Source organism: Hippocampus comes, unplaced genomic scaffold (genome assembly GCF_001891065.2).
Source record: "Hippocampus comes isolate QL1 unplaced genomic scaffold, H_comes_QL1_v1.1 scaffold322, whole genome shotgun sequence".
Classification (NCBI taxonomy): domain Eukaryota; kingdom Metazoa; phylum Chordata; class Actinopteri; order Syngnathiformes; family Syngnathidae; genus Hippocampus; species Hippocampus comes.
In genome coordinates this window covers 500,128-572,216 of record NW_017805137.1, presented here as the reverse complement: position 1 = coordinate 572,216, position 72,089 = coordinate 500,128, and the positions used below count along the sequence as shown (strand labels likewise).

The following is a 72,089-nucleotide window of genomic DNA, read 5'->3' as shown; positions in this document are numbered from 1 at the left end:
GTAAAAAGAACTGGCTTTTTTAAGTATCCATATACAATTCATACTTGAACCATTATTGTTGTTATTGAAATCCAAACATTATCTACACACTGAAGAAGCTAAATCAATTGATGGATTGTCAGAAGCAAAACTGGATGATGTGCAAAGTAAGGATGGACCTCTACGGTGGGATACATGACTGCATTGTGAAATCCAGACACATTGTGACGGTATGAATTTGGCAGGAAGGTTTGAAGCATGGATGCTGGACACGAAAGACAAACAAGGGGCCGTTGGCCATGTTGTTGTCCACGCCTCCTCTCAAGCTTCAGGTAGAGCTGCTGCCAAACCCCAACACAGTCAGCGTCCAGCTCCCACTGTGTCAGCTGGCTCTGTTTACCTTCATCTTTACACTGCGGATTACAAATCATCTGTATTCATACACAGAGGAAAAGCTACACTCAAACCAGCCATTTGAAAGTTGAGGGGAGAGTATGACAAACTTCATCACGATGAGGGACAGGAACCGCACCATTCAGAACAAGGTGGCGCTCCGGCATGTTATTAAAATGCCACTATACATCTGTGGAGTAGTCATCACACCACCACTGTTTTTTTCAAGTATGTTCGTAAGAGGAAAAAAACGGAATTATAATAGATAAATAGATAAATAAATAAGGCGATAAGTGTTGCATAACTGTATGCGTGTGTTGGGGGCAAGTAGAGATATAAAGAAGAGACCCTGGCTGACTTTGCACGAAGGCCACCAGCAGCTGTTCTTCCTCTTGGTCAGCTTGCACGGCCCCATGGGAGCTGCCTGTACGCTGTTCGGAACACCGGACCTGTCGGCCGCTGCAACCGACACATAAACACGGTCACAACATTCTCCTGGAAGTGCACACCAGCATGCACGGATTGCATGCACAGAATCCACACAATAACATGAAATGCATGCTCATGTGCAGTGCGGGGACACATTCTGTGCAGAAGAACCTGCACATTCATGATCACGTGTGAGAGAAATGCACTCTGCTGAACAGCAATGCTAAGGTGCAATGACTTCCAATTGATTGCTTCGGGTGATCAATCTGGGGCTGCTTTGAGATCTGCCTCGCAAAGAAAAGACTCACTGGTCTGCCATCACACATGTTTGCATCCATTTCATCCTTTAGTGCACACCCACTGATGACAGTATTTTACAAATGCATCGATGTGGATGTCTTTTCAAAGTCTGTATTGTTTTATTCCTCACCCGGGCATCTCACGGAACACAATCGGAGCACGTGCCAGTGCTTATCACCGCCAAAGCAAAATCTCTTGCCCCGCGGGTTTCCACTCCAGCTTATTTGTCCAGTCACCAATCCACCACACACACCGTCGCAGCAGCCAGTCCCACAGCGAGACCTCGGCCCGTCAATCCACATCCCGGGAAATCAATTCATTAATTACATCCACCTCCCTGTAGATTCACTTCCCTCATGCATCCAAATATCAGTGACATTACAACACAATTAAGTCTAATTACCAAGTACAAGCCCCATTTGGCATGGTGGAGGAGACCTGGGCTGCTTACGAGAGAATAACTGCCCAAAAATCAAATCCTGTTTTTTAATGGTGTTTATCCAGTGAGTACATCCACACATGAGAGCAACTGGATGGCATTCTGTAAACCTCCACGGGTCCCTTTGCCGGCAAGAAATGATGCACCCATCAATCCATTTTCTTCTTCATTTGAAACGCCGAGAAAATGACTGCAACCGCCTCTCAAAAAGCAAATATGGAGCGAAGATCTTTGGGTGCGAACGCACATTAAACCGTAATGATGGTACTCCATTATGCTAACTTGGGTCTGAACGGGCTAACATTCCGCCATTAAAGCCGGGCGCATTTAAATTCAGCTGGTGAACCTGAAATCGCACAAAATCTCCGCGAGGCGCCTGTGTTTCCACACCGATGAAGCCAACTAAGAAATCAGTTCTTTGTCATGTATTTGGGGAACACCAATACTGTGTCGATGAATAGGACCTGAATCGGCCTCTCTTTGCACTTAAAACGATGGATGCGGTTTTCGAAAAGTGATCCAGAGCAGGGACAGAGGCCATTTCCATAACTGAAAAACATGTAATGCAATGCTATATGATTAAAAATACAATTCGGCCCAAATTTAAAGTCAAGAAACGTTTTGAAAATAATCAACTTTTTTAAATGCAATGTTTTCTTCTTGTTTTTGCTCCGGTAATACTTTTGTTCATGTATTTGGAAGAGGGCCGAAGCCATTTATTGAGAAAGAATTAATAAGGAAGGTGCTGCCACGAAGAAGCCAATTACTTCTTCATGTTTTGCAGGTAGCAAGCGTGTCAGCTTTTCACGGTCCATTTCAAGGTTAAAAAGTACCGTATGAGTTCACAAGCAGTCAAGGGACCGTGATGCCAGTGGTTAAGAGGCACATTTCAAAACATGAAGGGTAGATAATTAATTAGCAATTTCAAGCGACGACATTCATTAGCTTACAGCACAAGCCCAAAGAGATGCAGTCAGAGAACGTCATAGCAGATTTGTGAAAGTGTGAAGTTTTAGCTTAGTTTGGATATTTCGTTTGTTATCATTACAAGGACGCGATATGTCAAGTATCTTCATTTGAGTTTTTGCTGTCACCAAATAGACTGACGGACAGACCTGGTATTTTACACGCTCTTCCCACTGACCTTGGTTTCTGCAAAGTAAAAAAAAAAAAATCAATGCTCCTTCAAAGGGACAGAAGGCAGTATTCACTTTCTGTTAAGGTGCTGTGCATCTCACCCCCGAAGGTAAGACAGCCAAAGAGAGAACCTGTGCTGGTAGTTAGTGTCAACAGGACGTTTATCTGCGCAGACAGGCCCACACGCGTTGGCAGAGAAGCACTTGTATGGATATTAAGGGACCTCAGATAGTGGATATCTGAGCAGCACTGACACCTTGCTTTTGCTCAGCTTTCTCGTTTTAGCTGGTTTTTATATTCATGCAGTCCACGGGCTGTTCATACAATGGAATTGACATTTGTAAACATCTTTGACGATGTTAAAGTTCACTCCCAAGAAACCATGTAAAGTTTCGATCTGCAAAGCCGAAAAAAAAATGCACTTGGCTACTTTGCACTGAGACCTACTCTTCATGTCAAGTGCCTTGAGATAACTTCTGTTATGAATTGTTGCGATAGAAATAAAACTGATTCGACTTGACTGTCTATCAGAAAGCTGGAACAAAGTCACAGTGGTCCATAATTGTAAAATATAAGCCGGTTCAACAACGCACTGAAGTATGGTGTTGCTGTCGACTTCTCGAAGCGCTCCGTCAAACAGATGCTGACCATAAGGACCGGGGCTCCAGATTTGGTTGTACAGTATTGATTGCCTTCAAACAAATGAGAAAATCCATTTCAGCACATTAGCACAATTGCTGAGTTTTGCGTGTCTAATTGCATACATCGATCGGTGCGCAACCTCAACCGGTTGAAATGAAAATATGAAATTAAAGCGCTTGAGTGGACGGATAAAGGAGTTTCTGCCACATCATCTGGCGTGAAGAATTTTCAATGGAAGCGAGAATCACGGGGCATTGTTTGCTTGGTTCAGATCACCCGGTTGCTGGGAAGACTCAGCACCAACAATACCTCTGGAAAAGCTGGTGTCAACATGAAAAAAGGACTGTCCCAATGTACAATGTTGTCACTTTAATCTCTCCATCTGTTTTTTTTTTTAAACCCATTTACATTTTAGAATGGTGGCGAGCGTCGGGAGGGAATCAAGAGGAAAATGGATAATGAGCTGCTTAACAGCTTCATGGAATGCCGCCGTAGCCTGTGAGCCACGACAGCCATGATTGGTCGTTTGTTTACAACACTACCGGCTCATAATGTTCTGGCCCGTCTGCTTTCTGGCACGCGACAGAAGCGGATTATGCCAAGTAAAATCTGGACGAACCACAAATTCAATCTCCTCACCACAATTCAGACGTATTTTCAATCAATTACAACAAAGCTCTGGTCAAATTAGATAGATGTCACGGCATTGTATGTTACTCTGCATGTGAATGAGAAAGTCGATTTTTCAGTGTTTTTTTTTTTTTTTTTCTATTGTTCGACAAAGATGACCGAAAGCGAGTCTTGCCTCGGGTGGTCTTGATGTCCTCATGTGAACCTGTTAGAGAAACAATGTGCGCCCACAGGCAAACGCTGTCCAGAAGCAAGCTAAACTGACTGTTACAGTTCATCAGCAAACACATTGCTTTTTGTTTTGTTTTTTTTTTTCCTTCACACAGCCCATTGCTTGGTCTAAAGCCACATTTTTTCAACATGATGCTACATATTTTCTGGAGCATAAACACAGAGAACAGTGTAGTTATTCTTGTCCACCTGCGTAAGTGAATAAAAGATGCAAGCGTGGCATGTGAAGAGAGGCTTGCTGCTTTCTGAAAGTGTTGTGGAGGCTTTCGCCTTTAATTTGCATTTCAAAAAGTTGCACTTGGGGATCCGCGCCGAGCCTAACGGCTTCGGATTCATCCCCAAACAGTGACATCATCTATCCAAAGCAGCGCTCAGCTTGAGCACTTCTGTTCGGACCGCTAATTGGCTGGGCAGGAAGGGCCGGGGGGGACATTGCATCGCAGTCTTAAATGGCTACTTTGGGCTGCTGCACTGGATATTTAGTGAGCCTGGGTCATTCCCGATCCCCAGAGAGTCAGTTAGGAGCTCGCTATATCGCCTGGAAGAAAGTGCAAAGACATACAATGTGCGGAAAATGACAGCATTCTGCAGTCGAGTCCCCGGATACGGTCAAGGTGGTGGTAATCACCGTATGGGGTGAAATAATGCCCCGAAGCATCTAATGAGGTGGAAATAATCCACAAGGTCTTTGTCATTTATTTTAAGAAGAAAGTTGAACGTGGCATGTTTTTTTTTAATCCATTTGTTTCAAATTAACTTGGACTGTGTTCTTGTATCAAACCCAGATTTCAATGAAGGACAGCAGTGCGTTGAAGCACACGCGCAGTGAACTTATGAAATGAAGCTTGGAAAAGAGGCATGTGAGGCAGGAACTATAGCGGTCAAATTAAAAATTGGGCGATCTCGTCTTTCTCAGGCAGAGTCAGAAAAATCCTTCCAGCAGTCAAGTGAAATAATAGGCAGGGCTCTACCTTTGCCATGCCTTCGCTTGTGCCTGACGACTCCGTGAAGGCAGTCACAGCCTTTGTGTCTGACATACTAACATCCAAATGATTTGCTCGTCAAATGAATCCCTGAGCCAAAAAGAGCCAGCAGCTCTTCTGCGTCTCCAACAATGGGAACACATTTCTGGAAGATGAGATTGCACAGTTGTATGTAAATTAAAGTGGAAACAATCCCGACGCTCAAAGCGTTTCGGTTTTTGGCTCCGAACTGATTATTTGCCATCTCCTTGCTCACTCACTCTCTCTCTCCCCCTACTCTCTTCCACTCTCTCTGTTTAGTGTTCTGAAGATACAATTTTAGAAAAATGTGTGTGCGCAATTGTAGGAAATGTTCAAAATAATAATGTTTGACTCGATTTATAAATGTGGGGAGACTTGACCAAATTACGGATCTTTATTAGCAAGGAAACGCACTTGTGTCTCTGCCTCCGGGTTGGTCCCCACACGGGTTCCGTCGGTCTCTGCTTTTCTTCAAGGTGACTAATTGAATTCCCCCTGATTTGGCTGACCTTCCTCGGGATTGTTTTGATGGCAATGATTTCCTGTCCTATTGCTTCAGCAGGAAGAACCAACGGAGCAAGTGAAGGCTTCTGGTTTATCTTCGTGGCTCTGAGATGAAATGTGAAGTGAGCTGTAAAGAGATCCTGTATGTCACCGGGGTTTACTACTGTCGGCAGAAAAAAAAAAAAGAATCCCAGTAGATTGGGAGAAAAAGTATTGGAGCTCTGTAAAATGCACAATGTTGATGGGTTTTGGAGGTCATTGGAAAGAGCAAACATATTTCACATGCAACAAGTAAGATCTATAAAAAAAAAAAAGACAGTATTTACAGATCCCTGTATCGTAAGGCGTTCGCATGAGTCTCGAGTGCAGTCAAATCAAAAGTGCTGCCTGACTTCAACGACCGCTTGCTATCTCGTCAACATCCTCTTCCACATTTATCACATTTCAAACAGTCTCGTCGGATGCCTTATTCACATCTGAAGTTGACTTGGTGGAAAGTAAAATAGAAATTCAAATCGAAACATCACATTTTGTCAATAGTGTCACGCGAGGAGCCGGATTTGGACCCAGAAGCAGACAGGAGATGAAAGTGGAGAAGTCTTTATATGCAAAAAAATTCAAAGTCAAAAAAAACAAGAGAGCAGGGCTGGACGCAGCAGGGCAGAGAAGGCTGAACGTTCTGACGTCTAACTGAGTAACTCAAGATTGTGTCGGGATAAACAAGCTACGGACCAAAGCAACAAACAACATCAAGGACGCAAAGAACCAAACTCTGTCACAGTCACAACAAATATACAGATTTTTTTTTTTCTAAATAGAAAACAAACATTTGCATTGATTATATGACATGTTGTTTCAACAAGCACGTCCAGCAACTACATCGGGGCCAAGAAAGTGGACTAACTTAGTCAAACAACTCAGACTTGAGGTGTCAAACATTCCCCGTCTGCACAGTACGATGTGCTCCGTGTGGATACACCCCAAAATTACAGCGTGACAGCACAACAGCGAGGAAATCAGGCCGTCACGTGGTGAAGAGCATTTTGCACCCCGATTGGTTTGTTTCTTGGTATCATTTAAATCTAAATAGTCGGGTCGGAGTCCAGCTGGATCATGCGCAGCAGCGAAAACAATATTTCACGCAGTTAGTCACACATTTTCCACATCTCCCATACAGTAGCCCCATGATTACGGCGTGCTTATCTGTCCTGCGTTTTAACTGCCAATTCCTTATTCTCTCAGCGCCGTGTAAACCGGTGAGTGAAAGCTGGCTGTATTACTTTTTATTGCCCTGCAATGGAAAGTCAATGCGATACAGCTCTAATCTCGGGACAGGTGGTGATATTCTTTTACATGGCGGAGGGCTGGCTCGGTCAATGCACAGATGACTGATAAGAAGAATCTTTAAACGGGGGTGTTTATATCTTGCACTACTGGCCACAGCGACAACAGTTGATCTTCTCTGTGGGGATATTGAATTCTTTTTTTAGTTTGGCGCTTCGGAGGAAAGACACCAAGATGAAGAATTATACTAGTCAAAAGCAAATTTTCATCAGAGATGGCGACGGGTGTCCCGTAATGTATCTTTGACGGCGTTTTCAAAAATGTAGTTCTGTTTTTTTATTTATTTATTTATTTATTTATTTTTTATTAGCACATCAGGTTTTGCAGATATTTTCTTAAGTTTGATTTATCAATGCTGACCCTATCCAGATATTACTTTGTGTTGTAATTTAAAGCGTACTCAGTTTTACTGAAGCAAGTGGTTGCACGAAATCAAAGTAATCTGGATCCAGATTTTTTTTCAAATAGATGATACGTATACTTTGTAAATGTATACTGACTCCAAATTATTTGAATTATGCGTGACCCCTTGACGAAATAACATTGAGAAAAGTCCAAAAAACATTTTTTTCAGTGTATGACATTTAAGAAAAAAAACATAATTCATAAATGCTACAAATTATGTTGCTGTTAGATTTTATTATTATGATGATGAAAGCATGATGAGGTAGTGAAACGAGGGCGGATTTGTAATTCAGAAAAAAACCCCAACATTGTCATTGCTCAGACCAAAATGACTTTCTCCATGTGATTTGAATGCAGAATGTCGGGCAGTTTCAGTCACTCTCAGGATGAAATTGGTCTCGCTGGAGGCTACACAGCAAGGTGCCACAACTTCAGAAAAACAAGTCATGAAATATTTAACGCACAACATGAGCATTCCAAATAGATCAGCGTTGAGAGTTCAAATTGGACATCATCTGTCCCGACCAATTGTATTCCACATCAAATGCTAAACTAACACGGATCCACTTCAAGTCTCAGCGATCATCAGCCTGTAAGCGCGGCACTCTCTTTTGGAATCTTATGATATCACCCGAGCCAAGAGGTTTTTGAACCTCTTATTATAAGTTCAGCAGACACTCGCCCGTCAGGGAAAGCAAGGTGTCGTTCCCAAAGAGAGCGCCTCACTTCCTCTGCCTCTGTCTGTCAGCCGGCAGCTTATTAAAGCACCGCCAGGCTGCGAGTGTCAGCCAGAGAGTGCCGACCGTTATGATTTGCTCGTAGCCAGGTGCGGGCCTTTAACCTTCGGCTGCAAAAACGGGCAGGTGCTTTGATATGGCTTGTAGAACGGATTTTCCGACCGATAAAATCTTATTGTCTCATCAAATCTTGACGTTCCTTTGGCATGTAACAAACGAGGGATGCATGCATATGACACGAGCGATTCTATTAAGGATCAATACACAGCAATGAGAGGATGGTGACTACGGGATTCGTTAAGAAGCAAAGGTTGACGCTTTTCTTTCGTCTTCTTTTCGTCAGATTTGTTTTGAATAAGCAGAAGCTGAGGTCGCACACGTTTTCCAGAGTTTTTCCTGATTTTCCAAGGTCAAACTCTCGGCCTCAACCTTCATGAATTGTTCAAGCATCATGAAAGCAACATGGAAGTGACAACCGGCTGTTGATAAAAAGATGAGAAAACTACCAAACACTCGGGCCCTCACGTGAATGACTAACCACAAAGGTGAAGGTGATGCTCCCGCACGTAAACACTGTCAAATAATCCGCCGGTTTTTGTCGCCAGAAAAATCATTATTTTAACCGCACCGTTGTGAAATGTGCAACGGACACCAAATACTCGGAACATTTCCTTGCCTGCAAATGAGATGGATGCGGAAAGTCAGCCTCATTTAAATGTGCAAACAATACATTTGATTCCCTGACTTTAGTCTGTCATTGTTTAGAAATTCCTCTGAATATAGATGACTTTCCCTATGGATGTGTACACTGCTGAGTGACACGTTTTGCATTTTCAGAAGTTTGTTCCCAACTGTGGAGTCCCCGATGGCTGCATCAGACTAATTGGTTGGTTTCTTTATGTTTGAGCGACACTGAGCTGTGTATAAAAAATAAAAAATAAAAAAGCACACTTACAAACATGTAAAAGGTGAGGCAGTCAGTATGCCCTACATTTTGAAGGAAAAGCCAAAAATCAAGAGGTGAAATAAAGTGTGTCAGGCAATTCTTAAAATGAATGAAAAGCCGGCACTCGTGGGTAAGATGACATCTCATGCACAGCCAAACTAGTTGACTGGAGTCAGCGGTCCTTCACGTGACCGTGAATGTGTACCACGCATGTGTTTACGTATCGGCGGTGCCACGCGGCAGGAAAACGGCAAGACTGATTATGTGCGCCACCATATGTTGATGCGGCGAGAGGATGTGAGCAGGTGCTGACGGTGGGAGGCCGCCTTATAAATTAAGGATGAGAGTCAATTTTGAAGAGTGAAAAGGTCTCAGAAACACAATTTGGCATCAAATTAGATTCTCACTTTAAGAACCTCCAGAGGTTGCAATCAAAGGGAGACGTGAGCCAGTGAAATAAGTACATCACCGCAGTCCAAAGCATTTTCACCGGGCGCCTGCTTTCAGTTATGCAAAATGTGGCCTTTTTGTTCATAGCCTACGCAGCCGCAGCCAAGCAACTTCAACGTTGTTGCAAGGGTAAAACCGCTAAAACTAACATCCGTAATGGCGCTGCTTGTCGTCTGAAGAAATCGAAACGAGGCAAACACCAACATCACCCTTTCATGAAGTCACGCTGTAAAACGAAGCCGCGATAAAGGGGACATTTTTTTTTTGCTGCGGCAAATTACAGAATCCCTGTGAAGTTCAGAGATAATGTTGCAACTGTAAACCTTTTAAAGTGATGTATCATCCACATCATAGGCAGTCATATAACCTTTCTTGCATTGTATCATCTTTCCTGCAGTAATCAAGCACACTTTTCATTCCGAGGGAGAGAGCTTTGGCTCTGACTCCTCAGAAGGTCGTCGTTATCTCCCCCTCGGAGGGTAAGCCACATAAATCATGTATGCACACACCCGAGTTGAGCTCCAGCTCGCCCGTTCTGCACCCTGGCACCCACCCCCTTGCCGTGGCCCGGATAAACGCCGGCTCGGATGAACTCTTCAGGTTATCCCCCCGATTCACTGGGGTCCACGTCAGCGAGATTACGCCGTCAATTAATATGCAAAACAGGGCTCGAAAGAAGAGGTGGGAACGTGGTTGTGGACAGATTGCGCCACGCTGAGCTAATATTTCGTCGCATGATGATGTCTTCGCCGTACTTGTTGACTCACTAATTGGCGGACTTTGGCTGGGGGATCCGTCAGCCGCTTATCAAGACAGAAAGTAGTCAGTGACAAATAAGAGGACACACTCAAACAATAGCCAAAGGGAGCAATGCACCTGTGGTATAAAGCAATATAGATATATTTTTAAAAAAATCTACCGTACTTCTACTTTTGAGGTCTCTGCAGCGTAATCCGACTGATTTGGGTTCGGAGACGAGGGGCAGCTGAAGGGTAGTCGACACAAACGAGTGCAGTGACGCCAAGAAACACCGGTCCCAGTCCATACAGAGCCAAAGGATTGATCAAGATCCTGTCTGAATGAAGTGAGGCACGGCGACAAAGAGATTGTCTTTCACCTCCACTCTGTCGAAACACGAGACCCACCGAATGTCTTCATCCAGGAGTTCTTTGCAGTGAATGAACAGAGAAACAACTTGGACCGCCGTGACTGTACACGGAATTGAGGCGCTCCGCCGATAATCAATAAGGGTTGGAAAAGGCCCTTCAGTTTTCTGTTCATCGAAATTTTTCACCTTATCAAGACAGCTAAAGCGACAGATCTGAATTGTGACATACGTACGTATATAACAAACAACCATGTAATCAAAAAAAATCCTAGTCAGGTAGTCTCCTTTAAAATATCACAGTGCAAAGACGAAAGGTGTTTGTCACGGGCTCCTGAAGTGGGACTTAGTGTGCGCGTGTGTGAAAGGCACATTGTGGGAAAGTCACAGTACAACAAGCCGTCATCGTTTCCCAAACTCCCGGATAGTGCTCGAGTTCACGAAAACCATGAGGGTAAAGAAGCACTGGATGTGCTGATTAGTGTGTTGAAGCATGGCTTTAAGGGGCGTGGCCTAGTGAGTGACAAATATATATACACGAATGAACGTGAGCGGCTGTGCCTCGCTTCGATTTCACTGCATTTTTATGACATTTTCAGACAACAACTAGACCTCGTGGCTCATGTCCGGGTTGTTTTTTTTTTTTTTTTTTTTTTTTTTTTTGGTACGTGTTTTTCTTTTTAGAAATTAAGGACAATATAATTATTTTGGCTGTTGAGCCAAGGCTCTTTCTAGTTGAATGGATTATCCAACGTGTGGTGAAGATGGAATGCTGACTAATCAATATTTGAATTAAGTAAAAAAAAAAAAACAGAAGTAAACAATATTGTAGCACCATATCTTGTTTCAAATATAGAATCGCGGTTGTAAAGTTTTACAACCAGTTGATTGCATCCTTATTTTGTTCATTGTTAATAAATGCTCAATAATGTGTTCTCATTGGACGCATTTCATTCTCAAAGTTGTGATCTTTACTCTGTGGTTGACTTGGGTAATTTATTATTTATCAAGTACAAATGAGATTGTATTGATTAGAGATGCATCTGTCACAGACAGAGTAGCAAATGAATATTTTACTCCTACTCTAAAGTAGTAGTTTAGCTTGCATCCTAATTAGGGTCATTAAATGATATCGGCTGATTAGCTGGACGTAATTGCGGAAATCGTCATTTAAAAGTGGCGGTGGAAATTTGTCAGAGTGCTAGGAGTCAAATGTAATGTGATTATTGATGAGATGCAGATGGGATCTGCAAGGGCCACGATAAAGAAAAAGAAAAAAGTGACATATGGATGAATCTGACTGTGTACACGCGCACGCACACACACACACACACACACACACACACACACACACACACACACACACACACACACACACACACACTATTCAAAGTACCGACACTAATTCATTTATTTTTCCTCAAAATTATTGTCCTGTATTTCATCCGGAGATGCAAAGCCAGACACTTTAAACTCCTCTTTTTTTCGTACCAACTCACCGCGGCGGTATTCCCAACATGGCTGTGCCTCTGCAGTTTAAATGACGCAGTCCAGATCATCGTGCTTCGGACGGATAGTAAATAGTCGATGGCGGCGATAAATTTGTCACTTCTGAGACAGAGATAAGGCACATTACCTTCAGAGGGCAGGCGTATATCACCCTTACCTAGGGCTGATGAAATGCAGAGCGCAGGGGCAACACGGCATCTGTAAGTGAGGCTTTCTTTATGGCCTGATTAAGTCATCTGAGGCGAGCTGTAGAACAAGCCGCGCAGCTTTATTTCACCTCCCACCGTGCAGGATACCATCCCGGAAAAGCGGCATCGGAATAGCCCCTGGAATAGGATTTGGGCTTTCTATTTCCGCCCTTCTCATTACATATCAACTCCAGCGTCGTAGGGACTGAACAAAACATTTTGTTCAAGATTTAAAACGCAAATCACCATTTTGGTGCTCGTAAGTTCTGCCCTTCGGTAACTTCAGTATTCTTTCTTAAATGCACAACAGCGGACTTTACCCAGGTGTGTTCCCAATTAAACGCAGCGTAGCGTCGAGACGACAACAAAGGGGCAGTTGCGTTAAACAACACTTTCGCCTTCCCTTTCCCTCGTCAGCCGCCAGGCCTATCTATTATATCGTATATCTCACTTGGTGCCAAAGGGAACAGAGCTCGAGTCAGGTCGGCCGCTTTGGAAAAACAGATGGCGAACAATTACTAAAGCGCAGCTTCATTGATGTTAAACTGCTACGTGCGGCGCATTAAAGAAACACGTCTTCAGATCATTGCCTTTCAAGCCGAGCCTATTAAGAATGAGCGCAAGCTCAAGTGATTAAGGAGTTCCCTCCAAGCCATTCCTCCCAGTGTAGCCATGAACAGGCTTTATATTACCGTAATGTTCTTACCGCTGATGAAACGTTAAAAAAATGAAAAAAAAACCTCTAGTTTTTGAGTGGCACCATGAGCTGATATCGTGTTCTCCTCTTGCTCTGTGTATAGTAATTGTCATGAAGAATACACTTTGCATGCACAAGATTCTGAATAAAGACAGTATCTAACATATGGATGGACATATGTGTGTGTGCGCACGCACGTGTTTGTACATCATATTAGGGAGGAGTACTTTGGCCTTCAGCCTGCATGTCCAGACAGAGAGACTCCGGACGTGAAAGGTCCTATAGCCTCCGTGGAATAAAAATACCAGACAAATTGTTGAGAGCGTGCACGCCGTTGTTAATACTCTTCCCAGTGGAGTTCACAAAAAGACAATTATAGTCTCCGGCTTGATGATATTCTACACCGTCTTCAAAATTTTTGAAATGTCAAGGTTTGTATGTCGCAAATAGGTGGGCTCAAGTTATGGCCACGACAGGTCACACTTGAATAATGGATCACCACTCTTAATACTGTATTCATATGTAACTGGAGCCTTTGGCGCACTGGAAGAGTGTGCGCTCGCTCAGTGCATATGCCACAAAGGTGCCTGCCGTAAAACACATTTGGTCACCCAAAGGTGCACTCCACACTGCGCTGAAGCACGCTTCACCCCTGAAATCGAGAATGTTTGAACAGTGCGAGCGCTCTATAGGCACAGTCTACTTGACTGACCCCGGTTGACGGAGATGAACATGGGCACAGCGGGTTGTAAATGCAACATCCATTTGTCATATAATCAATGCAATCTTTAGTTCAGCCTTTGACAAGACAATTGGCCCAGTGTAGATTCAAAATTGACCATTTGTGTCTCACACAAAGCGGTAAAATCAAATCTGGGGGGGAAATCGGTTCGGTGAATAAAAAGAATGTATCTTTTTTTGTTTTTAATTGGTTTTGAGGAGTCGTATGAGTATCGCAAAATGTCACTCACTATCTGTCGGAACTCAATTCCTGTCTTGCCTCTCCTTGCGCTAGCCCTCCAGAGATAGCTCAGATGAAGAGAAAAGGGATTTTGATGTAATAAATGTTTTGGATTGTGGCCCACTCATGCCGTCTACGGCACTGTTGGAGCTTTCACAGCAGCCCGTGAGCGTAACAAAAGGATTCTGGGAAAAAAAAAAAGCTTGAAAATGTCACAAGCACCTCAGTGATGACAAACCATAACATGCCACAACATGGCGTCATTCAGCAGAACCGCTCTCCTGATTAATTTCACGGCTCTGTGTGTGCCGCCGGTGTCAGTCGCGAGGCTAACCATGTGTTTGGGTGGCACGGGTGAAATTGTGGGGGTTTAACTGATGGCGTGCTAATTGGTCAAGCCGCTCCTCGCCGCGTCCAAAAGATTTAACGTCCACCACTTTGGATGTTTTAATAACTCCGGTTAGTAAGGACAGATTAAAAACGTTGAGATTGCGCGTATGCACACGTGTGGAATTAAAACAGCGGAGCAATTATTTTGTTATCCGCCTATTTCTGTAAATGCCTGTGTGTGCGTGTGCGCGTGAGCCAAGCGTGCTGAATTTTACCCAACTGTGACAACAGCATGTGGCAACTGACGCTACCTAATATCACCCACCACGTGAATCTTTAAAGACAAGTTTGAGGTTTGCGGGTTTTGTATAGTGAGCAGTGCGCGTCTCTGACTGACGCAAAGCATACGAATGCGCCTGGCCTCATCCGCCGTATCGCGGCGAGCAGCAAATCTTTCCCCGTTGCCTTTCACCCACTGGCCTGCTTGGCCATCTAATTTTGCTGAAGTCTTGGCAGATTACCGCTACCTCCGCGCTACTGTCATGGAGAACGCGACCCGAGTAGGCAGCGAGCGGAGAGCTGGCACATTGATAAGGACAGCTGCTCTTGGGAGATTTCCCTGGAGAGAGCGCTAAGACGGGGCAGGCAAAGACATGCTGGTGACAACACTCGGTACGCCTTCATTGTTGCACTCTGGCTGGCATGGCAGTCCTGCTTATTATCTGATAGGCAGCTTACAAGTTGGAGACCATCAACTTTTGTAGGCACAATCAAAGGGTTTAGGACTAACATTCTGATTGAAGTCGCCGGCCGAGGTAAAAACAGATCAGAAAGCGCCGTTAGATTCAGAAAATATTCCCAAACACTCACAGCGTATGGAGTTCCCATTTCCCTGCATAGTTTTCAAATTTCAGTAAAGGGGGCTGGAGTTAAGAAGTAAAAGTCAGTGACAAAAATGTGCTTTTATAGTCATGCAAACAACAGTATCACAAACATACTCTGGAATAGACTCATCAGGGAATGCTGGTGAAATGAATGAGAGCGGTGGCCAGCACCCACAGTACGCATAACAAGTATATTTTTGCGACAGTTTAAAAGTCGATGATGCTGAAATTTGCAGAGACTGCCTTCATTTGCTCAAGCTTGCTGAGCGGACCGATTCCACGCTATTTGTCAAATATTTCCGCGGGCCAAATGGAATTGCGTACCAAGCTTGGCGTTTGAGACAAATGCCGGAGACAATGTCACTATTGTCCAAGACGCGACATCTTTCGTCGCACAAATCAGCTTTCTTCATCACATTACCACTTGCGCAGCGATTCACGGACGAGGGTCAAGAGTGTCGCTCCTTTGACATATATTTTACCTTTTAGGCTGTGTCTTACTTTTCTCGAAATTTGTCTCCACTGTCTAAGTGAAAAATGAAACCCTCGGGTGTCTGAAACTGTAAACTGGAGAAATATTTGAGAAGAAATATAATCCCTCGGTAAGGTCACCCAAAATCCAATGCCCAAACTGATGACTAGAGGCGGGCATTCCATCAGTACTGATGGAAGGTCTGCCAGTAAATCAATTTCAAGCAATTTAAAATTTTCCATGTCATATCTAAATTTAGAAAATCGGGACAGGTAACAAATGCTACTTTTCCAGTGCTCAAGATACTTTAAATTAATTGTATAAATTGTATTTATTAAATATGCAATCAAATGAATGTGCAGTACATTTTGTGGAGTGAAACATTTTCTTTCTTGGGGATGCAAAGGGCACTGATTTGGTGGAATGTCCCTTTTTTGTTAATGGCTAGTTCACATGAATATGAAACCACCTGAAAGACATTATAGTATACCACGGCTACGACGGCTCATTCTCAAGCGCTGAAGTTCCCCCTAGGAATCATTTTTTTCCTGCTCATTTTATAACTTTGCTAAATGGCTGCTCATTACTGTCTGCATCCCTCGAAAGAGGCTGTACATCTTGCATAAAAAGAGCTCTGGCAGATGAATGCATTTCAGCGATTTTATCCCTGTCTGTCACATCACTGAAAAATCTAAACACAAAAATTTACGTTTCGCATGCTCCATGACAGAATAGCGTGAATGTATATCACACTGTGCGTGTACAAGTCTCAGGGTGGAGTCATCTTGATGCCTAATAATCTTTCATCCTCGGGATTCTGCGGTTATTACCGCTTGTGGGCTGATATTTCATCTCCCCGTGGAGTTCTCATTCCAGCACTCTAAAATCATTCCGGGTTGATTGGTATTCATGCAGGCCTGCTGTTTTAGAGGGGCCTCTGTGAAAGTATATTTAGTCAAATGATTGTTTCACACACTGCATAGTCAAGAGGAAACAATGCTCTACGTTTAGAAGCCCTTTCTTGAGAAGTTATTTACAGCAAGGTGTCCTTGTGCAAATTTTATATTCACGGAACTCCATCTTCGGTATGACGTGAAAGAATTTGATGACAGTCTCACGCACCAACATTTTGCAAAATCCACACAGGCCAAGATGCGCAGTCTATGTCCAGAACTAAAAAAAAAAAAAAAAACCGACAGGTTCATACAAAACAAGTAATAGCATTTACAACCTGATTTTAACGAGCCGTTGATCCTTTGTGCAGACACTATTTCAGGAGTGGCCAACAACAGTGAAGGAAAAAAAAAAAATTGTTAAATCAATAAAACCGCTACCCGATGAAAATGTTTGTTGCCTAACAACGAATCAGGCCTGAAGGTCTAACAGTGCAAGTACTTGGCCAAAGGATCTGCCATTTTGAAAATCGGTCCCATCCAGAAACCAGGAGTTTAGGTCAAGATGGAACAGAGGACGCAATGAACTCTGGTCGGGTCCAAGGATAGAAAAGATGATCAAGAAACCAAAATTCTATCAGGTGTTGCATGATATAATCCGTCACTGCTGAGCTACAATATTTCACTTTATTAATAAGCATTCCAATGGACGCAAAGGAACCGAAGAAGAGTTTTTGCGTTAAGGCCGTTTCCCTTGGTTCATGATCTCCTTTGTGACTGAGTGACATTTGAAATCTTGGATAATGTGCTAATGATGCAGTATTTTCATGTAGCTGCCCCTTGCTCCCAAAAGCAGTTAATGCCGTTGTCTGGTTTGTCAAGCAGCACTTTAATGCGTAATTAGTGTCGGATTTAACAAATAGATAAAGGATTTGCCGTGCATTTTTTTCCTTTTCCTGGTCAAGATAGTGCCTCCACAGTGTGCAGTAAAAGTCTCTGCAGAGGAGCTACACTCAGCGGGCACTTAACATCCTCGAGCATAATCTCACTCGGTGTCCGCATCATAAAGAGACGTTTTCTTTTCTTTTCCTTCCCCATCTACATGGGAGTGGATCAGGTCAATGTGATCAATTCCAGTTCGACACAACTGCGCCACCACCATAATACACACGATGTTAAATGAATACCTCTCTGACATTCGGAGCGCAGCAACCTACAGTGTCTGCTGAATCAATGCCAGATATGAATAACCCATCATCGGTCAAGCACAACCCATCTCGGATTTAACACCGCTCAAAAATAACATGGGTAAAACGTTTCATAACACAGCACTTGAGTGTTCCTTAGCAATAAATATATTACCAAAAAAAATAAAAATAAGTATTTGTCTTGCATGCAAACTACTGGATACACTGGAGGGCTATTTTTTTTCCTTTTTCTTTTTTGCCCTCTTTTCCTCTTCAAGCCAGGAGTTATATTCTGTGAGCAATTTAATATCTGAGAGAAGGGAGGGATCTGTATTTTCATAATCTTATGATAAGGAAAGGGATTAAGCATAAAGAAGGGATTAATTTGCTTAATCTGCCAATATGGTGGACCAACAAGCCACCCCCCCCAGAAAGTGATATGTTCTCTGCCTTGTAATAACCGCAGCCTAACCCAATTACTATTCGCTAAAGAAACTTTGTTTGGACACGTTTCAATAGCTGCTCTGACCCGTGTTGAATTTGCCTTTACGATTTGCAAAACATACCGTCTGTGACTGGTGTGATGAGTTTGAGTCATCGATTTTTATGCTTCCGACAACAGCTGCCATGATATCATGTCACGTGACACGTCATTGTTTGATGTCGATTTGCATTCGGCTGCGGTCGCTGGAAAACCCATCTCACAGTAGCCGCACGGTAGATAAAACGGGTCCGTGTACCGGCGGTTGTGAACATTGATCCAATTCCGCTCAGGCCCAACACACAAAGCGACTGTGGAAAGCAGTTTACCACCATTTTGAATCAACTATCCTGTGTCGAGCGACAATCATCTTACAGCTTGGTGCTTTATGAGCCTTATAATAGGCACTGATCTCTATCGGCATCAGGGAGGGAAGATGGGGGTGATTAGAAGTTGATGCTCCCTCAGGCTTGGGATTATGGTAAATATACTGCTTGTCTCGAGGGACCATTAAAAAGAGCTTCTTCATCCCCTCCAAGTGACTGCTTGGTGCATTTTCGTGGCCCCTGGATGTACAGCAACATCAGCCACCAATGCTGTTAAGGGCAAATCGGCAAGGATTTTCAATGTTTGAAGCCTTTTTGCCATTGAGTTGTCAAATGAACACCTTGACCCATGACGACTGCCACGTTCACCAAATTCACCTTTTTTTTTTCCCCAAGATGATTTTTTTACATCCCATTCCATCGTATTACATTTTTATTACATATGGTTTTAAAATGACTCATTTTAAAGCATCTGTACTATTGAAAACTACTTATAAACTAGACAAGAGTCAGTCAACCTTTTTACATGACGTTAAGATTTGAGACAAAACGAAAAAAAAATGACCATAGTCAAGTCACAAAATAGCTTCCTCAACAGATGCAGAACAACATCAAATAACGCAGTAAACAAGTTTACAGTCTTGAGTGTCTAAGCAGGTGGTGCCAGACGAAAAAAATAAACAAATCGCACACTCTGGAATAATAAAGATGCCTTAAACAGTCTCTGGTATATTTTTCATTTTCCAATCCATTATTTTGCTGAGATGAATATGAGCAATGGCTTTAGGGCCTCTGTGGTCAGCTTAGCCTTGATTGTGGACCTAACTCGGGCCAATTATCCATTGCAATTCCAAAAAATCACGCCTTGGCTCAATGCTTTGTTTTTTTTCAATTCTGTTCACTAGATAGCTGCGCGCTTATAATTACTACAGATAAGCACCTGCCTAATGGAGAGGAAACAAAAATATTGTAATAACCGAGAAAATTGAGTACTTCCGTCGATGTGGTGACAATCTAATTGGATTGATGCGAGTGTTCAACTGGAGAGTTGCTACTCTTCTGAAAATAATTGGAGGCCTTGATTGTAACGCTGACGGTTGAATGGGAGGCAACATCATCACTGCTATTGACTCAGGAAGTAATTAGCATTCGAATGATTTGTTTATGTGTCGTACGAACAGAAATTTGAATCCGGCCCACAAAAAGAATTTGCAGCAAAAAAGGATGGTTGGGAATTCAATGTATTCCCCAGGTAGTGCTCGGTGTGGCACAATAAATTCATGATGTACAAATACATAATATACTGGTGAGATCCAGACAAAACAAAGCCGCGCGTCCTCACCTCATTACTTTATGCTCCGTGACCACCGGCATAAGTCATTGCTTTTTGTGCGGAACAAATCCATAGGAGGGGGAAAAAAAAAAAAAAAGCTCCTTGGTTTCCCAGGAACCCGGTTTAGGTCAATACCGAAGCTACTGTACACAGTAAAATATGAAACTCGCGGGTATTTTAGTCAGTGGAAGCACTGAGCAGTATATATGTGACATTTTCGAACCTCGTACTTCTGTGGAATGTAGGAGTGCCATTGTAATGTTCAGTTCTCGCCGCACATGGCTCCGGGTTGCAAACAGGGCACCGTGCTGGCTTCCCCAACACGCTGAATAAGTCCTCAAACTAAGTTTCCCCACTTGTGGTTCAGCTGGTGTCATGCTAATCTCTTTTGTATGCTGGAGAGTGAAATATGATGTATGAGCATATGCTTTTCAAATGAGTTTAAACTGGAGTCGGGGCCTGATATCTCAGAGCAAAGATAATCATTTCTTGTTCTGTCTTTTTAGCTGTGGGATGGTGGAAAAGTGCAGCGGAGGTAGGAGAGAGCCAGATGGATATTATGGCTGACTTTTGAAGAATGCCATGCAAACAAAAGTGTAATTGGGGGGGGAGAGGAAAACTCAATCTTCCATTTTTTTTCCCAGCCTTTATCTTTTCAAATGTGATCCGCCATTGCTTTCAAGCAGCGTTAAGGACGAAATGCTAATAAATGGCGAGCTGAATAACGGACTTTCCAATGGCATGCCTTTTAGCACGGTCGACAAGGACTCTTTTGTTTATTCTTGGAATTTATCAATCCTGGAAAAAAAAAAAGAAAAATCAATCAATGCATTCTACTCCAATGCGGTTGATTGAACAGGATTTTCAGTGAGTTATAATTGCGGATATGGATCATCACTGAACCCAGCATATCCAACGTGGGGATTTGGAGCCTTATCCTTCAGAAGCATGAGCCCCGAAGACCATCTGCAACCCCTCCATCCACTCTGATAGTGGACGCAATGTTGACACCAGCCTGCGACTGTTCGTGAATCGCGAGGAACCATCTCCAGCTAACAGTTGTCTCTGAACCACTCTGAAAGGTGCTCGACTTCCGTAGAATCGATGTATTCAAATCCAATCATATCCAATGAAATGTGTGAATTTGACTTTGTTTGCTTCCCTGCAGACATTCTGATTTGTCATAGCAGGAAAAGCACAGGCGAGACTAACAGCATTAACCTTGGCTCCGTTTGAAGGAAGCCGATCCTGATGGAGCATTCTGCACAACAGTGCCATCAGGAATTTGGAATCAAATGGGATTTCACTTGGACACTGTTTTTTTTTTTTCTTGTTCACGCCTATTCTCTTCACGGCAGTTTGGCGTGCCGCCTTTACGATCAGCTCATTGCAGATATTCCGTTCATTCGGGAAAGGATCAAACGTTCTTTCCAAAAATGTGACCAAAGTCAGCACTAACAGTTGCCATGATAATACATGAAAGTATGTCCTATCCTTCGGTGATAAAAAAAGTGGTTTGACTCAGATGAGGTTTTGTTGGAGTCTTTTTTTTGGTCAACTTAATCCCTCTTCTTACATGGGGATGAGAGGATGGTCAGGGGAGAAACATTTTAATTTGGAAATGGTACAGGAGCAACACTGTTTGGTTGTTGTTGTTTTTTCCTCAGAGCTTTACAAGGAAATCTTCCTCTAAGCTTCAGCCACACACACACACACACACACACACACACACACACACACACACACACACACACACACACACACACACACAACAAACCAGTTCTTTGATCGTGAATTATAGTAAAAGCCTCCTTCCATTACTCCACCCTGATTCCATTTGGTCAGTGCAACATGTCATCTACTGAGATTAATAAGGCACCTTGTGACTATCTCACGGCCATAATTACATTGACAGATTTTGCATTATGTTTGTTTTCACAAATTTCTCGACTGTATATAGCTCTGCACATCGGAACACATCCGCGCAACCTTTTTTACACCCAAGAGAATATTGTACACAAGTACATTCACAACCCGCAAACTTTTAACCAGCTTCCTGTTGAACGTCTGAACGTGAGGACCGTCGGCGGTAACGCGTTGGCTCAGAGTAGGATGACAGCATCCTTCAGAGTAGAAATGAGAATTAGTACCTCTAACGACACACGTTAATGATCCCAGACGACCAAAGTGAAATCTCATTTTGGATGAATCAGAGGAACGGAAATGTTTGTGAGGTGGGAGGCACAGCTGGAGAGGCGGTTGAAGCTTGGGCTGCACATTTTCCATTTCAAACTTCATTATAGCTGATTAAAGTGACTTCGGCGCGTCTCATCACTCGGTCACATCACATGGCGAGATAGTTTGTGCAAAGTTAAACTTCTGCCAAAGACGAGGCTTTTAATCTTCACACCATATGGTACCATCAAGGAACACAAAAAAAAATGGCGTGACCACTTGCAATCAGCTGGCGGGACCGTTGTCATTTCTGCTGCCACAAGAAAGAAATATTTTGCCCAAACAGGCTTATATGCAAATTTGATCATACACAGCCCATATACTTGATATGAGTTGTAGTTTTAGGCACAGTTATAACCACAATTAAATATATTTTTAAAAATGTATCAGTAATATAATCAAATGGGACTTGCACAGTGTTTTTAACTAAAGCGTTACCTTCTGAAGCTGACTCGCTCTCGAGATCATCATCATCCAAAATGCACCTCTCTCACTCCAACAACCATGCAGATGCTGAACTTGCAGCATTGAAGCAGTAGCGTTTGCTGGACATTTTATACATTCAAAACAGTCACTAACACTGTGACGCATTTGCTTTCCGTGAGCTGTTGCTTGCAAACTTGCCAAACAGTGACGAGTGAGAGCCTGTCAAGCGACATGAAATGTGCCTTTAAAAAATAATAATAAATAAACATTCATTTCGTTTTCTTTTTGTGTCTCCGAGAGGTTCGTCTGTGCCGTGGCCTTTCCGGATCTCATTTCATCAACTGTCAAAAACCAGGCGTCACCATTTTATCAATCTCCCATGAACCACTTTGAATTCTCATCTACCCTCTCAAGGTTTTTTCCGTCTTTAATCAGCATGAGCTGTTTGTATAGGAGGGAGGGGAGGAAGAAGCATCCTAAATACATAAGCCCAAATCTTGGTGAAGAGATGTAGAAAAAGTATCCTCACTTGACAAAGTGCAAGTTCCAAGAACGGTTCCACTTGTGAGCAAGGTCAACTTCTTTTAGTCGGCCAGCCACACTGTGACACTCCCTTGCGTTACTAATGAGACAGGAGCGGCGAGGGGCTTCGTGTGGAGATAAACAAGCTGGCAGCGTCTGCCCCCAAGGGTTTCGCCCTGGGCCTTTGCTCCTTTTTGCCCATTAGAAATATCCAGCTGCTGTTTTATTGCATAAAGCAAAAGTCCACTCTGTGTTTCCACAAGTTATTGGCGCTCAAGTGAAGAAAGAAACTAGAGCACTCAGAGAGCACGAACCTTTGATTAAGGTTTAAAACGGTGAAATCACGAGGACATGAACTGCTCCCCGTTTGACCTCATTTTAGCCATTCGGATTACACGCAAGCATGAGAAATTACAACTGCTTTGTGATGAAATGTAGCCCTTTGTTATTTTTAAATATATGAGTTCAATATTACACTCTCGCTGCTGAGTGAAAGAAGTTAGCAAAAAGAGCCCAAGATGACCCATGGTTTTTCAAAATAAGAGTAGAAAATGATTTCACTGATGTCACAGAACTATCAGTGACGTATAGAAAAGAACACAGTAGTTATTTCTCTATTGCAAAGTTGATTTCGGTGCATTCTTGGTTTCTTGTTTGCATAAACTCTCTCGCTATCCCCCATCACAACTGAATGGGAACCCTTTTGACCGAACGTAACCAAGTCACATGGAGTTGTTCAGATGTTCCCGGTGTGTCTCTTTCACTGACGTATTCCGACAGCTCTCCGTAGAAGCAGCGTGTTTTCATCTATGGTGGGCCAAAGACCTTTCAGGATTGTGACTCTTGTATAAATCCAGGTGAGTCGCAAGCGACCTCTCCACTGCAGTCAGAGCATTGTCCGACTTCGGAGGGGGCACATTCATGGGATGAAAGGAAAGAACAGGCCATGGCACTCAAGCAGCAGGGGACCCAAGGCTTGACGCTGTGGATATAAAGGCCACGATTGATTGCCCTCCAGTCGGAATATTTTTCTTTTTCATATTAGATTGCAATTTTGTTGTAGACTGCTTTGTTTGTGTATTTAAAACACCGTGGCCCGTCCTCTAACTGTAAGAAATGTTCAAATAACAAATGGAAAACGGCAATAGCTCCGCAGGCATGAAGAGACGAATGACTTTGTACATTCAAACAAACAAGTAACTTGAGCAAGGTATTTGTCTCAGCAAATCTGCATAAACGGCTCCGGATTTCAAAACAATCTAACTGGCACCCTGATAGAATCAGTTCGTTGGATCATGGTGACCTCGAGGGCATATAATTACCCGCGACGAGTTGTGTTTTGCTTGCATAATAAATGCCTATTCAATAAATTGAGGGAAGTCTTCAACACTTTGAAAGACAATGAGAGGGGGACCTTTTCCAAGCATAAAAGCTCCAGTCAGCAGCGCCATAATTGCTTTTCATACGGCAAATTTGCTTTTACTTTCCCTGTTAATGAAATTAAAGCGGAACATTCTTCTCACAATCAGCAGAGCGGTAGACCTAAATGTCAGTGGCTCCCGGATTTCTTCATTCAATTTGAGCAAAGACCCAGGAGAGAGAGAGAAAGAGAGAGAGGGAGAGAGGGGGTATATGGCATGAACTGATTGACAGAGTTCCATTACAGGGGCTTATCAGACCCCTGTCTGCAATTATCTAGGTTCAGTATGGAGGTGGGATTTGATTTTGCGCCAGGATTATGGTCAGGAGGACGTGTGCAGAAAAGGGGTTGTGCTCCACATTATGGCCCTTCTATAATTCTCATTTGCATGCTGTCCAGCGCACTGGCTCGCAGTACTCAGTCTTCTGGTTAGAATAAGCATTCTGCTCTTTATGTTAGGAAACTTTTTTCTTTTTTTCAGGTATTGGAAATATTGATGTTTTCTTTGTGTTTTATTCACTCATGCACAACTTCTGGATTGTGAGAATTGAGCATTCTGATATACAAATTAAACAGGGGCTCGGCAGGACAGAAATGCATGTGCGGTATAATAATGCCATGCAAACGAGCATGGAGCCTTGCGATGATTCGCAAAAAAATTTATTGACGATTTCTCCCCCCCTGCATCCACCCCAAAAAAATTCTAACTGTCTATAGGTGCCACAAGATGGCAGCAAAGACCACTTTTCTATTAGACAAGGCTTTGGTTGGAATAAAAGACACTCCACTCACTGCAACGTAGTTCATTGGCTAAAAGAAATGAAAAATGACTTTTCCATTAGATGGGGCTTTGGCTTGAGCAGAAAAAAATACAGGCACATTTTTCAAGACAAAACAGAGGATTCTTTCCTCTCCCCCCTAAAAAAAGAAAATATATGAAAATTATATTCAAAGATAAATTTGCTATCAATTGATATGCTATAAGTGAATTGCATGCATTTTTTTACCCTAAAATTGTCAATGCAGAACCCCTGAGCCAATTAACTTGAGTCTCTTTCTAACCTCTTGCAGTCTGTGCATTTTTAAGTCACATTTTCAGTCGCGGTCAGCACAATTACAACAGGCTGAGTGCCGGGAAATGCTGTAAATGCCTCCAGTCTCAGTCGCAAGCAATTGCTGAAGGACAGCCAGGCCTTGCGAATCACTCAGAGGGAGCGAAAGGGGGCATGTTCGGCTCAGGCTGGGTCAGCAACACTGAGCACAATACTAAGAACCTCATTACGCTGCTAAAAGGGTTATAGGCAAATCGCCAGAGTCAATTACCTCTTCATTCATGAACTTGAGCATGCAACATGACATAGTCCGACATTACCATGAACAAACAGTTAAACAAAACCCACAAAGACGATGCAGTACACACAGAATGCCGTGGGGATTGTATCATGCTGTCACACGACTGCTTGCATGCACACACGACACATGGGCAGTTTGTCTCAGGAGGTTTTGAGTATAAAATGTAAATGTTTTTTGTCTCACAATATAAAATATGCATTCCAAGTGTATTTCCATAATGACTGCGGTTTGGTGTGCATATGGGCTGTTTGTGTCCCCTCCGCCGGCGCCGCATGTAAAATGAGCCGCGGTTCCTTCCGCCTCTTTCATGAACTCTCCGGGGCTGCTCTGTCGGCTAACACGAAACATGACAGCTCCAACCCAGACAGGTGGGAGACTTCATTTAACATTCATGATGTTTGCTAATCCAAATTTTAAGATGACCGAGAGAAGCGTGTGTGTGTTTATATTCTTGTTATATTTGCATGTTGATAGGTAGATGTTGTTGGAGTGCTGAGGTGAAGAAATAAAAGCAGACAATAAAATGCTGCTGTGACCTTGAAATTAAAACGAATACACTTCACGTGACGTCGGACTATTTTAAGCGTTGACCATTTCATTTAGCATCAAATAATGTGGAATCTTCCTTCTGAATTAAATTGTCATTGATTTAAATTACATGCTTGATTGCGCTCAACTATTTCAACGAAAGGTGAACCAACAGTAGCGATTTTAGGATTAGTCCAGAAATTATGCTTTTTAAATCCTGCTTTACAGGAAAAGTCAATAAGTGTTGTTTGGCTCATCAATAAAGTCATTTCCAGACCAGCATCTTACATTACAAAAGAATGGCGGCTAATTATCCAAGGTTGATAATATTGACAAGACAGTTGTGCTTCAGATGATGCAGACGCCAGCGCAGGGTGAAAAAGAGGTGTATGAATAATAGATGGGGGGCAAATTACACAATAAATGAAAAAAAATATCGGCATCTCTTCATTTTTAAACTAATTGTGTTGAACTCAACTAAATTATATGCGTTAACACAGCACAGCAAAGGGGACAGTGAGCTGCGAAGCTTTGGGAAAGATGATGGGGAAAGAAAATGTTCTTCAAATAAACCCTGCTAATGAGCTGGCCAGAGATTTACATAACTTGATGCCGAAGGATTGGAGGCAATTACCTGCATGCAGCCCAAGGTTTAATCTGTGATGAGTTTAGGTCCAGTGACAATGCTTCCCAATCTGTCCCTCTCTGGAGAGGTCGACAGGAACACGAACTCCCCTGGTTCAACACAAGCTATTAGTTGAAGCGCTGTCCGATATAGGCAATGTTACATGCCGATAAAAGTGTGGAACCAAACATGGACATTTTCCAAAAAAATGACATCAAATGAATGGCAATTTTCTCCTATCTTTATCTTGTATCTCTGTTTATTTATAAAACACATTCTCTGTTTTCAATGCTGTGACAAAGTGTTTCAAGGAATACTCAAGTATGAACAGCGTTTAACCAGTTAGGGGCTCTATGAAATAAACTGCTTTTTAGAGGGTGAGTTTTAGGAAAACAAGTTTGACCGTTTGTTTCAGTTTACCTGCCTGTGATTACTCGATCCGAACACTAGGGGCACTGTGTGAAAAGAGTGCCTCGATAAGCGGTGTACTTGAGCGGCAAAGAAGAAAGTTGAGTCGTGCGCTATACATTGTAGACTTATTTTATATTGGAATGCTGAGCTGTGAATAAAATAAGTTAAAAAAAGAAATGCAATATCTTAAGAGCAGCACACCGAACAAAACGGGCGTCCGGAGCAGGTGGCCTCGCCAGCATTGTCTGGCTCGAGCCATCCAAACTGTGACAACTCTTTGCGGTGGACCACTCATCTCGTGCGTCAATAAAGAATGCAACGAGACGCAAGCTCCAATGTGAATTGCTGGAGGCGTTTGTGCACATCTACTCACCCGGACTTGATCAGTCCGACGATCAGTCCGACGCTTCAGCTGGCACGACTCACCCACCTCACCAGCAAATCTCCTCGCCCCGCCCCGCCCCTACTGCTTGTTGATATGTCGAGTACTGTACTCCACAAATAGCGCTTGATGACAGAACACGTATCATGTGAAAAGTAATCAAATTGAGAGGGAATATCTGGATTTTCAGGAATAGTTGCGCAATAGATAAATAAATAAAAATACAAACGATGATAATTATCAACACTGTGAGAGATGCATGAACATTTCCAGTTTTGTGGTTATAAAATGCGATTATAGTACACCATACCTAAAAGGCAAACGTGATTTCCCCTGCAGCCAAAAAAACGTAACCAAAAATGTGGCCATTTCTTGAAAACTCATCCATATTTCAGGCAAAATCCACAACAGGTACAGTATAGTACAACTTTTCCTAAAAACTGGATTGCACTTCCCGTGCTAAACATGCAACTAAACCCGCTCATTTTTTTAACCCACAATGACCTTACTAAAGCCATTCAAGGACATTACTTCATTTTGAGTGAAAGCATGTCAGATATGATTGATTTGGATAGTATAATGCTTGCAGAGAGTGCCTCACAACGGTCATGGAAATGGTTTGACAGCTGGGCCAGATACTTTATCAGACTTATACAAACAGATTTATCCGTGGCGCCATGACTGTGATTGTATTAAAATATGTATCAAGGCTTGAGAGGAAACTGTCTGTCGACGTGGAGAAATTTGCATTGTCTCTTATAGAAAATGGTGGCGGAGATCTTTTTAACTTTGACGCCTAAGACATTTAAGTGTCTTTTCTTTTAGGAGTTCAGCTGAAGGTCATGACTTAAATACTATAAAAATCCTGAGCAAACGCTCACATCTTAGAAGTAGAGAAAAATGATGAAGTCGTATTCAAATGAATATGAATGCTTGGGTTCCAAGCTCAAGAGCAAATGCTTGTCGCTAATCGGCACAAAATGATGATGAATCCATACTGTAGAATGTCGTTCTGAACCAGCATTCTATCAATATATTTACTGATTTTCACGAGAAAAACAGCACAATTTGGGCCAGCTAGTGGGCACCGTAACAACCGAATCACAAAACAGCCTGTACGACTGGTACAATAATATTTACTTGTTCAGCCCTTTAAGGCTCTCAAATGATTGCTTCAGTTTTCATTCTGCACAGAGCGTCATGCTTTCGAATCAGCTGAGAGACATGACAACGGGCCTATCGAATTTTCAAGAGCCTTAAAAAAAAAACACAAACAAAAAAAAAAAAGATTCTGAGAACACGATGCATTTGCAGTTATGCCTTTCAGACACAACATAACTGACCTCAAAGCAAGTGATACCATTTCAGATGCATTGCATGGATTTTTTTTTTTTTCCAATAGGTTTGTTTTGACTTCTACAACTCCATTAACAATTTCAACTAGGCCACACCACAAGCGGTTAGCACACTCATAATATGTTCCCACACATCGCCCATGCCTTCACGTCTCCTGTACTGGACTCGCATATATCAACTTAATCTCCATGCTCACGACTGACACAAGCTGGTGTAAGCAGGTCGCCAAGGTGAGGAGGGGAGTAAAACAACCATTTTATAGCAGTCAGGGATGGAACACTTATAAAAGCTTGACGTTCGATTGGACTCGGATGAACTTACCCCCGACACTATTAGAGCATGCCATCAATGCAATGAATTAGCAAGCAAACGGCAGGCAAAGAAATTTCAAACTCCTTTCATTTGCACGGCCATCCATTGGCAATGTGAAATTAGTTGAGTATCCTTTTTTTTTTTATTTTATTTTTTTTAATGATGAATCGATTTTTAAGATTATGTACATGATACTTAAAAATTAAAAAAATAACCGAATCTTAAGATAGACAGAGATCTGTGTGCACTGTCTGGAGCTGTATACGGGGCATGACAGTCAAAGACTTCAAACAGACCATCGAATTCATCAGCCAAGGCGACGCACAAGCATCTTGGAGAAATAGATGGTTGCGGCAGCCTTGGAGCTTGTGTCAAAAGCTGACAAACACACAATGAATCAACACAATATTGAGTTCATGCTTGCGGAGCAGGAAACGCATGAGCTCTGTTTGTATCCGGGTGGGATTACTCCGCGGTCTGCCTGGTCTTGAAAAGAAAACTAAAATCATCGCAGTTCGATTTGATTGTGTGTTCTGTGTGACAGTGAACTTCATTACACTTATCCCTGCATCATTAATACCGGAGATTGGAGCGCGTGTCTCTTCATCTTAATTCATCAAAAATGAAGTATTTTGCCTTTGGTCTGGCCTGGACATTGGATTGAGTTGAAGGCCTTAAATTGCCTTGCTTTGCGTCGTCAAGCTCCTCTCGCTAAAGACTCAGAGAGGACTCGTTTCTCTCTGGCACCTCTTAGCCTAATTCCTTGCGACATCATTTAAAAAGAGGTTTGCCGCTAAAGCTTTCTGACATGGAGATTATTACCTCAGAGTACACGCCATTGACAAGCGCAGACCTGCTTTGTTTGTGTTACCGTCTGTCAGAACCAATAATTGACATGAATGACATATCATTCACACAACTAAAATAGTGATGACAAATCTAAATTTAGATGTTTTTTTTCACCCCCTCTGAAGTACAAAATGACTTGAACAAGTGCATCATTGGATGATGATCCAGGTGTCATTCATCAGAACTTCAGTGAAACGTATGATGGGGTAATTATGTAAACAATGATTGACAGCTTAAATCACATTTTTTTTTGTCAGGAAAACCTTTCAAAAGAGCGCACATTTACATAACTGACATAGATTAATATGACAGCCGAGCAGCTGCTCTCACCAGGACACCAACGTTCACTGATTTGGTGTAATCAGTAAAACTTTTTTTTTTTTTTTTTTTTTTTTTTTTTTGTCGGGAGGAAAAGTTTTGCTGGATACGGAAATGAAGTGCATGCGACGAGTGAGATTCGGTGTCTGACAAAGCGATTCAACCAAAAATTTACATTTAAACAAGTAAATATGGGTTTGGGGGAAAAAAAGCCCTATTTTGTGTTGAACAAAGCATAACTTTTCTTGAGATTGAAACCTCAGCCCTCCACCCTGAGTATCAGACATGTAAACGGCACGCCACGTTGCCATTTGACGCTTTCTCCTTTTCTTTTGGCATTTCTAATTTGAACCAACGGAAGCATGTGTCAGTCTCTGCCAATGCCGGCTGCCCATCTGGGTTTTCATTACGGGGCCGGATTTGCACGGCAGCGGGAGATAAATTGGTTATGTCTCAAGTCAAATTATAGCCAAGACTTTGCAATTCAATTCACTTATCGGAAAGGGGAGGGAAATCTGTTAAGAGGCATGCTCCAATCTCGCGCCTCCAGTAAAAGATACATTGACAAAAGATGTAACCGTCCTCAAATTGCCTTCGACTCGACACATGAATGGCGGCTTTTACTGCCGTTCGTGTCACGTTTGATGGGAAACGGGATGTTTTCAAAATAGAACGGCCGAGTCCTTTTTAGTCATTATTTGAGCGCTACAAAGCTGCTATTGAATGGCCTGGAACCAATTGGCCCGCGGGATATGACTTTGTAATTTTCTCTATGTGTCATTCAGCTTGGCAAAGTTAATTTGGGTTTCCGTCGCAAATGTTTCTCATCTAGTGACCCAGATTAGGAGCCTTGGTTCTATTTTCAGACATGGCAGGTTGCGAATTACATGATCACTTGTAATATCGGCACTTCAAACATACAGTGGTATTCTGCACGTTAAATATTGTGCTGATTCAACACTTTTAAAATGTTTCACTTCAAAGATGAAGCAATTAGAGATACAGTGAATGTAGAGCCCCGACCATCTTTTTTTTTGGCTTTTTCACAGCACACAGTCTTCTGCTTAAGGGAAACAATTTCAGACATGAAACTGGTGTATGATCTAAGAAAGTCAGCCCTGCTATACGGGCTGCTCAGCAAAATCAGGGAAGTTTCCATTTAATTTGCGGAGTTAATAGATTTATGGAATAAGTTGTTGAACATGGTTCTTAATTCTGATGTTGACTTTAAATCGCCGTAAACCACGATGGACGGACGCTGCGCCGATCAGTCATGGAGGGTGACCATCTCTTGGGCGCGACTGGAGTAAAGCTGACAGTGAATTTCCTCACCGCGACTGTTCATGACTCACGGCCCTCTTCATGCTCACAGCCTACAGTGAGTTGTGGGGCTGAGCAATCCCCTAAAAGGATTCCATAAAAGATGGAAGGATCACAGGAGGTTTGCGTAAGAGAGGACAGAGTTCAGATGGGGAGAAAGGAATGCTTTCTTTTGGGTTAATGCGAAGCTCCGCCCTGCAAACGCATCATCCATTGTCAGAGCCACGGCAGCCTATTGATAGGAAGCATCGATTTCCTGATTAATGGACCTCTCCGCCATTGGCGTCCGCCGCCGCCGACATCATTTTAATGCGCGCATGATCGATAGCTCCATCAACACTCGGAATATCCCGCCGTCAAGCTACGGGGGATTTGTCTGGCCATGTGTTGCTGTCACAATAAGCACGTTCGGATCCAAAAGGGCACAAAGCATTTGGCTATCACAATTTATGCAAAGGAAAATGTGAATGCTATTTCACAAAACAACCTTTTCACAATGACCTGGCATCGACGCGGTGGACGCGGGGCTTTGTTTTAAAAAGACTGCAGTAGTTGTATGTAACCGGTCACAGTAAAAAAGAAAAAAAAAAGCTTGCTATTAGCATCCGATGGCTAAGTAAATCTAAGCGAATGTCAGGGATGAGTTGAACCTGGCATTGATGTCAAGAGCACCCACGTTAATAGTCCTCCTCGCCCCACCGCCTGCAATGCAGCAAGAAATAATGGGCAACGTGAGATGGCTGGACAATTGAGGAGACAGTAATTGGAAGCGCTGCTGTGGGTGTAGCGTTTCTTAGGAAATGGGATGTGGAAGAAAAATCCTTTACATCTGCTACACATGTCACAGTGTACTGGATGTTTATTTCCCCGTGACAATCTTCATTCAAGAATGGGCATAAAGCGCATACTGGGAATTATATTTCCTGTAAACGGCTGCATGTCATGCTGCTGCAAATGGATCAAATCCTCGTATGCTGATTGACCATTTTCTGGGGAAAAAATAAAAAGGCTGCGCTGACAAATGAGAGAGAAAATCCCTCACTTTTGTTTGGACAAATGATCCAGGTGATTGCTCTTTATTTGCGGTAAAACATGATGTCCTCCGAAAAGCCGTCACCCGTCTGTACTGACGTCAGGTCTGCCCGAGCCACCCTTAATGGATGAATTTTCTATTAATTTGAAAGTTTTAATTTCATTTGCAGTCCACAAATGTCCTGGCAGCGCAAGATTTGCAGTTTAAAAGACAACTGAAAGCCTTAAAATCAGTTTGTTTAAATGAAATTCCCAGCCTTTCTAAATGCGCACAAAGTGATTCAAAGCAACAAAGAAAGGGCATTCTATGGTATCCGTCTTACATTATGCCAGATTGCCCATCCAAACCTGAGCCAAGGTTTAACAGTGACTCTTGGTTCCAAACTTAAACCCGGAGGCATTTGTGCTTTGACCCTTTCATGGATTTAAAGAGTCTTTATGGATGCAACGTATAGCGGGACACCAAGTTGGTCGAGAGATTTTCAAGCACCCTTGAAGCAACCCGAGTTGTTGTGTTGACTATTCATGGATGGCTTGGCGCCTGAGGCCGTTCTTCTGAACGGCTTTCATCTGTGATTTTCAGAGAGGTGGGCTCCTGACTGGCAGAAAGCTTCTTGGTGACACCAGTGAGGGAAGGGGGTCTTTGGAAAGCCAAGGGAAAATATGACTCCCCCATAGCAATGTCGTTTTCCATCCTCAAGCTTGAACGTTTTTCCTCGGTCATCTGAAGGTTAAATGCGACCTGGAGTTTCAAATCAATGTGTCCAAAATTGTTTTGTTGTGGAAGGTTAAGTGATGCAAGTGGCATTTTTTCAAATTTCCAACCGTAGCAAAACTAATTGCAGACGGTCAGCCGCTCATGAAAAGTAGATCGCGAATCCCGCACACGACCTTGTTTTTGAGCAAAATCGCTGTAAAAGGCAATGCAAAATTTGCTCGGAATAGAAAATGTCGAGATATTTTCCGCGTTATTTCCCATTTGTTTCTGTCAGGGGAATACACTTGTAAGCCGTTCAGGCTTTTTGCTTTCTCAGTAAAATTCATCCGGAAAATAAATCAAAAGTGGAATGTGGAATGCAGTTCTTGGGATTTATTCACTATATTCTATGACTATTTTTTTTTTCAGCGTGTGATTCATCATGCCGTGTAGAATTGCATACATTTTAATGAATAACAATAATGCTGCAAGTAAATTGTGATGCGGAGGAAATTTTATTGCGGTCATTGTGAATGACATCATTTCAAGGCCAGGGCAAATTTTGCTTTGGTTACGTTCCAAAGTGCAGTCGATTGTGCTAAAGTCATTTTCCTGTTCATGTCAAGCAGTCAGCATGCAAAGAGAGGTTGGAAAAGCTCAACATTCTCCATGAAAGGGACATTTCCGGTCAGATCATTTGCTGAGTAAACAGGCTGGCTTTCCAGAGAACCCATTGGAAATAATCGGGATCACAAACTGTCAAATCTGTCGAGTTTGAATGTTAAAAGGATATCACGTTATCTTGTATTTGTATCCAAGAAGCAATGAAATAAAAACAGTGAAATCAAATGAATAGTGCTGTTAGTGTCATCATTGATTGAATATGAGTGTTTTCTTAATCTAACTGTTACATGACACGGTTTACAGGCAATAATTATAGGTCGATGATTGCGTGCCTCTGCTGTTCTGAGAAAGTCCGGGGCGTGGACAAGTAGCGTCAGCTCTTTTGGCTCCAGATCTCTCAATCACAACTTCATTGATTACTCAGTGTCGCATATGGATCGCTGATCCCCGTTCAAGCTCTCCTCCCTTTGCAATAATCAAGCTATTTTCAGAAAATCAAGACTATGCCTGCCTACCCAAAGTCAAACGTGCAGCCCGCTCATTTCCACGGGTGAAAACATTTAATCGGCGTGCCAGTCAGAAACATATCATTTATAACACCTCTTCCTGCTGAAAAAGCAAATGACCGCAATGAAATATGTACGGTGTGCATCGACGTGCACTCTCTCTTTCTTTTGTCTACGTCATAATAAAGAACTGGTATTTCATGCTGGGATTTAACCACAAGGTTTGTTGTGATGGCACAACGACTGACCACAAACATCCCAAAATGCATCTTGGCTTCGCTATTGTCACATTCTGAGCTAATTGTGCAATTTGACACACACAGCCGTCGCGCACTGGCTCAGGATAACATTGATGAAAAGAGTGAGAAGATCTCGATGCGAAATATGCCTGGTGGATATTCTGCTTCAGCCGAGTTATTTCATTCGGCATTGAAGCAAATGCAAGTGGACGGTTCTGGTTGTCTGAGAAGATGTTGCTCCTCTCATCCAAGCAGGCTTCATCAGTTCATGCAACAAGTCAACCCGAACAAGCCGGTTGCTATCGATTCAATGCCCCCGAGAAGTCAAGGAGGAAAGCAGCCTTCTGTACGAGTGCCGTGGGTCACCGAGGTTTATTGCTTTGCTGTATGTCTCTGCAAATAAGGAAATCTGTCTGTGACAGGTTCATACAATACACATTTCACAGCACATATATGGAGGAAAACTTTGATGAACATGTCTCATGTGGTTTTTTTTTGTTTTGTTTTTTTTGCACAACTTGGCATTCTCTATGAAGGAGCTGACCAGCAAAACTCACAAAAGGTGCTTGACTCATGAAAATATCAGCACTTTCATGCCTTTCTGTGACTCTTCCAGTTTCTCCATACTGTTGGGCAATTGTTTTGTTGCTGTGTCGGTCTCATAATTTCAACCAAGAAGTGTTTGGGTCCAATCATGGGCGAAGCTCCCTGTTAGGGAGCAAAAAATAAGGCCAGTCGTGGAGCGCTTGTGGTTACTGAGGTGACGAATTCTTCACGGGCACCAAGTTAAAATGACACCTCTCGCACTCTTTCAAGCCCCGCTAAACAGTGCAAGCGAGGCAGCTGACAGCCCAGAATTAATCGACATGCCTCCAACAGGTTGTTCTCTAATAACATATCGATCCAGCAAGCCTGATATGCAAAGCAGCTGCCAGCACGCGTTCCTGGTGAGGTGAGACGAAGACCCTCCACAATACCTTGGGCCAAGCTGTCTTGATTAAAGGAGGCATTAGAGCCGGTGATCACAGAATGACTGTCGGGCCATGCACACTGAACCATGCTCGAGCATGTCTTCATTAAGAGATAACATATTCTGCAGGCACCGAGAGCGGTGACATTTGCACATAAGACGTCCATAAATCACAAGGAAATCAATAGCACCGGACCTGTTTTCTGTTTTGTCATTGAATAAGATTGGGGGGGGGCTAAATGTTAGCGTTTCTACGTAAAGTGTTTTGTATGGATTGAATGCTTTTAAATTCAATTGTAATGTAAAGTATAATATACGAAGCACACACACACACACACACACACACACACACACACACACACACGCACACCAATAAAGTAGGTACTGATATTACAATAACAGACTTTCTTATTTATTATTACAAGCCAGTGCGCTAAAAGTTAAAAATCAAAAAATCCAAATGATTTGTAAAAAAAAAAAAAAAAAAAAAAAGACCAATTTCTTCTTTAAAAGTAAGGTTGTGTTCAACAGTACATTTGAAGTGTATTGTACTGAAAGATTTTAATTGCACACACGGTCCGCTTCACGTCTTTTTGTTGTTTGTCAATATTAAGAGATGACTTTTCTCTTTGTGCACAGGGGGCTGTGGGCGGGGGGGCTAAAATACAGCAAGTGGTCCATGAAAACTAGTGGTGACAAGGACATTCCTTACTCAAGCAAGGTCTCCCAAGTGGTCCGACAAGACATTCTACTCAAAAGAAAACCAAAGTTGAAGTGGCTAATTTGAGTCAAGAGTTTGTGTTTTAACGGACAAAACATACAAGAACATTTTCGAACAAGAATGTCGAAACAAATTGTTGAAAACAACAAGAGAAACAATCATGTCTTGTAATTTGATGGGTGCTCACATATTTTTTTTTCCATATGGTCACCAAGTCACAGAATGTAATCAAAATTTTTTTTTTTCATATGGTCACCAAGTCACAAAATGTAATAGAAATCGAAATTTGTTTTGTTTTGTTGTTTTTTTTGTGGCGAATTTGTGACCTTACTGCAAGTCACTTTTCATGAGTGGCGAGTTTGAACCTCGCACATGATCCCTCACTGAAAACAGCAGAGCAGCTCTGCAAGCTGCTTGCGACTCTCCTGTGTGGAATACTGGGTTAAAACTGATTGATAATTGTTTATGCCCTTGGCAATGAGGAATGTGTATTTTAGGAAAATTCACCAAAGCCCGAGCTACAAAGAGAAATCGCAGTGTTAACCAGCGTGCAGAGGTGGGTGGGAATAGCAGACTGTTTGGAAAAACACACTCTGCTCTGCCTCCTCCTTCCCTTTGCTCCGCGGGGAGCCCGGCACGGGTTGAAGTGTGATACTATTGACAGAGAAATGTCACAATCACTGCAAAAAATACAAAGCCACATTTTAGGTTTGTCAAGGGCTTTCTCAACTCCGAACAGGATCACCGATTTGGAAATGGGTCTTATTTGTACTTCCAATAACATTTGAGCATTTGGGTTTAAAAAAAAAAAAGAGTTAACATTTCAATTGGTATGAATGCAATCTGACACAGCTGCTAGTTTGTATCGACATTTGAAATAAAAATCAACATGGGCAATGCAGCAAGAAGCAGATATTTAATTAATCAAATTATTATTGTTATTTTTATTGTTTACCAGGCGATGATATATTTCAAAATACATTTACCAGTGAAATAGCTTCAGCGTTCCACGGCACGGTTGCTCTCTGCAGCTCCAAAATATTGTTCGGACATATAACCGTAATTGAATAACGGACAACTTCCAGTGGGTAAGTAACTGTATCTGCGCTTCTATCAATAAGATGGTCTTAGAGCAACCTCAGAGGTCATGAGTTTACTCCAAACATCTTGGCCCCGGTAGGCCTTAGTCATAGCTTTAGACAGCCTCCGTGAAACCGGACACCGAGCAGTGATCAATGCTTTTCGAGAGTGCCGCGGCCCAGCGAAAAAAAAAAAAAACACACACATGCGGGCGTCCGGTTGGCTGCCCCCGATCCATAACGCTCTCTTTCTGTATTTACAGCAAATGAAACATTCTGTCGGAAAGACAGCTGACATCGATTGGCTTGTGGGTAAGCGACATTGAACGGCATTTCATCAACGCAAGTGCCCCGACACGTATTAATGAGCCGATGCAATGAGCGTTTAACTTTTACATAACATGATGGATGAGATATTTAAAATTCATTTGGTCGAGGTTAATATTTCTTGCAAAGCCGATGATCCCAGTTACACTAACTCTTTCGAAATGACCTTTGCGGTTCGGAACTATGAAGTACATTTTGTTTGGGATAAGAATTGAGTTATCCCTGGGAAAAAGGGAACCGGACAAAGGTAATACTTGGACATGGATACATTTAAGAAAAGGCTTACTGTTGTAAATGGGAGATCTTGATCTTACATAACTATCTCGAGGTATTGATCACAAGATACGATGTTTTTCTCATGCGGTATCTGTCACGATTATATGTTGACTTTATGAAACACAGAAGAACACATTTGAGTGTTGACGCTTTGCATTTCTGTGGCACTCGGATGACCAATACCGATAGCCGAGCATTTCCTGGAGGTATAGAATAGGTTGACTCGAGAAAATTTGATTAGTCACCGCTGACAAGGCAGAGACAAGGAAATTACTTTCTAGCGCATATCATTAAAGAAAAATCGATATGATGAATGTGGTAGGAGGCCCGGCTATTTATTGTGGCTGAACTACGGGCAAAGCAAATTGTGCTTGTGCCGGCATCCTGTCATTGTATCGCCGCTGTTGCTTCATCCCTGAACATTTGATCTCGCGCTTGTCTTGTCAATGTCCTCATTATTATGGGATTCAAATTAAAAGGACGGACATACATCATCTTCATTGCGGAAGACCAAGATGTCACGGAGTGTAAATAGTATTCAATGGTTAACCCCCCCCCCCCCCCCAAAAAAAAACACCCCCAAGAAACACCCAAACAAAAACTGCACTAGAGTGGGTTGGGCTAAGCACTGGCTAATTTGCAGGATGGTCCTCTACCTATCAGTTTTTAAAAGAAGTTTGCGGCGCAAACTTCGGCGCACGTCCAATGTTTCTCGTCTGAAAGACGTTGCTTTAATGCAAGATCTAAGACCGTTGACGAAATCGGGAAAGGGAAACAGTTCATCCTTAAAGATTAATTGGTTGGCGAGAATAGAACTATGTTTCCGATTTCGATGGATGACATTTCAAGCCGGCAAAAGGAGTGAACTTCATTATGCACATTTATGAAAATGTTTCAGGTCGCCTATTCTGTCCACTCCGTCTTATTATGAACTTCATATTAAACTCATAGCAAATTAAATTAAGTAGTGCTTGATTCCTACAATTATAGAAGCCATTTTAGCTTTTTTCTTAAGGTGACAGACACTGTATGAAAGGAGAGCAAAAGACCAAAAGGGAAAAAAGCTTGACACCGATAACTTTGTTGCAAAAGTAACTCCCGGAACAGAGAAAGGCAACTCGTATTGTAGAGATGTCGTACACACCGCAGTCATGATCGTTTCTCTCAAGTCCACCCCTTGCCATTACCACGCCGGGGACTTATTGAGCCATTATTGACTCCGCACTAGGAAAGTCCGCTGATTTATACATAGTGTGCGTTTCCAAAGTAAGCAACATTTGAGTATCAGTGTGGCTGAATTCCACACAATCGTGTTGTGATCGCGTGTTGACGGTTGCCTCACCTTTCGACGTCCCATTACATCCTGCGACTGTTTCTTGTCCCCAACACACACATCGACCTGACAAAGAAAAATGGAGCCAACATTTAGTCTTTCCATCAATGGGAACATACAGTACAGTGGGTGCATTCGATTCCAGTGCACAAACTCAACTTTATATGACGTGAAAGTTATTATCCAAGATGACTCATGACAATAAGCAAGGTTTGCTCTTAAGTGGCAAAAGAGACAAGTGCAAACTCAGTGAACTCCACATATGCAATTCACTGAACAAAATCAGAGAAGAGGATGCATCAATACAAAGCCGTGTTGTCATTGTGATCGTATACAAGGCTCGTTATTATTACCGAGACCGCAACGCAATGTTATTCTTCCCTGAGACCCTTTTCAGTGGAGGAAGCCAACATGACAATTGTTTCAGGCCGTCCTAACTATCGGCACTTGTTTCCAAGGAGGTATCCGGACACGTGTGACGTTTCAAGTGTCGTTGAAGCAAATGAACATTTTAGGCATTATTTCTCTCATGGTACAATCTTGCCATCAATGTGACGGCATACAAACATAGCAAGGCCTGTCCCACCCCTCCACACCCCAAAAAAAAAGATCTGCTATCTATTTTTAAGTTTCAAGGTGAGCACTGTTAAGGACGCACATCAGGCTTCTTATTACTTGGCCAAGCAGTCTCGCTGATTACGTATTCAGGTTGGACGCATCTTCTGTGAGAATCCTAATGAGTGTGACTTGAACAAAAGATGGAGGATTGGGCCATCTGCCTCACATAACCAGGAATCCTCACTAATTAAAAACACCTAGGAGAGCCGTTAGCAAGTAATGCCTGGTTAGGTTTCTAAGGTTAGACAGATCTAATGAACAGGAAAACGACGACGACTGCGCTTCCGAGTTCTTCTATTGCAGTCGCAGACGTGGACTGGTTGGGCAGAGATGAATGAGCCATGCAAAAATTGGCCATCTTCCCGACCAAGAGCCCATGTGCTGTCTCGTACTACTGACAATCAAATGAAATCTGACATAGAAATAATTCCAAATCTGTATGAAACAAGAAATCAAAGGCGTTTATTTCCGACGGAAATTGATTCACCGCCACAACCACAAATGACAACCGAAGAAATAGCGGCCTGTTTGTTTTAAAGGAGATGTGGCGAAAGGAAGATGCATGGAGCGTTATCGACAGCTTGACGATCCAATTAGTCAGAAAGCACAATGAGGTTGTTGCGGGCAAAAAGGAAAAGCAACTTAAGGGGCATTTCATTCTATGCGGAAGCCACAGCAACGCACACACTTCAAATAGATCATCTTGCTGCCCTCCAGGCGTAGGTTTTCATTTGAGTACATTCATTCCCTTTTAATTGCCTCCAAATTGCAATGTGACCCATCCCATCAATAACACTATCTTTGTAACTGGAGGAATGAACCACAAAGAACGTGCGCTTGACTTTGTGTGTGAATGCAGCCTGTGCAAACCACGACACTGTGAATTACGTGCAATGCCCGATTTTTTTTTTTTTTTTTTTTTTTTTTTTTGCTTCACTTGTTGAAGGAGCCAGTAATCTTTCTTTTAATTGAACCTGACGGGCAAAGAGAACATCAAAATACAATGACTGAACTTGTGTTTGGTGGGTCTGGTGCATTTATCTCGCTGTACATGGAGCATATCAACATAATTAGCACCATCCAATCAGAATTTGAGCAAGATTTTCAAATTCATTTTATGAAAGGCATTTCTCAACTTTTAGTTTCATTTTAATTTCCAAGACTGACACGGGCAAAGTAAAAGAAAACAAACGAACAAGAGTTTAGAGTCCTTCTAACATTTTAGACAGCGAAACTCTCGAAGTGTCGCATGGCAGGCTTCCACCTTCAACTCGGGCCCTGTTATTAATTGCCACCCTGTGGACCTCTGCTGCGCATTGCATACCTGAACTGCCATTACCTTTGAGTATTTCAAGCCGCGGAATTAATTAAAGTCTAATATAGCCTTGTCTTAAAAAAAAAAAAAATGGCAATGTGAGAGGTTGTTAAAAGCAAATCAAAACCCAAACCTCTTTCTGCACTTCGGAAAACGCCTTTTTAACGGGAATGAGCAATTAAGTGGCAGATCAGTAGTCGAGGTCTAGGGGGAAATCTTGACTTCAGTCACTACTTTTTCATACAGTCTGACACACTCATCACTCTCACGGTCAAAGATCAATCGATTTTGATTTAATATCAGAACGATGAGAGAGCAAGAGAGAAATTAAACATTTCTAAAAAAAAAAAATTAAGGGAAAACATTTCTTCTCAACCATAAATTCTGCCCAACCCAGTGAATCAAATCGTTTTTTTCTGCATCATTTGGCTCAAACAGGCAGGGACACTGTGAAAGTTTAAGTCCTAGGTTGTGATTTTCTTTTATTTTTTTCCTTTTCGCAGATCATTCACAGTGCCCCAAGTGCTCCACAAGGTGATTACAAGTTCAAGGAAAGAACTTGTCTCTCTGGAAGCCGTTGAAGCTCGAGCCCAGTTGAGCCACAAGAAAGAGCCAAGATTAAGCCAACCAAGGGGATTCGACTTTGACACAATATCATACCCATGCAGGATTTCAGCAAGACGAAGGACTACAAATGTTATTTGCAAATGTTTACTTGCCATTCAAATTTAAATGTTGATTTTGCCCCGCCCCCTCCCACTACAAAGTGCCATTGATTAATTTAGATTGTTTTTATTTTTTTTTGAATTGAATAGGTGGTCGGAGGTTTTGTAAGACTTCACAGAACCTCTGATTGCACGAACAGATGTCAAGGAGACGCCACTCTCCATGCTTGGGGAATGAGAGCACCTCATCCTCTCCCGTGCAATTAACCAGACTCCAAAAATGTGACTGCTGTGACCTTTTGTCACTCTGGCTCTCCACCCATCCTTGAACCCAAGTCATTTGAATCTGTATCAAGTACCATCAAGTATTGGTTATTTATGGCGACTTGATACCCACCACCCAAAATCGCGCACACACACACACACACACACACACACACACACACACACATACACACACACACACCTAGCGAAGCAGGGGGTTACATATTTTATTCATTCAACATTCTTCTCATAAGGGTCTGAAGAAAATGTATTGCCATAAGCCATATTAGCCAGGAAGTGATAAAAATGGGCTATAAATAGATGGTGAATTAGTATTCCATGGAAAACTGCTCTTTAAATATTTAGTCCGGGAGACTTTTAGAGTAAGACGAAATCCCTTTGCCTCAAAGACTTTAAATGGAGAACAAAGGATACATTTGTGACAGCCGCGTCGAATAACCCCCGCAGGGCGACTCATTTATAAAGACACGAGAACGAAAGTTGCAGCGGGTTGATGGGGGGGGGAAGAAAAAATTCAAACCGCCACCACTCACCTTGACTTGTAGCTCAAGGTTCTTATAAAATAGCGTCAGCGTTTTATTCTACATTTCAGCTCACGCTATGTTAGTCTTCTTCCTCATTCTTTGATTGGTTTGTCATTGCATATGACCTCACTGTCACTGACATTTTTGCATGGAAATCGAAATGTTTATGACAGCTCCTGGCAGCTTTTCATTTGGTGTCTGTCATGTGGTTCTTTCGCCATCAACGTCATCAACGCTGATTCCACTGCAATCCGGGCAGCCGATGAGCGCCGTCAATGCACGTCATTTCAAAAATGTTGTCATATAATTCTCAATTGGGAGTGTTGTTGGGTTTGAGAGCGAAAATGTGGCAGCATCGTGGGAATGATTCTCATCTTATCTCAGACAGTGTGACAAAAGCCTGGAAGTCACCAGATTGGTTTTGCGTGGTTGCCTGCTCGTGCAAGATGCAACCTGTGACAGCAAAGAGAAAGCCTCTGTCAGCTCCTGTGACCGCACGGTGCTTTAATAATGCAGCCCGTGCCGTGTGATCTGCTTCCTCTGCAGCCTCGCTCATGCAAAGCACAACTTGACCCGACGTTGGAGACCAGTTGGCATGCAAGGAGCCCTCTCCCTTGCTCGCTTGTGTTAGGAGAACACCTAATAATATTCACCTGGTGGGCTCCCTCCGTCAACTCTCTCTGTTCCTGGAGGAGGTCTGCGCCTGACTGTAGTTTGGACTTGGAATCGGAAACACAATGATGTCGAGAGAATCGTTGGATAAAAGGCCGTCTCAAAAAGCGCAATTCGGAGACGAACGTGACCTGTCTGAAGTTGTGTGCGACTCCGGAATATTTGTCAACCTTTGTTGTACCTTAAGTGGCACGAACAGGCACCGTTCGCTCCATGAGGTAGATTCATTGTATGTGAAAACTGGGCTCCACCAGTCGTCTCATCTTGATAAATGAGACTATTTGGAGAAATGTTCCAGACGCAGCATTCGCAATGAATATTTTTCTGATGACGCACGCCTTCGTCGCAGACAAACCTGCACACGTCAATGTTAAGAGCGAAAATCAACTTATAATATCCGAGGACATTAAACTGCCTCGTCTTCTTTCTGCCCCTTCTGAGAGCCACACGAGCGCCCCTCCCACTCGCTCTTGTCATTAAACTGCCAATCAGTTGAGGAGCGGCTCGGCATCCAATCTATCAGGCTGATTCGCAGTGTCAGAAAGTAGCTGCTATAAGCAGCCAGAGGTTGTGCCAATTGCGAGCACAATTTAACTGACACAGCTCGCCGGGCCATCATGATAATTAGGGCAAAGTCGCTGTTCATCCCGTCTTTCCATCTTCGGTTCAAGTCAGACTGCAACTTTTTGAAATAAGAGAACACAGATATCGTCCATAGCTTGAAATGTGTCTCCGACACTGGAAGTGGAGTTTGGACTTTCCTCATAAAATCCTCTTGAGTAGATCCTCTTGGAAGATTTACTTTGATTACCTTAAATAGAGCGTATGACCCGAGCCCCTTTGCTGGCTTTCATCGGCCGCACCGGCACTGCGTGCCTCCCTGTACCGTCAATAAAGCCTGATGAGCCTTTTCGACGTGTATATCAATATTTAACCAGCCTCCGCCGTTGACACAGCAATTATTGCCCGATTGATTTGAGATTGATTATCATCAGCCCCGTGACCGCGGCGTCAAGTAGTGATAAAAAGACTTGAGGTGTCCGAAGTGTGTCCAAAAAGTTCCAAGACTGGTGTTACAAAAGCTCTTTTGAATCCAAGGTCATTCCACTTGCAGGTAAGCAGACTTTGCCAGCCTTCTCTGTCCTCAAAGGATTCGTTTGCAGCTGTGTCGGCACGGCCATCTTGATTTCCTCCACATCTACGTGATAACCCCCCCCCCCCCCCCGCCCAAATCCCCCCCCCCAGAGCCATAAGCAACGGAGGGAAAAGAGACAGTTTGGGTGACGAGGGGGGTTACTGCAGCACAGGCATGGTTTTGGTTCCTGCGAGTAGGATGCGGTGGGAGCCGTGTCTTGAGAGAAGGAAAAGTGACAATAGCTTGTCGTGGTGAATATTTCAGAGCATCTGCCTCCGCCAGCCTATCCTCTACCCAAGGCTGTCAGGAGAATGGGGCAGACTTGGCTCAGCTTGGCCCATTGTGTTTCCCTTTCTTCCCTGGCAGGCCTGAAACATTCACAAGCATTGACATGTGAGCGCGTCGGTGGCAGAGTCGGATGCGTTTCCTGTTAGTTTTACGATATATGCGGACATTCTTCTCACCGCAGACTCTCTCAGTTCTATTTTTCAGTTTATGTTGCACTGTTTATATTTCATTTTTTTTCTCAACCATGACACTTCTAAATCAGAAATGTCTTCAAAAGCAAATCTGAAACTGAGCACAGATAGTCAGCGCCACTTATTGTTTGACAAAGTGGCGTAACGGCACACATCTGGACAATTGGCACACCAGTCTCGTTCCAGTGCATGAAAAATAGGTGGGGCGTGGAATATTCACACATCAATAAAGCTGAATAATAAAAGGGCAAACGAGCTGAGATGTTGTCACATATTGCGTTTCGTGTCAAACCCAAAGTAAAGGAATTGTGAGTGTATTTATGTCTATAATTGTGTAGCAGTGAACTCAGATAAGTCTTGAAGCGATTTCCATTATTTTATACAGATGTGCACTCACACAAATTTATTAGGCAATCCCAAATTAATTCGACAGATTGGCCAATAATCCTCCTTATGTGAGTATTTAAAAGGTTTATTCATATTCATATCCGTTGTAGCTCATTATGCATTCATATCATATCTCTTTTCATCAAATATTCCGAATGAAGCGACCTTAAGCAGGAGTTGGAACTTTCCAAAAGGAACGACACACCAAAAATAATTACCGTATGTAAACAACAAGAATCAAAGTATGACTGTGATCAGCAGGCAACCAGTGCAGGGCATTCTCGCCTTTTGCTCCCAGTTTCTGCGGAAGCACACCCACGATAATAATGACAATCGGTGGTACAGAAAATGGATGGACTGATAATAAAAGCAGACCAAACAAAATCTGTCAAGGGGTGGAGCGCGCCAGGGTTGCCATCAGCTACGGAAATATTTTGCGGTTACAAGATTATTCTGCTTCTGTTTGCCGCTACAGAAAGCAGACTGACCACAACAGCGAGCACGGAAATATACAACGACCAAGACCCCGTTCACTGAGCTAATTGCATTATTAACTGACAAGACCGCTGAACGAGCATTCCTCACACACAAAGGGAGGATGGTGCTTATTAATTACACACATCGCAGTTAAACCTGCACTTGCGTCATTCTTATCTGCATGAAAGGTGAGACATCACTGCTATCGGCTGCTAACACATCCACAAATAGCTGCGAAACAACAATATATGGATATAAACAACACACGTCACAGCTCTTTGGCACCAAGATGAAACCAGATGGCGCCAAAGCAACACTGTGATCACTTTGGCCTGAGCAAAGAATAGACAAAAAAAAAAATCCACAAAGGGAATTTTGTGAATTTCTATAACTGAAAATATGTGGTGTGCAGGCACTCCATAGATCCAATTATTTGTATACAAACCATTAAATCGAGAATGTTTCCTTAAAGACACTTGCATACAGTATTTCATTCCCCCCACCCCCAACATGTTGCCAGGCCCAGTCATTCATCTTCTCCCCTTTCCTCCAGTGAATCGTCTTTCGAAAGTCATGCCAGGTAGCAATGTCACATGGCTCAAGTGCGCTCTCGAGGGCAGATGCCGTCATTTGAAAGGTTCATGTACATTTACCCAAACAACTCACACCCCCCGGGGCAGAAAAAAGTTACAAGGAAAACCGCTGGAGAAAGAATGAAAACAACAATGCACTTTAGCCTTCTTTCGTCCTTGGACTTCTGGTTACTCCCCCCAAAAACATCAGACGTGTGACTCTAGTTCAAGAGAATCTGTTTCAGGGATTTCAAGAACCGCATTAAGATGCTGATTTTATTTTGGAAGGAGAAATAAATCACTGCCATTTAACCCAAACCATTTTCACGTCATTAGATTATCCGTGTGACACTAATCAATACAGTGACAAACTTCATGCATTCAGGTCAAGGGTTTTCAAGATGACATTCATTGTAAAAAGAATGACTCCACCGATACACGTCACTAAAAGATTTTAATGATATCTCGTCACGCCTCATATTAGGCCACTGGGTGGTGCCTGAAATGCTTGCAGTGGGCGTAGTACTCACTAAGCAATGATATAAAGCTCAATCTCATAATGACTAAAGATCTGTTGTCTCGTAAGCACAAAAAAAAAAAAACCCAAACGATTGATTCGTAAGCAGAGGAAGAGAGAGGTGGGCAAGAGCAAAGGGGGAGGAAATTATAATGAGAGTGTGAGTGAGGGAGTGAGGAAGGGAGAGGCATTTAGTTGGCAGACAGCTTCCTGATTCAGCCAGGCTGGGGAGCAGGCAGAGCTGTCTGCTCCTATGTAACTCATCTATCACTGCCTATTTCCAGCCCCCCCCCCCCCCCCCCATCCACACACACACACACATGGACACTGTAGCGAGTAGTGAGAATTCAATCTTTCCCTGCCTCACAGTCATCTGCAGAAATGTATTCTTGCGGCAATGCCCAAGAAACTGCCAATAATGATCCACCAAGGAGGGAAGGAAACACCGCAGGGGAGTGAGCTTTGCTCATGTGGGCCGTCTACAATTGGTGAGAGCCACTGGTATATTAGGGACAATAGAAAGGAGAATTGTACGTCTTCAATACCTGTGTGTGACGACTAACAAACATTTAATCGTGCCTGGAACAAGCCATGTCCAATAATTGAAAAGAACTAAATGCTGCATGCCATGATCCAGGGTTAGGTACATGAGATGTCGAGGGCTTTCACAAAGTTATTATAGTTAAGACCAACCAGGTTTTAGAGTCGGGACAAACTCTTCACCTCTGGTGTTTGCTGATGTCCAGACTCCTTATTTTCCTGTCTTGACTGCTCACTCTCCCCCATTTGCATAATCCCTGTGACACCGTGATTAATAACTTCAGTGTGATTTGCATATCTGTGCCTGAAAGGACAGACATTGGCAGGGCATACGGTCCAGCAAGAAAACAAACAGTGCCGTGTGTGGTTTGAGCAGCGTATCGGGGAAAAGGAATGCAGATTGACTTTTCTTGGGCTAAAATCACCAAGTATTCAGCGGCAATGCTTACAGAGCACTTTTCATATCTCTTCTTCCTTAGCGTTGGGCCTATAATGAACACGGGAAAGCCTGGGGAAAGTGACTACTTGACCAGCATTTCCTTGTCCAAACTATTGTATTGTTAAAAGTATGTGTTGAGACACACTATCACGGTGAGCTTAACAATACGCGGTGGCAGTGGTGCAGAACTGAACTGTGTCATACTGTGAGCTGTTTCTAACATTTCAGTTACTCGATTTACCTTCAAGGGAGTGTCAAAACATCATCACAAGTTGTTGCAGCAAAGCAGTTCTGCACTTCTGCAAATAACTCAACTCATTTGTTAAATAGGAGTTACAAAGCAGGTACGACTATTATTAAACATGATTAAATGATGATCTTACTCGTAAATTATAAGATGAATGGAGATGGATTTTAAAAAAAATTGAATACTATCTGATTTAGTGAATATTATCTGATTAATTACAGTGCTGATGAGTGCGTATTCTCCATACGGTATCAACAACGTCACCAAGTCAAAGTAGTGCTTTGATTTCAAAGAAATTGGAAGAAAATGTAATTGCTTCAACAGTGACCCCTAGTGGGTGCAAATGGGATCATTCATGACTTCATCAATTTCCCATTCAATTTCATTCAGTGGATCAATAAAGGCAGTCAATTGGTTGTTTTTTAATTGCTATGGAGGCAAGCGGTTCAGCATTAGTTCAACCCTCGCAAATAAATTGCATTTATTCTATGTGAGATAATGAATCAACAATATAATATAGACAGGATAGATTATTACAGTGTATGAGTGTTATATGCAATATGAATTATTATTTTGCTTCACAGTCGAGTCTGGTCTAACTCTCAGTTCAGGCCGACAACCAAAAGCAAAGAATAGATTCATTTTGATCGAATGTTTGTCGTTCGGGTGGTCAACATCACATTGACGATAGTTGACTTAACTTTGACAAATGCACTTCCGCGAAAGTCTTATAAATACACATCACACCCAAAAACGCTTTGGGAGGATTTACCCAGAAAGGGCCATCTTTTTGGATTAAAACTTTGACCACGAAACTTGCCAGGCTGAACTGTTTCTCTCTCTATTGTGCGGGCTTTTCTGGTTTGTGTTGGGTGACAGCACAAGCACATCTTCATATCCCACACAAACACACCTTCAGACACATCCAAATCCTGGCCGCCCCCGGGAGACCAAAGGCTGCAAATGACAAGCCCGCAATGAGGTAATGACATTTCCACCTGCATAATGTGGCAAAAAGTCATCTTCCTCCCGCCCTGACAACAACAGATATCAGGCCGCCACCAGTGACAAGCTGTGTTCTAATCGCCGGGTAAAGCTTTCCCTGCAGCTCAGGCTAACAACTAAATAATTGAACAGGAGCAATATGTTGAGGAACGGTGAGGTGGCGGCTCGGCGGGAGAAAACGAGGAGCGCAGGTGGATGTGGATTCTCCAAAATCATGTCTGCAATGTCCTCTGCTTGCGGTAACGGCCATCAAATGTGGATTTGGTGAAAATGTCAAAGCACTTGGCTCACATTTACTGGTCTAAAAAAACAGCTACCTTCCACCTCGATCCCCAAAGGAGCCCTGACACACACACGCAGATCTATCAGGTGCTGCCACTCTGTTTCCTAATACTTTGGACCACTGTCAATGAGGCTATGTTGTCAGCACCGTATGTCAAGGAGAATACAAATATAACTAATTAACCCAAAATGCATTTTTTTCAAAGAAAATTTCTCTTGCGTTATTACTTCTGGCAGGGGAGTTATTGTGTCATTGTCTACTGGTTCATGCAGTTACATACACACAAAGAAAACAGCTTTATTGACTGTCCCCAAATATGCCACGGTGGAGAAAGAAATTAGTGTTCACCTTGGAGCACATTCGGAAATGTTGACGGAGGTCTGCGCTTGATGATGCTGGCTGCATTTTTTTTTTGCCAACAAGTTTGCAAATCTCCGTGTTACCATGACAACAAATCAGGCATCTGGCATTTCCAGCTTGCCTTACCTAATGTGAATGGCTACTTGTGAGCAATGCCAAGTCCCAGTTTCACAAAAAAAAGATTGCCAATCACCGCATATTGGGAAAGAAAAAGGAGGTGGTCTTAAGGTGTGGTCTGACCTTGGGGGAGGCTATTCTCAATCCTGCTCAGGGAAAGGGATGGATGGTTTCAGTCACAGAGTGAGCGAGATAGAGAGAGAGAGAGAAAGAGAGAGAGAGATGATGTGCAGCACTGAAGCCACGCATGGCGGGTGCCGCTGGGGCAGTCATTTGAAACAGACGTGGCACCTTGATGCAGGCGAGACCCTGCCCTTTGACACACACAGCAGCACGGCGGTGTACAGCCACGTGTACCTCAGTGGACAGGACGATAGTTAAACGGCTCAACGGAAAGGGCACTGAAAAATGAGGGGCAAAATACAGAAAGCTGGAGAACTACTGAAGAAAATTCAACATGAGCGTGACGGTGATCGTTATGTCCAAAAACACGAAATGAACCTACCAGCACAAATACACAATGTAGTGGGATCAAGTACCACATGCCAAGGAATGGTGTTAAAGCTAATTGAGGAGCTTCATTTCGACAAACATACTGCTTTGTTGCCTTGTTGTGGCATCTTGGTGCTGGGGAATTATATTGAAGTGAGGTGAGGAGTTTCATTTAGACAACGAGATTGTTTTTCCACCACTCTGTGGTATCCATAAACCTTTTGGAGGTGTCAATTACTGCTGGATTTTCGCGATTGGTAGCAGGGCTCAGTGACCTATCGTACATGCAAATTAAAAGTGAATACTTTTTCTGCATGTCACCAGGGCAACAAGGAGCATTAAATGCAACAGAAAGTTAAGACTAACTGCACTCTTGCATTGTGTTTTGAGCAAAATAAAAAAAATCACACATCTTACCAGGGCCACCTAAACAGCCACGTTTTCCTTTACAAATCTTCCTTCCAGCTGTGTAATATTTCTCTCACAATACCCATCGAAGGGAGGGATTTTGGCAGAGACCTCAAGAGGCCTTAGAGAGGTGACGCAGTAAGCAGAGATGTCAAAGACTTGTCACTGCTGGGTGGTTGAAAGTATGAAAAATACTCTCTCTGGGGATGAAGGTGGTGGTGAAGAAAAAGTGATTTATTTATTTATTTTTCGTTTTAATGTGTGTGTTGGCCTTGGCTCACTGTAGCCTGTTGCGTCAACCCTTGTCAATCCTCCAGACAATAGGTCTCCATCTACACAGCAGACAGTTTTCACCTTCAAGGTTGACGGCTGTATTTTTCAGCGTGACAAACCGCGCCAGGAGGAGATCAAAATCGTTGCTTTCACAACGACACGCTGACAGCTTCGTTTTACTCACACTGAAAGGTAATACGGCGGCTGATTATTTGATGGATTATGAGGAGGGGAGGATTCCACCCGAAAGTCATTTTAGATAACAATGGGTTGAGATTGAATGTAAATTCTATTGGGCTATAATTTCTTTTCAGCGCTTTTTCTACAGAGATCTGTGAATGAAGTGGTTGTTTTCAGGGAATCAACCAATTCAAGCATGGCAATGTAAAATAAATAAATAAATAAATAAAAGCTACTGTTGCAACATGTGTTTAAGTGTACTCTCAAAAGCACATCACATAGAGATCCACATGCAGGCTTGCTTGCAAGGGTGCATCGTAGCCAAATTCTGATGACTCAGTGACTGGACGCTTCAAAACCTTCACTGGCATTAACATCACCAAAAAAATGTCCACATGGATGTTCCAAGGCTTAAGAGAAGCTGCCAAGTGTCAGTGGAGTAGTATGAAGCCAGCCACCCAGTCAAGAGGAGTGGCAACATGTTCATGAGCGTGACAATTCAGGTCCTCTGATGGCCTGAGAACTACGTCTGCCTGACTAAAGTGCACCAACTACAGTATTGTTTGGATTCGATTACGTGGTGCAGGAGCCATGGAGAAACCCATTCAATTTTGGTGCATATTGTGACGGATGCGGGCGAGGGACACATCTTCACTTTTCAAGGTTACAATCTGCTTGCATTCCTGTCAAATACAACAGTGGCCGCCTGGATTTGACTGCTGCGGTGCAGATTACTGTAGGCTCTTTACAGCCCATTAGGTCTGCATTTTTCATCCATCCATCCATTTTCTGAACTGCTTTATCTTCACAAGGGGCGCCGGGCGTGCTGGAGCCTATCCCAGCTGTCTTCGGGCAGTAGGCGGGGGACACCCTGAACCGGTTGCCAGACAATCGCAGGGCACACAGAGACGAACAACCATCCGCGCTCGAGGGGCAATTTGGAGTGTTCAATCAGCCTGTCGTGCATGTTTTTGGAATGTGGGAGGAAACCGGAGTACCCGGAGAAAACCCATGAATTAAAATTTCAAAAGCTTAGATGCGAGTTTCAGCTCAACCTCAACAATCGAGTCGTAAACCCGCCAGGACGCCTGCTGAATGAATCCAGCAGAGAGGCTCACTCGGCCATTTCACTTTCTGAACCTTCGGTGGTGATTATTCTTGATTCAAGGATTAATATCCAATTCCAATCCCAGGACCGGATAACTTTTGTTATTAACTTTCCGACAGGATGTACAAATTCCTCCCGGACCATTCCGATTCATAGATTACTTTTGGCCTAGCATGTGAAAGCAAATCGTACCGGTATGTTTACTTACATCATTGATTTCCTTTGTTAACATTGCCCTGCACTCTCTCCTACACATTGTGCAAATCTCATCAAAGAAGGAAGTTCATCGAGGCAAAGACACTGAGAAGAAATCTTCAACTTATTTTTGAGAGCACAAAGTGCAAATAACGGAATCAAATCTGGACCCCCACCGCCGCCCCATAAAAACCCCAAAAAAACAAACAAAAAAAAAAACGTATTGCTGTATTATTATTATTGCAACTGGAATGCTGCACGCACCTCAAATCGTACCGGTATGTTTACTTACATCATTGATTTCCTTTGTTAACATTGCCCTGCACTCTCTCCTACACATTGTGCAAATCTCATCAAAGAAGGAAGTTCATTGAGGCAAAGACACTGAGAAGACATCTTCAAATTATTTTTGAGAGCACAAAGTGCAAATAACGGAATCAAATCTGGATTAAAAAAAAAACAAAAAAACGTATTGCTGTATTATTATTGTTGCAACTGGAATGCTGCACGCACCCGAGAGAATGCATGTTTAGCATCACGGAACATTTTCCATGTGATGTCATCATTGTATACCAGTTGAAGAACAAGGTGCAAATTGTAGCACACGCACCGACTGCTGAGTCGGATCCCAGTTGGGTGCTAGCTAATGATACCAACGCATGCTAGATGGATAGCTGGTCTGCGTCTCACTTTAGAGGCGAAGGCCAGCTTGGCCATTTTAAAAGCACAACAGCGTCGCTGTAACACTGTTTGGCATGCTGCTCAGCGTCTGCGCGTTACTCACAGAGTCACCGGGGGAATACTTTCTACCTCCACTGATCACTGGCCTGCACCTCCTGGCCCTGAGAAATCAACAGCCAGGATTTATAGATTTGTCTTAGATTGGCTGTCCCACATTTGTACCACCATAAATACTTTTACAGCTTTGCTAATGTCTCTGTGGGGAATAAACAAGGTTGCTGCGGATGCGGCCGAGGCTGAGAATTTGCAGGCCCCTCAAACAAAGTCACAAAACGGAAGTGGCGACTTGCACGGGGATGAATATCTAATCTCAATGCCGGAGCAGTTTGACATTGTGAGAACAGTTTTGCAGAACGTCTCTCCGCATATCTGCTAACAGTTATTACACTCAAAATAGGCAAAGAAAGACAAGTAGGTTGTACTGGGGGGATCGGGGGAGGGGGTGGAAAATATGCCAATTTAGTGGTTAAATAAAACTCCGCTCTAAATGAATTGAATGACATTGGACTTCATTTTTACCAAAGACATTGAGGATAAATTTTTGAAGCACATTACTTTCCTTCGGCTTTATATGCTACTCATTCGGACAACTTCATTAAACTTGCAAGCTTTTGGCAAATGAAATATGCATAGTGAAGCCATCGCTCTCTTCATAATGAATAAGCGTACCTCAGAATTGACACTTTTGCTCTCCAAGTGACTTTGACTCATAGGACTGAGGCTGGCAATGAGATGACCAAGCAGTGTGTGTCTTCTGCTGTTTGTGTCAAGTCTTGAACAAAGACGGTACAAGTCAAGTGTCAACTTAGCGTCGGTCCTCCGAATCTCTAAGGCAATTCAATGAGAGTCAAAGAGCATTAGGAATGACGCACCAAAGGTACACTTACTCAAAAAGCTGAAGAGACATTCTTCTAGTTGGTGGTTATTTTGCCTTAACTCATTGCGTGCCGCTTGAAAACGTTAAGCATAAAACATGACTTTTTAAGCAATTTGTTATACTCTACTACATGTCCTTGATTGGTACTTTATGACCACTTTTGCAATTACAGTAGTAACCTACAAGACAACTCTTTTGAGAACGATAGCCTGACTGTAGAGTGATGCCACAATTTCCATGAGTTGAGAAGATTCGGCGATCGAGACACCACAGCAAACTCTCTTGTTCAATGGATGCCAAACAAGTCAAATATTCTAATGATAAGCGCGCATATGCAGCGCCAGTATGAAACAGACAGAGCTGGCGCACGGCATTTATCTTCATCAGAGTCTACTTCATGAGAGTCAAAGAGCATTAGGAATGACGCACCAAATGTCCACTTCCTCAAAAATCTGAAGAGACATTCTTATAGTTGGTGATTATTTTGCCTTAACTCATTGTGTGCCGCTTGAAAACGTAAAGCATAAAACAGGACTGACTTTTTTTTTTCTTTTTAAGCAATTTGTTATACTCTACTATATGTCCTTGATTGGTACTTTATGACCACTTTTGCTATTACAGTAGTAACCTACAAGACAACTCTTTTGAGAACGATAGCCTGACTGTAGAGTGATGCCACAATTTCCATGAGTTGAGAAGATTCGGCGATCGAGAGACCACAGCAAACTCTCTTGTTCAATAGATGCCAAACAAGTCAAATATTCTAATGATAAGCGTGCAGATGCAGCGCCAGTATGAAATAGACAGAGCTGGCGCACGGCATTTATCTTCATCTGAGTCTACTTACAAAAGGTTAGCGTTCATCTTGCTCAAATCTTACCTGATAAATGCCTTAGTAACTCAATATTTCTACGGCGGGGGTGCGCATTTGTCATCGTTGGCAAGGCGGAGAGAGGCGGCCACAGATGGGACCTCCGCCCCACTCCTCTCCATGCGGGAGATATAGGCTGCAGGTCAGACCAGATGAGCGCATGTGATGGATGACCCTGTTTGCTTGGACCTTAACCACAGAAATGTAATGTGCTAATATTTTTGCACGCAACAGAAAAGCTGCAGCAGAATTGCCTTTGCATTGAAATTAAAAAGAATAGCTGCATTAACTGGAATATGTTAAGTTCACTTCGACTTGCCAGATGTAAAAATCAGTCTTCTTTGGCACGAACAACTGGTTCATGACCTAAACTTTTAGAACATAAATGTAAACGCCTGAACACACACACACACACACACACGCACACACACACACACACACACACACACACACACACACACACACACACACACACAGTTATGTGCTCCCTCTTACAAGTACCAGTCAAGCCGCGAGCAGCAGCATTTCAGCATTTTGGACCAACTGGAGACGCTTAATGGAGGATCGGCTGATTCCAAAGCAAAGAAATTAAAAAGAATAGCTGCATTAACTGGAATATGTTAAGTTCACTTCGACTTGCCAGATGTAAAAATCAGTCTTCTTTGGCACGAACGACTAGTTCATGGCCTAAACTTTTAGAGCATAAATGTAAACGCCTGAAAAGCAAAGTCCATTGCAGTAATCAAGCCCAGATGTGACAAAGGCATGAATTACTGTTTCAATGTGCTCATGAGAAAAGAGAGGCTTTACTTTGGCCAGTTGCCTCAGATGAAAGATTTGACAACAGCACCAATTTGCCGGTCCAATGCAAAAATAAAAATAAAAAAATATCACTGCCCAGTTTAAGACCCAAGTGCTTGAAAACGTTGGAGTCATCATGGAGTCAACAGTGCGCACCTTTGATTGACTGATAGATATTATTGGCACATGGCTGTTTTCAGTGGTGAAGTAATGAAAATCTGAACAAAATTCTCAGTGGATTTATTACACTTATCTAATGATGTGGGTGGTGAGGCGAAGTGACATGACCTTGTAGCTCACAGGAAAGTGTTTTCTGTTGCAGTAATGCGCTTCTGAAATGCTTTTGAGGTATTGCCGGCATTTAGCTTTTGACATCTAATGAAAACAATTCTCAGACAAATTCAAGCAAGGTCATCTTTTCAAGCTCTTCGAGCGATAGCAAAAATGTAGAAAGACGCCGAGGCATTCACAGTGCTTTATCACATGTAAATTACTTGAAAGGGATGAACTCTTCTTCTGTTTGAGTTGATAATCAAAAAAGAGCTGAGCCTCTACTCAACGGTGAGCTGTTGTGAAATAAATGCTAAGAAACCCTTTTATAATTCAAGCACTTCAAACACAGACATCGCAACATTAAAATTCAATGAAGCCCACCAACAAAGTGTGTGCCGCTTTTTGAATAGCGCGACATTTGTCGAAGATATTTTCTTGAAGGGAATTCTTTGAGAGGTCAGACAACAAAACTACCCTTGGAACATCCAAATGCTTCCAGTGGTCAGCAACAACGGAGGTGTTAAGCCACCTTATCTCAAAAGAAGACTTCTCCAAGTTGAATTCAACTCTGGCTGACAAAATCTACCCACTACACTTCTAGTATTACTCGCCCCCACAGAGGACAAAAACAATTGGATTTCCAAATCCTCTGATATGACAGCTGCTGAGGGAGAAAGTTCACTCTCTGAGGTTTACTCTCAGTAATAACGCAGGTGGGGCTAGCTGGGATGGTAAAGGGAAGCTAAAGCGGCTGGAGCAATTTCCCACTGACTTCACTCTATTTGCTTTGTTTGCAGTCTTTATTTTTTTTTTTTAAACCTGCGTCTGCCAAAAGGCGACCATCTTGATTTCATACCCCTTGAATATTAGATGCTTCGGAATAAAAAGTCCCTGTAACGTGTCGATATGCGCGTTTGTGTGCTGAACACATGACATGACCTCATTTTAAGAAAAACATATTTTATTAAATAATAGATGAAGACGGCCTCTGATGATCATCACCTGAAATTCAGCCAGACGAGGTAGAAAAAACTGTCAAACAACATTTAAGTCGCATTTACTTCCGACCCAAGTCACTGAATGCAGGAACAACTAGCGCTCTGTCCTTGTAAATGTAGATCAATGTGCTTAAAAGGTCAATACTACATGTTCCATTGGTGCCACAAATAGAAGTGCCCTCTTTTCTTGAGATTGTTTTTTTCTTTCTTTCTCCAAAGGATATGTTCGCATAAGGATACAAACGGTTCTGCTGGCCCACAAATTCAAGCCTTGGCATCTTGGATGAATGAAGTGTAAACACAAATTGAAAAGAAAAGCATGACAATGTGAACTCTGTCACAATCCAGGAAAAGAAATCACGACTGCAGTTCCTTCCATTTATTTTTACACACAGGGGGTACCCCTGCGTTACAATGTTTTCGCACGCTGCTCTACGACTTAGGTTATTATGCAATGTTGGTAACCTTGAAACATGTCAGTACGTAAACAGTGGACCACATGCAATCGTATGAAACGGTCTTGAATTTTGATTATATTTGGATGATAATATGCAGATGCAGCTAACTCAAATGTCAAAACTCAACACTCCAGCTATTTATATTTGGCCTCTTAATGATGACAATTGCTTTTTTTTTTTTTTTGGTTGGTTTCAGGAGGTATCTCGTTCAAGTGCCGTGCTTGGTTGTTCAACTGAATGACACACGCAGTCGATTCATTGGGGCATGGCGTCTATTAAAGCAAAAGCCCGCTATTAGAGGAATTACAGTAACATACTTCAGTTGTTGCTTTGGCTATTTCAAATTTGTCATTTTCATGACTAAATACTTCATCAATGACTCTATAAATTACTACATACATTTTTTTTTAAAACAATACTCACCTGCAAATGTTATCGTTTTGCTTTTTTCTTGGCATCGTTATTGTCTTGTTTTGGCCTGGCCGATCGAGCAAATTGCTGCAATTCACAGTTAAGGCCATTAAACATTACAAAGGTCAATGTTTACACTCACATCCTAAACAACATGCCCCATCGTCTTTGACGATGACCACCAATTTTGTCCATTAGCTGACATGCTGACCACGTTGTGGTCAAATGACATCATGAGCTGCCGCAACGGAGCAAGTCACAAAAAGGATACCACCACGAGGGGTTTGTCGAAGAGAATAAAGCCGTTGGTTTCCCGCAGGGCTTTCTCGGCACGCTGCTCACTGGAAAGTCCGACAAAGGCCTGTCCTTTCATCCGGCCCTCCTTCATTAAAACCACGTCAAACCTGGCGGAGGAACGGGAAGCAGGGGACCATCATTAGCACTCATGGTTGCTGTGCGCGCTTAGGGAAAAAAAAATGCATCTGCTTAGCCCGCAACACAAAAAAAAGTGCGCATTAGAGAAGCAATAGAGGCCTGGGGAAATGAAAAAAGTGAAAAAAAGAAGCGTGTTTGCTCTTTAACTACAGGTCTTTTATGGCACTCCAATCAGGTCTGAAAATATGGATGCAGCAAATGGAAGAGCTTTACATTTTCTTCTATTAAAAAACAGCTTGCTGGAGCCTAAACGACACTCTGGGGAGAGCCCTGCGACTCAGGAGTGATACTTTCAATTGCAAAGCGAATGATGCTATAAAGCTTGTGATCTCGGCTCCTGGTGCCGCATGTTTAATCCTCCCCGTTTCACAAAATTTCAACACTGGGTCACGGACACACACTGGACTCTTAACACCGTCAATTGTTGTGTTGATTTACACTGCATGGGTGGTTCCAATATGTCGGCCCTTCATGTTGCTAAGTAAGTAAACCAAACTGAGAAAAGACATTGGATTATGATGCTTATTTTCAAGCATGTATCACAGTGAGCATGCATTACTAGAATCTCGAGAGACAAATTGCTCGAGTCAAAAATAGCCGAATTCAAGACGGTGTCAATATGATGTTGACAAGACTTGTTTCTTCAGCTGCCATTTTATCAAATCAGTCCTCAACACTCAAGTAATTTGTCCCATAGGGGAAAAAAAGGACACTTACATGTTTCTTTCCGTTTCTGACGAGGGATCGATGTATCTCCCGTAGATGTACTTTAGGTCCTGAATGATGAACAGAAAGAAAATAAATAAGAGACTAATAATGATGGGATTGTTTTACTTTGACATTCAACGATGAAGCAATCTGATGACTTCAGCAATAAACATGAGAACATAAGTGGGGCACGTGCCAGAAAAGAACCTACTTTCTCTTCCACTTGCTTTGCGATATTCTTCACATACAGTCTGCAGGTCGGCTCACCCGGCTCATAATTCTTAAACACCGACATCCTTTTAATCTCTGTTTTAGGGGAGGAAACTGAGTTTCAGATAATATTGGAGTATGCGCGCGTACGCATTTTGTCATCTCCTTGTTTACCGTCTCGTGAGAGACGTCCTTTCTCAAGCTCTTTGATTGAGATGACATCCGAGGGGAGATCCTGCTCTTCGTCACTCTGCTCATCGCATGGCTTGGGCGACTGGACGTTGGGGTAGATCTTCCCAAATCCATCTGCGGCCTCTGTTTGGTTGTTGATGGTAACCTCTATGTTATCCATATCTGAAGGACAAACTGGAGCTGTTGAAGCAGCCTCTTCCCCCCCAAAAAAGTCACTAGCTTGGCATGGACTACTAGCAACTGGATTTGAATTAGAATGCTTTATTATTTATGTTTTTTTTTTGTTCTTCCTTCCCATAACAAAGTAAATGGACCCTTTGTGAACATGAATGGAACCTCAAAATGGAAAACTGCACGGTTTTGGAGATGTATCTGAGCCGCTGCAGCAGTGGCAGTGAATCATTGCGAGTCGAAGTGCTACTGCGAATGTCAGCCGCCACCGCTGGCTGCAAGTTGACTGGCCATCTTATCATTAGCGTATTTCAGCACCACGCCAGACAGAGATGAGGCCGTACCGGGAATTGTCGCCCGGTGGCCATGGAGATGGATGAGAAAGAGGGAGAAACGGGTGAAGATGAAGAGGCTGTGAATACTATCAGCAAGGACTGGTCGCAGTTGCATGAAGCAACAGTTAGATGGAACAGATATGCTCATTGTTGGAGAGGCAACGGTCATAAAAGTCGAAGCAAGGAGTGACAATTCTGTGGGAGTGTCTCTCACTCATTTCTTTTTTTCATAATTGTAGGGAGAAAGAATAGACCAGAGACGGTCACACAAGCACATGATGTGCGACACGGAATTAAAATAAGCAAACCCACACGGGAGAAACAGTTATTAGCCATTAAGTGTGAGTGCACCAGAGCGAGGCTTTTTTTTTCCTTCTTCAATATTTACTCCCACTTATCTGCCCCTCTTTCCTTTTCATAGAAATGGCTTGTTTATCAGACAAAACAAGACTAATCCAAAAAGCCACCTGTCGTCGTTTATCTTCCTTCCATGCCTTAAGGAAATCTGCCGCGCTTGACTTTGAGATCTATTTTACTTCTCTGGAGTTTGCTGGAGAGTCAAGTTGTAGCGAGAGATAAGATGTCCAAATAAATATAGAAGGAAAAAAAGGAAAGCGCACAGCCGTCACGTAACACAGCCGCCGACGCTCCCTCCCCGCAAATGACATTTCTTCACACTGATAATGGCAACACCTTTTCAGTGCAAGCTGGCTGTTCGGTGTGATATACAGTATTGCTGCTCTGACTACCTCCACAGATAGCACATGCATCAAACCGCTCTTGGTCCGATCTGATGGTAGGAAACATCTTTACATGAGATCTAATCCCGATAGCACATTCTTAACAAATGCCACAACATTGATCTAATCGTAATTTCCGAGAGGATTATAAACACTCAATCGCCAACATTGGGCCAACTTGGCCATTCCAATGAGATGCATGACAAAAACATTTTTAACTCATGTGCCTTTCCCACAATAATGTTGACATTAATTTTAAAAAGTTGAGAGTGGTCATAGTGCCGCTCCGATCCACCGGCCACTGATTGTAATCGGCTCATTCTCGTGCAAAAGTAGGTGATCGGTACACGATGTATGTCGATAAAATCAATTTGTGATGGATAAATTAAAAGTGGCTATCCAAGGTCTGAATAGGGAAGCATACCGTCATCACACCGCGTCCTACTTCCTTCCACCCTGGCTGCCACCTCTGAAACCGAAATGTGGAATTCTATTTTCTTCGGTCCGGTGGGGTTGGGCTGCTCAAACACGTCTGATGGCTGCACGACCGGAGTACTGAAGACAGCAGAGAAAAAAACGGCACATTCCTGAGCAGGCGCTCTTTAAAAAGAACCCGCAATAAAACCTGGCTCCTATATGGCAAAAGGGGCCCACGGTCATCCGGTCAACGGTTCCCAGTCCGCCCACAAGCCGCCAGCAGACACCGAGCAAATCAAGTTTGGGAGAATTTGTGGTGTGTCGTTAAGGGAGCGAGTGCACGGGCGGTACCGTCCTCAACCGGCAACAAGTTGCATTTGTGACAAAAACATTGTACCTCAGAGGCCTTCCTCTAAAAGCAGATTGTGAGCCTGAATGGATGCGTGAGGACACGCGCGAGTGCTTCTGTTGTACCTCTGAGAGTCTGGTTTGGGCGCATAGAGGAGATCCTTGATCTTGGGCTTCTTCCTTTTCAAAGCTGTTTTTGGTCTCAGGGGTCGCTTGCATGCTTGGTTGACCAGACCCATCAGACGAACAATCCTGAAACCAAACCAGCATGGATTTTTGATTCTGCCTTTGTAGGAAACGCAAAAGCGGTTGTGCAGAGTGTTGTGACTTTCAACACCGGGGAAGCTTTATATGCACAAACAGGTCTGTCTCTATGATCAAAACGACAAATTAATCGGGTTAGCAATGTGGTCTCCAAAGCATGATAACGCCAAAATGACCAAATATCTTGTGTGTGGCATCTTTTCTTGAAGGACAATCAAGTGGTCTCACGTGAATATCCGACTTCTCACCTCTCCTTGTCTTCATCATCTCCACTCTCATACTCAGACTCTTCATCAGAGGACATTTCCATTTCCTCCGCCGGCGTCGGCGGGAGATCAGGAGGCAATGGGGGAGGCATGGGCATGGGTGGGGCAGTAGGCAGATGTCCAAACTAAGAGACAAGTTTGAGAAACGACTGAGCTTATTTTTAACTGGCTCTCTATGATATAACTAATGACTTGTTTGAGAAGAAGTCATTTACATCCAAAGGCCTGAAAAAAAAATAACAAGCTCACCACGGGGGGTCTCGGAGTGACAGGTCCAAACGGACAGGGTAAATTCATCTTGTTCATCAGATGCAGAACCTGTTAAATTGGAAAAAAAAAATGGACAACCCTTTCGAGCTATGGTTCGGTTCATACAATACCTGCAAATAAAAACCAAACAGCGCCAACAAACAGATTGCACATAGCTTTTGTGCTTTTCATTGGAAATGCACGGATCAAGGAGAGATTGAGGTGAGAAGTGTGAGAGAGGTGAGGAGGGGTGTAGGGGGTGTGGGGGGTGGTGCTGATGCCGCTTCAACACAAGAGCGCCACCAAGAAGCAAAAGGTGCAAACAGCAGCGTTGAAAATCCAGGCGGCTCGGCTCCCAGGGAAATGTTAAACCCATAACTCATGCTTCCCACTTACGGTTTATTATTAACACGCGCAAATTGGAATTTCAAAAGATAAATGTTTGCCAGATGATCTTTCAAGGCAATGGATGCAGTTCAAAGACCACTTTCAGTTTAGAATAGCTCGTCTCCCAAGGCTAAAAATGCAGAGATGGATTTTGTTACAAATTACCACTTTTATCTTCAAATGTACACAGCGTGCAAAATGCACAGTTCAGAAAAAAAAAGATCATCTGCATATCACAAAATTACAGACTGAGAAAAATAAAAAGATGTACAAAAGGAAACAATGTACTCACTTGAACGTAAAACTTGGGCACACACAAGAGGGTGTGTGTTATATTCGTCAGAACGCTATTGGAAGGGGGTGGGTACAAATACCTCAAAGAGGGGTTCGAGTGGTATTTCAACCTGTAATTGACAGAAACGTATGATTACAAAAATGCACATTTTACAAGTGGAGAATACAAACAACAGCAACTTACTGATAATTAGTCAGTGAAAGAGTTGAAAATGAACACAATCAAGAGACAATTATGTAGTGCAGCGGTGTAACTGCATTAGTTTATCTATTGTAAGGTTCTCAAATAATTATCAAGCAACGGAAACATCAGTAGAATACTCAATTCTAAAAATATGCACTAGCTGAAGCACTGCAGGGCACCGGAAATCCAGCCTCGGTGTCCCACTTCAACACAATGATGCACATCAGCCCAGATTGTGAAATAAGTGGCACACTTACCCAAGAAAAAAAAAAAAAAAAAGACACTGTGGAAAGTTATAGCTCCTCGGGTAAGTGCGCCTACCTTGACTATGAATTTAAAATGACCACATCATTAAATCGACAAAAATGTTCCAACACTCACCCAAGACTTGGAGCAATTCCCGTCTCAATGAGAGGAACTTTAGGCTGCTTCGTTTCTGGTTTATTCTGCGCTTCCTTGTCAGTCTTATTACTGTTTGAAAAACAGAAACAAATAGCTTGAATCATTGATTGAATTTCTAACCATTAATCAGTATATGTCATGGGAATTCTGAGAGGCAATGCAGTCGCCTACCTATCTGACACAGGTGGATCCTTTAATACTGTGACGTTATCTTGGCCTTTTGCAAACTCCACAATAAGCTTTCGATTGAGAATCTCTAGCTGATGGAGCCGGCTAAGAGCCTTGAACAGATGTTTCGCAAGTAAACAACGTATTTGAGTGTAATATAAAACAAGCATGGTACAAGTGCCAGTATTTGTTATTAGAGGCTCACCTTTTCTGCAGCTTTTTCGCTGCAAAACGTTGCAAATGCTGTGTGTTTCTGTGGAGAGAAAAGATTGGCACAGAATGACCAAAAAAGACAGCCATCTGAGCAGGAGGGTAAAAAAAAAAAAAAAAAGGCCAGAGAAGCACAGACACCTGAGAGATTTTATCCATGTTTGTAACTTTGTGCATCTTTTGAAATTCATGAGAATGAAATTAACTATTGCATTGCACTGAACCAACCATGCGGCCAAAGTTGGAGAAAACTCTGACGGATTGAGCGCCAAAATACTTGAGCAGATCCTCCTTCTCATCCTCGCTCAGCTCAGCTGGTAAATGGCGCACCAACAGTGTCTTACTTCCATGCTTCTTGGGAGATTCCTCAGACAGGTCCATTTCTCTGCAGGCATAGCAGCTTTATTTAACAATGTATTAAGTACTACATTCCAATCATTTTAGAAACAGTTTTATCCATTAGTGTTACTAATCACAACCATCATCAGCCAAAGTTGGTTGTCACCAAAACCCTGCCATAGTAACATATGTACAGTAATGTGTCTTGTAAAATCCTGGGGCCGGAGCTTGTGGTAGTGTGACTGGAGGTTGTATATCGTACAGAACTTATTTTGGATGCGTCCCTTCTCTCAGGAATTGTGGTACAGCAACTAATGTCATGTAATTAGATCGCAAGGAGGTGAGTGCCATGTACCAACCATGTCTCCATAAAACCTGCTTACATTTAAGTGTTAAACATTTATGTCAAGACGTTTGTGTTGCTTGTTATTTGCTTGGTTTACTTTCAAAAGAAAGCAGCGATGTTGAATCAGTTGTGCTTACGTGAAAACTTCTGCACGTTAACGAATTAACTCAAGCTTGTCGACCAGTCTGCTGCCACTACATTTAAATTCCGTTAAGCGTAGGTGCTTTTATAAACCCAACAAAAAACATTAAGGTTATTAAAAACTCACCTTTATCTGGTTGCTATGCTAGCTGGCCAGAGTAGCCACGGGTTATAATGAATGGACGACAAACAATGCCGCTTATCTGCCGTCGCAAGAAGTGAAGCCCACGGCGGCCATCTAACATTGCCACTTTTTAAGATCGTTGAATTTGAATATATTGATTTTCATACATCATGCATGATTGATTTCTACAATCGTATACAATAAATCCGTTGCAGAAATACGACAGCATGAAATAAACTTCCGGAGTGGAGCGCTCTTCCTCTGACACAATACATGTGGTCGTTAAGCAACAAACGGATGCCATCGCCCCCTTTTGTTCAAGTATGGAATATCATCAGTTGTCCCTTAATTTAATACGCAAATCTCTATGGGCAGCAGACAGCCATTAAAGTGTGATAAGAAAGAATTTCAAATAGATTCAGATTTAATAAATACATAAATACAACATATTTTTCAACTACATTTTGTTGAACCCATAACAATAGTAAAATACATCCTACCTACAATACTGTACATCATATTCATTCATTTATTCCAACATTTCGATTCAAAAACTGAAACCTATACTATACATGTTCAATATAAAACAGGAATATAATTTCTATAAATCTAATTCCTAACCACTCCCTTCACACTCCATGAGCAGCACGGTTATATTGCCGATATTATGTGCAACACAAACTGGGAATGTAACCTAATATAGACATTTGCATATGAATGTAGGTAGTCAACAATTAAGTAGGACAAACGATTAAATGGAATAAATCGAGTAGAGACACATGAAGAAACTGACTCATCTCCCGCTTTTCTATTGTGGTCCTGGAAATTGGTATTTTATGCACTTTCATGTTGTTTTTAACCACCAGGTGTCAACCTCAGCACATGAAATCAGCAGTAGCAGCACGCAGCATGCTCCAGTGAGACGTTCCAAGTTACTGAGTGCAAAACAAAATCTAAATAAACTCGCCCATGTCGTTCATGTACGGAACTGTTGAAAATATGCAACGCTACATATGTAAAGATGTAGATCACTGCACATCCGTTTGATTTATCATTATGTACTATTTTCGGATACATATTGCAATTGTCTTCCGGGCAAATTTTGATTTAGAAGTAGGCCTAACACTTAATGAGAGTAGCAGACTAATCTGCGCAGCCTGAAGTCTTCTGCTTCCTATCACCAAGCCCACAGAAAAAGACTGCAACACTTCTCAAGATGCCTCCAAATTCCTGACCAAACGAAGCCATTTCTTTGAGGAGCGACGCAAGGGCATTCCTCATCAGGGGGACACAATGCCCCCTTTCACCGTGAACTGACTCAGAAATTTCACAGGTGATGGGAGGAACCGTGGACACTTGATCCTCCTTCTATCCCAGCGTAAAGCATTGAATGGATGGGAAGTGGTGAGATGCTGAAGAAGGGGAGTGGCTGGCTGAGAGAGAGAGTAAAATGTGAGATGGAGATCTCTAGAGTGGTAGGAATTTCAGAAAATCAATACATACAGTATTTATCTGAGAATAAAGCTGCAGAGGCAAAGTCAGATGAGGCGAATACAGAACTTTGAATGACAGACAGATGGTGACAAAGGACACGTGCAGCCAGAAAAGTTGTGATGAATTGTAAAGTAACAAATGTATTAATTACATTATGGTAAAAACCAAAACCCTTTTGCCACTTTCTGTCGGCTGAAAATGATATCGCAGTTGCTCAAGGAACGACCAATCAGCTGTCACATGAACAAACTCAAAAAACAGTTGAACAAATATTGAGAGTTGACTGTTTTTTTCTTAAAAATGAGGCAGTAATTATATTAATAAGGGCTGCTTAGCTCCCCTAAGCACTTTCACTCAGCAGCACTTAGTTACAGGTAGTAATCAAAAAATCTTTTAAAAATCCATAGTTGACTGTGTTAACCTTTTAAGTGTCAACGGTACTGTATTCATAAATGAGTCAAAATGTAGTCAAACCATATTTTACAAAATGTGGATGTTAGACCGATGGTGCACTACTGTCTTTCAGCACTTGGCTGGTACATTTGAGAAGGATCTTATGAATCTTTTCAAAACCGTTTACTTTCACACTTTGACATGTGACACGGGATGTCTTACGTGTGCCAAGTGGAGGACCTAAAAGTAACAAGTAAGGCACTGTATTGGCAAGCGTTGAAAAAGCAACCTCTCACTCTGTCTGCCTCACACACATGCACACACGTACACCTACACGCGTGCGCAGTGATTTAAATAAATGACTCCCCAAAACCAAAAACACACATAACTGTTTACATGATGCTAATAAGTCAGATGTTCTCGTAATTTCCGTTCAATTTTACTTCGTTCATTTTCAAATGTATGTACTGTGTGGATAGAGTGTGAGTCTGATGTCAAAGGACAGCAAAAAATAACATTCATTCTGGTCCATAATACTTTATATCTGGAAACACAAATATTGGATGTTTATAGAAGCAAATGTGTCGTCTTTCATAGTTTTGGAGCATCTCCTCCTCCTCCTCCTCCTTCAATAGGGCCCTGCAGTCTGTTTCAAACCCTTCTGGCGTGTACAGAGGGAAGGCTACGACCCCCCAGACAGTCAACTCAACTTGTGTCCAACCTCCAAGCTTTTAAATGGACTCTTTCACCATTTGGGGCGATGAATGCGCTTGGTATTTCCAGCAGCATTCATGGAAACTCTCAGGTCTTGAATGCATCATAGCATCTCCACATATACTACAGAAAAATCGCTGTCCTGGAAGGAAGCTGCTTTGGTTTGAGCGGACCATGCATTTTCAGCTTTCATCATATCCAGCTCAAGACATCTGAATTTTATCAATAGTGTGTGATGTATGAATGCAATATACATTCGCCAATATGATTTAAAATGCAACTGGAGCCAGATTTAACGCTTTCGAAAGAAATGCATTCCAAGGAGGCGGCCACATCCCATCCTCTCCCCGCCTGTCTTCTTGACCCTGTGCATGTGAGTGTGTGTGTTTGACAAAGTCGATGTGTCAGATTGGTGTGGAATGCCAAAAGGTACTCGGGTCTCAAGTCTCCACTTTCCTCCCTCACTGAGCAGCTGTGATCCTCAAACGCCAGCAGTTGTGAAGCGGAAGCATCCAAGCTGCGCTAATTGTTTGAAGAGGCGAGATGTTTGCAAAAAAAAAAAAAGGAAGTTGGGTCTTTCAGCGCTAAACATGAGACACTTTAAGCCTTTGCCTGCAATTTCTACCTGTTCTTTAGTCAGACCATTCCCCAGACCACTTTTGCAAATAAAACACTCAGACATGTTGAAACGGAACTGCAATATTACATGCTCGTGAGAATGTAATCCAGCTTGATTCGTGCCATAAAACGTCTGAGCTATCGTACTGAAAAACATGTGAGGGCATCTGAGCCTCATCGGGACTACAGATGTTCCAGATTGACAATTATCATTTTATTATAATCACATTGTCGGGTTCTGTCCTAGTTAAAAGGTTTATTGTATATTCACATCCCCTTTATGCAAGTTTGTGCTTGTGCTCTTTGCCAGACAGAATGACTCAGAAACACCGGAGGGAATAAAAGCTCTCAGTCCTGTTCTGCAAAAGAGGAAAGGAGGAGATCAAAGCTAAAACCAAATAACGTAGATGTGAGAAATTGTTAATTAACCGCTACCGAAGGACTCTGGATTTTCAGTAAATTCAGTACAGAATAAGAACAAAAAAAAAAGCTAAATAAATAAATGCTTACTGTCTGTTTAATCAGCAGAATAAAGATGCGGCAAGTGTTCGCAGGGTCAGAAGCTCTTTCAATCAAAGTGAATGTGACTGCAATACAGTTAATGTATTTAGCAGCAAATAAATTGAAACTAAATCATCACTTTCTTTTTTCCCAATGAATTTTCTTGAGGTTTTATTTTTGTCTCAGTGTGACAGCATGTTCTATGAATCCAGAACATATGAAAAAAAGAGCCAATAAAATAGTTTCAAGCAATACCGAACATGAATGGATGGATGTAAACAGATGTCAGTCGAGATCATTCACTTTCGTCCATTGCACACAATTGCGCCTGGAGCGGTTCTCTATGATTAATGGCAATGAGGGGCCACAGCTATTACAAACACCATTCTCATTGGACAAGTTGAAACCAGTTCACATTTACTTTTCTTGCTCTTCTTTCTGGCCAAATATGTGAGAAGTGAACTGGCCCCCGAAAATTGAACAGGAATCAAACAACGTGTCCCCCGCAGCGGAAGGAGTGAAGTCAGGTCAGCAGTCCAGGGATGTGGCAGAATGCGAGGAATGTTACCTGCACAACTGTACACTCCTGACCATCCACCAGAGAATGATAACATCGGAAGATTTGCAGTGCAGAGCAGTGACTTAGGGTCAAAGTTAAAAAGAGGATGGGTGATATGAGCGGGAGCTGCAGTCCAAAAGTTGACTCTAGTGAATGAAAAGAGAAGTGAATAAAGAATCTATCAAGAGTCAAACGTATTTTATGCTCTATCATCCTATGATAACTTTATACACAGCATCCATAGATAGACACATATAGCACACAGTCAAATGTTTTAGTACTATTCCTCAACTGGTTTTGCTCAACAAGAACTGCTGATGCAAAATGAAAAATAACATGAACATCGAGAGTATATTGGTTCGCTCTCCGTGCAGGCTGCCTGGGCTCATACAGTTCCATTCAGATGCACCAAGCGACATTTGCAGCACCTTTGTCTTGAGCTGTAGCCACTTTCAAGCTACAACCTTTCGAAATAGTGTTGTCAAAACTGAATATTTTGTTGAAAAAAAACAAAAAAAAACTCGGGTTCCAAAAGGGTTAATGCCGATGAAATATGTGCATGCCCAAAAATAATATTAGCAAACCTTCTCTTGCTGCTACGAGACCGTGGATTGAAGTGCGAGCAGAGAAAGGGCTCTTTATACTCTCCCATGGGCAGTGTGTAGACAGTGACCAGTGACTGGCATGCTTGTGAAAAGTGCTTGTCCTCTGAATGTATGGTTATTAATAAAAGAGTAAAGTGGGGGAAAAATGATTGAGCATCAGTTTGCTGTTCAGTAAAAATAAGTTTGATTTTAATTTTTTGGGATGTGGCTTGACATGGAGAGTCATGGAAACCCGTGAGTGGACTCTCTTAAATAGGTCAAATGGCGAACTTTGACAACTTTGTGGATAAATGGGAATAAATAAAAAACGACGAATAGCAGTATTAGTCCTCCTACTGTGCCACACATTGAAAGTGTTTTTGAATTATTAAATGCACAAAAAAAAAAGCCTTTGAGTCACAGCAACTGAGCATTGAGATCGGTGATAAACATGCCTCATCACCTCGTTTAATGGAACTCGCTGCATGGTGGAAATAAAGGGGAAAATATGGAAAAAGTATGATTAATTGTTTGTATTACCCACTCTTTAAATGTGAAAGTAAACAACATAAATTGTGTGTGATTTACCCAACACTGTATTGTTTTTTTTTTTAAACATAAAATATAATGATTAATAACTGTTCCAGAACTAGTTCTTCCACCCATGCCTTGGCTGTGTGAATATACAGAGCCATTTTCAAGCAATGGATCGAGGTACTGGACCGCACTGTCTGAATAAAGGTGAGAAAACATTCATTGAGTTCTGTTGGATGCACGGATAAGCTTAGGCTAAGAGTGTCAGCTTCTGATAACTGGCAGACGCTTGATTGCACTGTGAAGCGGGGGTCGGGAATATTTGTGTTTGGGACAGATCCGCATGCTATTTGACAAAGGCAATTCGGCAGCTTGATGATGTGGCACTGACTAAATACATGAAAATGCTTTTAATATCTTTGCTGGTGGGCTCACTGTTTTCCCCTACATTTTTAATTAAAGGCTCAATGGAACACTCAATCGAAATCCAACAACGGAGCTGTATCAGCATTATGCATGTTGTAATTAGCGCAATGTTTGGGGTAATGTAGCTTACATTTCTTTTTGGTATTGTCTGTCATCATGAGGTGAGCTGGAGCCTACCCCAGATGACTTTGGGTGAGAGGCTGGGTACGCCTTGGACTGGTTGCCTGCCAGTAGCAAGACACAGACTCAATAAAATACCCACAGAAAAACCATTCAAGCACCTCAATATTTTGTATTGGACTATTCCGCATTACTGTGGGATAATGGATGCAGACATGGCAATCAATATCTCGATGCTACAAACTTGATGAATGAAGGGAAATTAGACTATATCTTCAGGCATACATTTATTCTTTCTCTTCTTTCTAATATGACCCCGCCTTCTGACGGTTGTGTCAATCAATATTTTACAAATGCATTAATCAGCCACCATGATGCTCCGCTTTACAGCTCCTTGACCACTTGGTCGGTCCATGTTTATCTTTCCTCTTTCCTCAAGCGCACCGCGCCGAGAGCCGGGGCGCGTTGCGAGGCTGATGGGTGGACCCACAGGAGAATTTCCAGCCCCGTGATTTGCTAATCGGGGGCTGGTTGCCTTGTCATTTCCCCCCCTCGGTAAATGCAGCTCTGGTTTTTGTGGATTTTGCCCAGCCCTCCTGCCCGTGTGCTCACCAAGTGTAGCGACTGCAGTCGGTGCGCCTCGGTTAAAGCCCGACTACCCTCACTGGGAAGCTGGGCACTGGCAAGGAGGATCGG

General features: G+C 42.6%; 2 protein-coding genes across 7 annotated transcripts in view; one reads left to right on the top strand and one right to left on the bottom strand.

Annotated features, from left to right (window-relative positions):
• Positions 1-57,593: 57,593 nt before the first annotated feature.
• rnpc3 (RNA-binding region (RNP1, RRM) containing 3) lies at positions 57,594-65,721 on the bottom strand. Of its 3 annotated transcripts, none has more exons than XM_019867171.1 (16): positions 65,454-65,719; positions 64,729-64,885; positions 64,496-64,543; positions 64,294-64,403; positions 64,102-64,191; positions 63,535-63,646; positions 62,856-62,924; positions 62,589-62,731; positions 62,203-62,328; positions 61,736-61,866; positions 60,048-60,227; positions 59,875-59,969; positions 59,673-59,731; positions 58,792-58,924; positions 58,533-58,607; positions 57,594-57,655 (listed from the first exon to the last, which is right to left on the bottom strand). In XM_019867171.1, the coding sequence occupies exons 2-15, from the start codon at positions 64,879-64,881 to the stop codon at positions 58,542-58,544; spliced, it is 1,515 nt and encodes a 504-aa protein (XP_019722730.1). In that variant the 5' UTR covers positions 64,882-64,885; positions 65,454-65,719; the 3' UTR covers positions 57,594-57,655; positions 58,533-58,541. The 3 variants fall into 3 exon arrangements, with proteins under 3 accessions (XP_019722730.1, XP_019722729.1, XP_019722731.1); XM_019867170.1 differs by lacking the exon at positions 57,594-57,655 and adding an exon at positions 57,852-57,929; XM_019867172.1 differs by lacking the exons at positions 57,594-57,655; positions 58,533-58,607; positions 58,792-58,924; ... (1 more) ...; positions 59,875-59,969; positions 60,048-60,227 and adding an exon at positions 60,943-61,361 and having other exon boundaries at positions 65,454-65,721.
• A 6,236-nt stretch (positions 65,722-71,957) lies between these two features.
• The window catches only part of col11a1a (collagen, type XI, alpha 1a), a 43,902-nt gene continuing 43,770 nt past the window's right edge, over positions 71,958-72,089 (top strand). For all 4 annotated transcript variants that reach the window (XM_019867143.1, XM_019867142.1, XM_019867141.1 and 1 more), the window contains exon 1: positions 71,958-72,089. This exon is cut by the window's right edge and continues 260 nt beyond it. The gene's annotated coding sequence lies outside the window, so the exon portion shown is untranslated.

Excerpts from the sequence above, each read along its gene's own strand:
- rnpc3 (XM_019867171.1), bottom strand. The coding sequence starts at position 64,881 with ATGGACCTGTCTGAGGAATCTCCCAAGAAGCATGGAAGTAAGACACTG. Across the intron at positions 62,925-63,534 it reads TGCCCAAGTTTTACGTTCAA|GTTCTGCATCTGATGAACAA; the intron begins GTGAGTACATTG and ends CCAATTTAACAG. Across the intron at positions 59,970-60,047 it reads AGGACGTCTCTCACGAGACG|AGATTAAAAGGATGTCGGTG; the intron begins GTAAACAAGGAG and ends CCCCTAAAACAG.